We start from the raw sequence: 67,067 nt of genomic DNA on the forward strand, positions 1-67,067 counted from the left end.
GTTAGATAAACGATTTAGAAATCGTAGCAACGCTATATTCATTAAAAGAAAGTCCTTGTTCAATTCAAACAACATGATGAATTTTAAAACTTTTTAACAACAAATTTTATGTGATATACTCATCCTGTTAATCTGATTTTTGGAATAATGATTCTTAGAACGACGAGGTACAAAATTATAATTATTAATATGTCCTTAAACAGAATCATGAATATACGCAATTTTTCAACAAGCTTATATAATTTTGTTTATACCTTTAGGTTACATATTCTAATTTTAATTTTTGCACACTACGAGAGTTTATTTGTTAGTCATTTCATCTAATTTTAGAGCTTCGATTTTAATGATATTGTTATCCTTGTTTTAGTTGCACCTCTACTTTATAACTTGTGTCTGTCCTCAGTGCGTCCGTCAGAACACAAATTTACAATGTATGTATCAGTAATACCTTGGCCTAATCATAGGTGATATTGCCTTTAACAAAAGTTAAGGCTTAAATGTGTAATATTTTGACTTTTTTGCGAGTTGTAGCCAGTGAGTATGATTTTTGAAATAGCGATTCATAGGAAGATATGGCATAATGTAGTGAGCAAAGCATTCTTATACTTAATTCTGCAAACGTTTAAACGTCGGTATTAAATTAAATATTCTGCTTATTTAATATGATTTGAAACATACATCAAAGTTTTGAAATTATATTTTTTGTGCATTCACTCTATGTTTGGTAATATTCGTTTGTCTGTCTTATAGATAATAGGATACATCAAAATTTTATTGAAACTTAATAATTTTGAAAGAACGTGTCCTAACTTTTTTGATATTTTATTAAAACAGCTAGTTTGTGCTTTCAGTGATTAGTAGATGTAATTCAAGTTTAAAAAAAAAACTAAGGTGGTTTTAAGGTACTAAAACGCTACAAAAAAAAGACGCCAATTGCCATTATGAACAAAATAGTTAGATCTTTAATTTGACACCTTACTTTCTTAATTCTGTCGGGTAATTATTGAAAAAATGATTTTTTTGATCCTCGGTTTAATCAAAACTTTATTACTCAGTTTAAAAAATTGTTGCAGTTTAAACTAAATAAAGTTTTGAAAGTTTTAAGATTTAAGAAAAAGTTTTTTTATTAATCACTAAACCTTTGTAAAGCATCGATGCAAGAATTTAATATTATAGGAATTGATACAGGATATACGTTGATGTATTAATTGGGGAAACTTGTAGTAAATTTAGCTGGCTAATATGGACCTTATTTATTAGTCAGTTCTTTCATCCAATATGAGCGGCGCAAAGAACTTATAATAATTCATTACCGCTGCCAAGTAACTATGCTAAAAAAAGGCGGCCGTTGATCCATGAAAGGGAGGGGGACAAATATACTATGATATACATAATACCAGACTATAGGGATAGCCAGGTTAAAAATAAATTCATTAACAGCGAAGCTTTTCTATAATCATGGTCGGGTCGTACGTCAGTAACGGTTAGCTTTTTCGTTAATTGTCCTATTGATTTCAAACTTTGCATGATGATTCCTCTAGCACTTAGGTACGATTTTAAAAGCGTAGCAACTCTATAATTATTACCTGAATGTTCGTACGTCCATTTTAAACATGTTGATTTTTACCTTTTTAAACAACAAATTTTTATGTGATGTAATCAACCGATTGATTTGATTTTTGGAGCAATAATTACAAAAATACAATATTATAAGCAAAGCATCTCTATAATCACGTCCTAAAAATGTCAGTATGTCCTTAAACAGTATTCTGTATTTAAGAAGTCTCACAACATATTTGCGTACACTTTTTTCAAAACTTATATATTTTTATTTTGCATGTTCAGTTCTGACACTCTACAAGAATTAATGTTCGTCTGTCATACCGTTTCAGAGCTTCGCTTTTATGAATGGGGGTTGCGTTACCTATCCTAAGAGATATGATCAAAGAAAAAAATAATTCCCCCCCCTCTCCCAACCCCGCTTAAAACAAAAAAGACTGGCAGGCAGGGGAAACTTCAGACCACTTGTACGTCACCTTTGTAAATTATGGCCGCCAGACATTGGCTGCGGTTACCAAGCCCTGACAAAAATTATGTGAAATCTGTAACTATTAAAATTGGCAGATGGTCAAAAAGTTTTGGTTAAAAATTTACATTTTATTGAATTATTGATGAAATATATTAGGAAAGTTTAACTAGAGAGAGAGATACCCCTTTCAAAGGTGAACAACTTTTATATTTGACTTTTTGTTTAAATATTGTAACGGTATTTAAATCTTTTTCTCGTATTCATTCGAATCCGGTGAATAGGAACCTGTTCTCATCCATACGAAAAAAACTATGTCAAGCATCGTATTATATCCAGCTTTCTACGAATATAAAAATGTACAATCGTAAGATTAAAACCAGTTTTTTAGCCCTCGCGGCTAAAAAAACATCTATATCCGCGGAAAGCTGTTTACAATACGATGCGAGAAATAACTATTATTTATTGTCTACCTTACTTCATTTTGAACAATTAAATTACTGTAACTTGCAAATAATCTTTAGTTTTTTTTATGGTTTATGTTGACTATGCAATGCATGTATAATATGCATACCTAGCGCATAAAAAGGGCATTATATAAAAATTCTTTTTATATTTTATCTCATTGTTTAATAAAAAAAGAGAAAAAGTACATAAGTGTATTTACATAAGATAATGTTAAGAAAACTAATTTCCTGTATTATCTTTTATTTATCTTCTTTACAAGTTTATTTGCTGTCTATCTAATTATTTTTTCTTCTTTATTTGTAAGTTATTTTTTTCATTAGTTCCATTGGAATTATATCTACATGGGTTCACAGATAAGCTGGTAACCCCTACAGGGCACTTAATCCTTGCGGTTTCCTAACCACTGCATAGGACTAACCTAAACTAGCTATTTTTAAAGAATAAACTTAAACTTACTCTACCTTTTCTATGTCTTTTTTTTTAATAAAAAGATGCAATTCTTCATTGATACCTAGAGTGACTGCGCACCTTTATTGTTGATTTTTTTTCAAATTTATTTTTAGAATCATAAAAGATTCTTAAAGAAATAAATTAAACATAGGAGGAAAGTGGTTTTACAAATATCAAGAGCACATCACTGGGTTTTTTTTTATAGGCTTATTAAAAGACAACAAATTCGCTAATCTTTATTGTTTACCAAAAATAGTTATTCTAATAAAATGTTAGATAATACCAAAGTAATTATATCTTAATTAATTATCAATGTCTGAGAGGATAATAAATTATACATGTCCTAGATCCTTAAGAAATTATAAACAAACTTTTGGGATTTTCCCTTCAAATATATTCTTGCTTTACAAATGAAATTGTTAGTATGACTTCAAAACCGATCAATGTCCTCTGGATTAGAACCGATTCTAAGCAATACTAAGAAATCTTGTATAGTATTATGGTCAATGTTTTCCGAATATTTGAATTAAATGTTGGTCAGGGAATCCTTACATCATATTTCAGAAGCCTATCTTGTATATAAAGCATGCATGTGTATAGTCTCTATAAATTATCTAAAAAATAGATGTTTTTCGGTCAGGGAATCTTTCAGTTTATTTCAGAAGCCTATCTTGTATATAAAGCATGCATGTGTATAGTCTCTATAAATTATCTAGTTTTGCATAAACAATGTGGTGTTATCAGGGATGGAAGGATAAATTTTCTTGAGAAAAAATATTTTATCACATTTTCTTATCAATTAACATTATTGTTATTTTTTTGGTACTAGATTAGAAATAACTAATACAGCGCCCCGTGCTTCTAGGGGCTGTGTATTCTAAGTGGAAGCAATTAATAGGGAAAAAAAATTAAAACCATTTGATATCTAAATAATAAATAAGCGTAAAACCATCCCAGGACCTATGTAAAGCTTCCATTAATTAATTCCATTAAGTCAATCGTTTCACTAGATCTTAATCTTCAGACAAAAAAAATTGTACTACTTTATATAATACATTTGTGTTTTATGATTATAAGAATTATTATTGTACTCGTCTTTATTGAAAAATCAAAATGAAAATCTTTTATGTTTTCAATCTCTTTGTTAAGTTGAAAACTACATAATTAAAAACATTTATTAACTTTTTACCGTTGAACTAAAACCCTTTTTAAAAATGTTTTCTTGTCATTTTAATATGTAAAACTTTTTTTTATGGAGACTCTAAATTCATTTAATTCCTGAAGCCTAACACCCGGGACTATAGCAGGGGATTAATCAATTAGTAATACTCTGTCAAAACAAAATAGAACAGAGGATACACTTTGATAGTGGCGCAACTTATCCTTTATGACTTAACTTATTGCTTCGCCACTAGCCTATAAGAGATGGTGGATGGGGGGGGGGGGGGGGGGGATTTCTTAATCTAACACAACCAATTCAGGCCTACATTTTCCGAGATTTTTTTTAGATAAAAGAAACTGTACATCATAACTTTTTAATTGAGATAATAGGATATGATTACTTATTATGGTCAATAGTCTTTATGCCCCAAATAAATTTTGTAACCAACATAAAACAAAACAAAAAATATAAAATTAGCGCTGCTGTTCTTTAAAAGTGTATGCCAGTGTAGCTACTCTTTAATTTGATTGTTAATTGGCAATTCTTCATGTATTAGAATATTCGGTCAAAAAAATAAAGACACAATAGATTTTCTGTCACAATTATAAAGAGAGGGGTAGGTTTCTGGTAAAATCCGTAAAGGTTATGTGTTATAAGATAAAAACAGTAGTAGAACGATAAAAATTTATGTTAACTTTGAAAATTTTTTTTTTGTCTATAGTTCTTTTCAATAAGAAATACACATATTTAGTGAATATTATCATTCTGCTACTATTTTTAAGCCTTAAAAAACACACCTTTACGGATTATACCAGAAATGTCCACTTTATCAAAAACTTGTAAAGGTTAAATGCTTTCCTGTAAACAAAATCTAAACTGCTTACTGTTACTTAGATCTTGTTTTACATTATCATTATATATTTTTGTATAGAGTTTAATTACCAATGTATATTTGATTACGTAAATAAAATGTATTTTCTTGCAGGTAAATCAATCATGAAAGTTTTTATCCCAGTATCTTTAATTACTTTTATTTATTTATTTTATAAATAATCTATTATGCATTTCAGGTGATTAACTATTAATAGATAATGCTTATAATAGATGAAGTAATAAGCATATGAGCTAATAAATCTAGTTGTTTTTATCAGTGCAGCTACACTGTAATTATGTTTGAACTTATTGCCTTCAGTACGTACAAAATTTTTTATGCCTGCTTGAAAATACGATATTATCACATATATTTGCAGAGAGCAATCTTTATCAATATTACCACCCCATTCATTTTCTGTCCCTCTTTTTGCCTAGGCAGATAGACCGTCTTTGATGCTTTCACTGAATCAAATGTCTTGAGCAGCGAAACTCTACCCCCTGTTTTTTTTATTTTTAACATTGAAGGGTCTTATTCCTAACAGCGGGTTTTTACGGGGTACGTTTCATTCAGGAGTCTTTTACTTTTATATGAATTATTAGAGAATTATTTGTTTATTACAATATTAATAAGACAGAAATCAATTGCATAATATGCATATTAAATTTACCTTACCTAATACTCTTTATATTATGCCAAAATTCCTAAATTTTTTAATGTTTACTTTCCTTTATCTGTACACTTCACTTGTTTTTCAATTAACAATAAGAAAACTTTTACATTCGGAAATAGAGAAAAAACATAAAAAAAAATTATCTTTTTCTTACATCTTTGAAGTTGGACGCTTCTTGTTATATACCATTTGTGTTATCAACAAAGGTGAAACCTATTCATACTTATTGATGATAGAAAAAAACAAAAAAAATCATGAAGCTGATAAAAGTATCTTCTAAAAAGGGGACAGATGAAAAACTTTTGGCCGAAGTATCCGTATTGACGTCATATTTTCTTCTAATATGACGTTCATCAGAATAGGTTTTCCAAATGTTGTAACAATTGCCCCCTTCTTTAGGAGACACTTTAACCAGCTTCAAAAAACATTTAAAAAATAGGAATATCTAAAGGGTGATTACCCACCCAAACAACGAACTTTGGGGTGAAATTTTTTTGAAACATTATACTTTATTCCCCACTTGGTGGGCTATTTTACACCTCCCAAAACATAAAGCTTCGGTACGGGGAGAAAATCGCTCAAAAAATCAACATGTGAAGTCATAAAAATGAGGGAGATGAGAGGAGAAGTGAGAAAGAAAACCCCTAAAAAATAGATGGATAATTCCTAATTTTTATGACGTCACATGCTGATTTTTTAAGCGAATTTCTTCTCATACGTCCTTTGTCATAATTAGCTCTGATGAAATAGAATACAAACATTATAAAACTACCAAGAAAAGCTGAAGTACCAGAAGGATCCCACCCGGTTCAGCAGTTATAAGACATACGGATAGATAGACATCTTGCTACTTTGTACCATAGATTAAACAATATTCCTTTATAAACAACCTTGAACCGGATGTTCTTATCTCCCCCTCAATTTTTTCTAGTAAGTTTGTATTTACACAGTTAGTGTAACAAGGAAAACAAAAGTAGACCAAATAATTTTCTCCTGTTATTTCTTCACCAATATCCTGCATTTTTTGCTTATAACCGTAGGATTGATATTAAAGTTATAGAATGAAAATACATGGGTTAATTAGCTGACTGCTCACTGGGTGGGTACCCTGTACCGACTATCAATTAGGTTTTTTAATATCAGCCAATAGCGTCGGAAATATTAACATAGGTAAGTAGCTACAAATAAGTAGAAAGCAATTTGCTAGCAGACGAAAAGATCCCCACCACTAGAGCCAAGTAGTTGTATGGGTTATAATCAATACTTATGCATTTATTGGATGGGTTTAGGCTATTTTACCCTTTGAATACAGAGCCCCTATAAGCTAGGTAAAAATGTATATGGCTCAGACCCTGAATGGGAATTTGTGTAGTAGAATCCCGTGAAATTACTACTTTTAAATTTTTTATACCTATAAAATTAACGTGGGCATCTTAAAGTTATTTCGAACATTCATCGACTATCGAAACTTTTTTATTTCACCACAAAAAAAATTATATTAAAATAGCAGAACTTCATTAATTTTAAATTAAAAATAAAATACATTTTCTCTTACTAATAAAAATCAGTCGCTGCTTTTTAAAAATAGTACAGAAAAAAATTTGTTTTTCTTACCATGTATTCAATGATGAGAACTTTTACCTGGAAAAATACAACAATTTCTTCTTTGAACATCTTCAACTTTTACTGGAACATAATTTTCAGGGGAGAAACCAGAGGTACAGAAATAGTTAGTTGTACCAAAGATAAATAAATTGATTTGTATTTGAAGAAGTGTAAGAAAACAGCCGTAAACCATACCAAACCTTACATAAAAACTTAGATATACCAAATCCATCCCGGACCTATATATAGACTTCCCTTAAAGGAGAATTCAATCTGTTCAGCATGTATAGTTTTACCTTAATAACCAAAAAACCTTTCTACTTATTAAACAGACCACTTATTCCTATTACTGGGGCTAAAAAAACTTTGTTTAACAAACGTGAAAATTATTTTATATTTAAATTGTTATATGTTTTTCTTCATTTTATTTTTTTAGATATCATATTACTGACAAAAAGTTGTAAAATAAGTACCTTTATTAAAATAATATTTAGTAAAATATAAATTTGAAAACGATCTCGCATGGATAAAGGAAGCTAAAACACCCTTCGAGCTAAAACTTTTAATTTAGTTTAACTTAGACGAAGCCCGAATGCTATAATTATTAATAATTTAATTTTATCCTTCAATTTTTTTATTTTTAAGTTCTTCTCTGAGTAAAAATGAGAAAAAAAATTTAAATACAAAATAAATGATTTACATGTGCCTCAAAATTTCTGTTTCTAGGAGTCTATATAGCAAAAAGTTTTTTTAGAATGTGAAGTTAATAATCTATAAATATCTTAAGTTACCTCCCAATTAGAATACAAACCTCAAAATGTCATGTTATCAAATGCTTTTCTGAAGTCAAACTAACACTAATAGAATAACTAATATTATAGCTGAGAGATTTTTGTTTGGGAATATTCTTTCAGTCATTTTGTTATTTTAATTAGCTTACATAATCTTTATATAAAAGTAAAATGATGTCTGGCTGTTTGTCGCTAACCTCTGAACCGATTCTTTTACAGTGTAGCCTCTCATAGATTCTTAAGAGAATCCACCCATAGAAAAAAGACTTTCAAAATTATCTTTTTAAAATTAAAATCAAAAGTGGGATAGGGTCGATGTCGATATAGGGGCGTGGCCGCTAGTATTAAATAATATACAACTGCAGCTAGATGAGAAAATAATCAATACTAAAAGATAACAATTTATTTAATAAATTACAATACAATAACACATTTTTTTTACATTATAAGAAACATTACATTAGTATTAAAAATCTATTTTAACACAGATAAATAAAAAAAAAAAACTCCAATTTTCAACAATAATAACTTTATATGACGTATATTTTAGCATTTAGTATTGCATTAAACTTTTTTATTAATGCATTTTTTTCAAGTCTGCTTATTTTTTCATCTTTTTTTCAATAATTAATTTTTTTGATTGTGTTTAATTTTCAACTTCTAATTCTTCGAGCATTTTCTTTCTAGCGCACTCTGGACAGATAATATTCTCTCCATCCTACATATTATAATAAAATCATGTACTATTATATTATCAGTAGCGACGCTACCCTACAATTAAAATCGCTGTCCGTCTGTACTTAACAGTACTGGGAGAAACGTTAAGATCTAAGCTGCTATTCAAGATCTAACCATCTTTGCAAATTTGGTATGTCCGTGTACGAGATGGGCATCTTTATTTTTTTGTGTATATCAGATTTTAAAGTTTTAGTAGATTTCTGGTATAATTGCGGCTTTGTACAAAAAATTATTAATTTAATGAAAGGGTATATTTGCAATAGATTAATGAAAAAGCGGCAGCTTAGCCAAGCTTAGATTTAAAATGTGCAGAACATATACAAAAATATGTGGACTCAGCCGAAAATTGGACGAACGGAAGTGAGGGTCAGCAAGGCTTCCTTATTAAGTTCGGCTTGTTGTGGCTGCGGATGGCAATCTCTGAAAAGTATTTTATAATATTCACCTGGATAAACCCTTTGCCAACCATGGAGTCCCTGCAGAGATGGCAGAAGAAGCATTCATTGTGCCAGGCCAGGGTCTCGAAGGCCACGAACTTAGTGCTGCCTAGACCACCCTTTCCTAATAGTTAAAGGTTGAACTGATCATATTAAACACTTCACTTTATATTGATAAACAAATTTTTTTTTAAATGCATCCTGTTCATGCTAATGTAATGGCAAAAATGTGAGTAAATAAAGTAATGCACCATATGAACACTTTGAATCATGCATCTAAGCTCATTTTGTATCATTTTTACTTTAATGAGCTACATAAAAGGTAATAATTTAGTAAATGGTTCTTACAACTTTCTATTTGTCTTTATTTCGAGCTTTCAGTAAGAGATAGAGAAGTTCTAAGTTAGAAAAGAGCCTTCATTTTTTAAGTAAAAACATTTGTCTTTTTAAAAACATATCTTTTTTGCAATCAAATCACTTTAAGATGGAAAAAATCCCAAACAATCCCAAAAATCGACCTCGAGTGCTCCTAGGGGCGTAGCCACTAGTTATTTATAAAGAAACAGGCAAACATGCATTTTAAACAAATTATTCTACAATTTACACCTACAATTATTTACTACAAATAAAAAACAAAATAAAAAAAACACGTTTTAAATAAACATAAATTATATTTAATAACAATTAATTATGCATAACAAATCTTAGGTAGAAAATAAATAATATTTAACAATAAGATCTGAAGATTTTAGAATCATTTTATGCTATAGTTGAATAAGTTTAAGCTTTACTAATAGATATAATACTTAAATTGAAATAATTAAATTAAAAATAGTACAGCCTTAAAGCCTTAACTATAAAAAGCAAAAAATTCAAAAATGATATGTAAAAAATAATATACCTTTTAATATGCCTCATAAATTCTTTTCATTATAGAATTTTTTAAATAGGTAAAATTGACCATTCTTTTTTTTACTAAACAACCTTAAATTTCAAATATGATGTTAAATAAATATTCTATTGCTCTATGGAGTCAGCCATGAGCTTCTTTTTAGCGCACTCAGGACAAATAATATCCTCCCCATCTGTTATGAAGCCTTTGCCAACCATTGAACACTGGGTAACATTATCAATCAGTTTTTCATTTCAAGAAATTAATAAATTTTTAACAAATTGGACCTATCCTGTAATTATGAAACATTATTTTAATCATTAATCATGCTAAATAAAAATTTTTTATGAAACTAAAATTCAAATGTGTTAGGTGAAAATAAATGAATAATAAGTAACAGAAATAAATAATAAATGAGAAACATCGGACAAAAGCACATGCATCTGATTTTCAAATTGGGGGGAAGGGGAAGGTAAAGAAAATTAAAACCAGAATACTTTTTTCTTTCTTTTGACTATTTTAAAAATATTTTTAGTAGGAAAAAAACATGGTACACTTTCATGAAAAGTTTCAGTAAGACTCAACCTTATCATTGTTACCTGTAAACTTTTCAAAAAAGAAGTTTTTTTTTAATGGCATTATTTTCGCCATTATAGAAAGTTTCCCTTTGCTCTCTGCGGAAATCTTTTTTTCTTCATTATACATTATACTGTAAAAAAGTACACCAAGATAGAAGACAAATTATCTCTCCTAAATCCCAACTAATCATCTTTAAAGCAGAGATAGATAAATAAATATGTATATAAATACTATTTATTAAATAGAGGCTTAAACTGATTGATTTCCTTGCAAGAAGAGCAGACGAAGCAATCGTTATGCCAGTGTCTACCCTCAAAAGAAATAAATCTTGTTCCACCAATGCCTGAATAATTAATAGGAGCATAAGTTTTAATCAAAAAAAAACTTAACCATGCAGATTAGATTTTTTACATTTATTAAAAGCTATCTTTATCTATAAATGTAAATATAAATTTCAACAAGATAGAGATAGCTTTTTGATACATTTTTTTAACATGCTAATTAAATGATAACTTTTACACAATATAACAGATAAAATACAGCTAATTCATGCCAATGCAATGAGAAATACCCTTTCAGAAAAGGAGTATAAGGAATTACTTTTTGTTCTCTTTAAAATAAAATATTGACCTCTGATAGATAAATGATTTCAGGTTTTAAAATCTATCTGGATTTTAAGCTAAACTTTAATATAAAAAAAATATCTCAGCTTCTTTTGTTTATAGCAATCAATTGTAAGATTCAAATAAGCTAGTTATTTTTTAAATCTCCTCCAAAAGAAATCTCCCTAATTATAAAACAAAACTCCATGTAAAAAAAATTGTCTGACCTGTAATAGGCTTAGTACAGGCAGTACATCTCTTAGAGAAAAGTTCACCAAAGCAATCAGCGCAGTAGGGCTTGTCATCTCTGAAAATTTAGCATTTTGGAACACAGGTTTTCTTTCTTTCTATCTTTCTTTGTTTCTTTTTTTTCTCTGTTCAATTTTATATCGTAATATTCTAAATCTACCTATGTAAATGTCTTTCTATCTATATATCTTTCCTGTCAAATTTTAACTTTTTGCATCTTTGTCTGTCTTTCTTTTGACTGTCTGTCTCTCTATCTTTCTAACTGTCTGTCTAACTAACTACCCAAATCTATGACTTTACCGGCGTTCTATCCATAGACCTTCCTATTTGTCTGTCAATTTATTTACTATTTTGATCTATCTTCCTATCTATCTATCTTCCTTCTGCCATTCTCTCTTCCTATCTATCAATCTTTCCTTCTGTCATTCTCTTCCTATCTATTTATATATATATCTGACTATTTATTTATCTGTCAATTTATCTACCTAGCTTTTGTATTTATGTAACTGTCTCAGTTGCTATCTCATCTATCTTTCTTTGTTCCCTATCTATGTATCTGTACCTGGATATGAATCTCTGTCCCGCCAGAGATTTCTGGCAGTGTGTACAGCTGAAGCACTCTCTGTGCCAGAGATCATTCCTGTAGGTCACACCTCCCTGGGTGATCTATCTATCTATCTAACTATACCTGGATGTAAATCTCTGTCCCGCCAGAGATTTCTGGCAGTGTGTACAGGTGAAGCACTCTCTGTGCCAGGGATCGTTCCTGTAGGTCACACCTCCCTGGGTGATCTATCTATCTATCTAACTATACCTGGATGTAAATCTCTGTCCCGCCAGATATTTCTGGCAGTGTGTACAGGTGAAGCACTCTCTGTGCCAGGGATCATTCCTGTAGGTCACACCTCCCTGGGTGATCTATCTATCTATCTAACTATACCTGGATGTAAATCTCTGTCCCGCCAGAGATTTCTGGCAGTGTGTACAGGTGAAGCACTCTCTGTGCCAGGGATCATTCCTGTAGGTCACACCTCCCTGGGTGATCTATCTATCTATCTATCTAACTATACCTGGATGTAAATCTCTGTCCCGCCAGAGATTTCTGGCAGTGTGTACAGGTGAAGCACTCTCTGTGCCAGGGATCGTTCCTGTAGGTCACACCTCCTTGAGTGATCACCTACAAAAAAAATTTAACGTCATTAGTCAAGATATTTTATGTTTAGTAGTGAAGCTACGATAATATTTGAAATTGTTGGAAACGCTGTGTGGGAAGCGTGAATATCTAAGCTGCTATTCAAGACAGGTGGCTGAAAATGTGATGACGATTCCATGAGTTCCCAGAACTATTAAAAATCTATTGTGCCCAAACTTTTCCCCCAATAATTTTGATCTAGAGAGTGATAATTTTGCTTAGAGGTTTACATCAATTTTTCGTCAATTGTCCTTTCCTTTAAGATGTCGGTTCATGGAAAGAAAACAAAGTCATTCCTAATTAGGACAGAAGTCACTGGAAATTGGTCTAAGGAAGGCTACTTATGTCTTTCATCTAACAAAATCTAACTTAAGGGAGGTGACTTATGTCCTTTGTCTGACAAATTCTTACACTATGAAGGCTGCTTATGTCCTACATGTTGCAAAACTTAGCTTTTCTGTCCTTCACATAGCAAAACCTCACAAAATATATTTTCTATATTTGTCAAAAACCTTTTCTTCAAATTTTTAAACTAAAGTAATTGAAAATGATCACCTTAGTGCACTTGATACACTTGGTGGCGAACTTGTCCTCGTAACACTTTGTGCAGTAGATGTCGTGCTCCTTGGGGATAAAGGACTTCGTGCCTAAACAAGTTTTATAATGCCGTGACAATTTAATGTTTTTATCAAATCTGCTATATTCAGAGAGGTGGAGAGAGGCAATAAACAATAATACAATCACTAAATCTTGAACAGTCTCTCATAAAGGTAAGATTTGACATAAAGGTACACTTGATATAGATTAATTATTCTTACTTTTTACAAAATAGTATTATTATTTAAAATGTATAATTTTGTCAAATGTACCTTTATGTCCAATGGGTTTATGAAAAGTGTAAGTATAATATAAATCTCATCTATTTTCATCTCAGATATTTTTTGTCATAAAAATCTACGAAATTATTTTAAAAATGTACTAACTTACCAATAGGATTCTTGCAAGTGCAGCAGACAAAACACTTCTCATGCCATTGTCTGGTCTTATACTCCATCTTCTTCATACCTAAATATTGATGTATTTATTGATATTTCCACTAACTTTTTAAACAAGGATCCAAAAATCCATAAGTAGTGAAGCACAAAAAATCATGGACGAGAATATGTACAAATATTTGTAACACGACTGCTAAAAATTGATTTATTGTTGTCATATACACAAAAATAAAAAGAGATAGACGACAAATAATTAAGGTATCAGACAGTATCCATGTATTATCAGTTACATGATAAAACAGACAAAAGATATTCAAAGAGACTCTTCCCGATATATATTCAGACTTAAAGATAGATATTCAAAGGGTCATAAATTCAAGAATATATGATTAACTAAAATGACAGACAGAGTTAGGGAAGTACAGTTATAACTATTGAACTATACTGGCGGCTGAACCCCTAGAATATATGGGATTTATAATCAAAGGGATAAAGGTGGCAGAAAAAATCATCTCATGGCTTAAGTCTAAATATAAAATGGCCTAAAACCAACCCAGGACGACCAATGTGAAGTTTCTCTAAAAAAGAAGAACTCAATAAGACAAAAAAGACCTTAAAACTTTATATAAAAGGATTGTAAATTGTAAAAGGACAATTTTGTCTATGAGCAGCACATTAATAACAATTACTGAAAAAAAAAAGTTATTTCTCGCATCGTATTATAAACAGCTCTCCGCGGATATAAAATGTACAATTATAAGATTAAAACTATTTTTTTAGCCCCAAGATGCAGAAGACACTGGTTTTAATCTTATGATTGTACATTTTTTCAGTGTGGCTGAGAACCGGTTCTAATCCACCGGATATCAATCGGTTTAGGGGGAATATATATTACCAGCTCTGAAAACATCGCCACAGCCATCACATCTTGTGGCAAACTGTGCATCATAGCAGGGTCCACAGTAAATTCTAAAAAACAATTATTTAATGGCAGGGTAGTTGTGTTTAGTGCCCTAGGGAAAAGGGGATAAATTTCACAGCTTTTGGCCTACATATTCTATCATAGTAGAGGGAAAGACAAAGGGAAGTGAAAAGAAATTCCTTATAAAAGAGATGGGGTATTTCCTGACATCAATAGAAAAGGTAGGCCAAAAGCAGTGACATCTATCCCCATTTTGCTAGGGCACTAGAGACAGCTACAATAGCAGGTTTTACTAATGAATATAGAATTCATGAATATTGTGATAGGGGGATTTTTTCGTCAATTTAGGTTGCTTATATAGTCCTCAGATATTGGTCAATACGTTCCTCCATGGTGAAGGGAGGAGTTAGGGTAAAGTCATAGGAGGGGGTTGGAGGGTATCGTTATATTATTAGCCAACTAGGAGAAACATAATGTTAGAGTATGCAAGCATCTTTCACAATATCCATGTGTTACATATCCATTTTTATACTGTACTTTTTCATTTAAAGTTTGAAAGAAGTATACCTAAGAATAAAACATGTTTAAGTTCTTAATTCAAAAAATGTAAATTATTTTGTTTGAATTTGGGCAGTCATAAAATATTAGTTGTTTATCATTTGATGATTTCATTCAAATTTTACAGATTTACAACAGTTTAAAGGTTATAAACGAGATTATGTAATACTCATAATAAAAATAATCAACCCGTGAAACATTTTTCAAATACATATATAAAAAACAAATGTTAGGCTTTGAAATCCTTTAGGATTTTGTTTATATTCAATGTTTTCAAACAATATTATTTATTTTTGCAATGATACACCTAATAATATAAATATTAAGAAAAATATGTATTAAATGAGTTATTTAATCTATCGCTCGATCATTTATTACCTTGGGATTTAAATATTCATTCCATTGCAAAAAACGCGATATTCAGTTTGTTTAAATATTCAATTAATTAGGTTTTTTCAAGAATGTCAAGCGTGGGAAAATTTTTAGAATGTGGGAACCATTTAATTTTCATTTAAATGGTACATATGTTTTTCATTTAATTTCATTTTTAGGACCCGTGAGAAAATTTTTTTAACGTGAGAACCATTTAATTTTCATTGAATTTCATTTTTTGGAAGTGTGGGAAAAACGTGAGAAAAAATATGTTTTAGTATAAAGAAATGTTCTATCAGTTTCAAACCTTTTTCATTCGATAGATCATACTGACTTTGGAAAAACTGTCAGACCGATTTTTGAAATTCAATCTGTGAAAAAAGATATTCAAGTTTTAATTTTTTGTTTTGAAAATATTATTTTCATGTATTGACGCCATCTTGGATTATGATAATTTTTTTTTGTTAGAAAATTTTTTTTCTAAAATGTTTTTAAAAAATTAACTTTTTACAATAAAAAAATCTTTGAACTTAAATTGGCCAATAATTCAAAGATTTTTTCTCTTTGATTTGGAAGATTTTTTATGATTTTTATTTTTAATGTCAAATAAAAACACAACAGTGAAAAAAATGAAAATTAAATGAAAAAACGTTTTATGATTTTATTCAAAAAATTATTTGCTAACATCACCTTTTTGTTGCAATAGAATGTTATTTAAGCAAACAAAATTTAGCATAAATGGATATTTAAATCCCTCGGTATTAAATGATGAGCTAACGCTCGATCATTTAATACTCGATCATTTAATACTCATTTATGCTATATTTTGTTTTATTAAATAACATTATATTGCAACAAAAAGGTGATGTTAGCAAATAATTTGTTTGATAAAATACTGAAACGTTTTTTCATTTAATTTCAGTTATTTTATTGTTGTGTTTTTGTTTAACTTAAATATTAAAAAAAAAAAAAAATCTTCCAATTACAATAAAAAAAAAATATTTAAGTTATTGGTCAATTTAAGATTAAAGATTTTTTTTCCTTGTAAAGATTAAATTTTTAAAAAAAATTTAGAAAAAAATCTTCTAACAACAAAAAATTGTCATAATCCAAGATGGCGTCAATACATGTAAAATAATATTTTTAAAGATTGAATATCTTTTTTCACAGATTGAATTTCAAAAATTGGTCTGACAGTTTTTCCAAAGTCGGTAAGATCTATCGGATGGAAAAGGTTTGAAAACGATAGAACATTTCTTTATACAGAAACATATTTTTTCTCCTGTTTTTTCCCACGGTTTCAAAAAATGAAATTCAATGAAAATTAAATGGTTCTCATGGTCTAAAAATTTTCCCACGGGTCAAAAAATTTAAAATTAAATGAAAATTATATGTGCCATTTAATTCAAAAAATTGGTTCTCACGTTCAAAAATTTTTCCCACGTTATCATTTAAATCAAAATTCTTGAAAAAAGCTAAATAAATTGATATTTACTTAAACCAAATTTCGCGTTTTTTGCAATTTTTCAACCAAGGATATTTATTCAACCTTAAAATTGTTAAATATTGTGTAACTGTACAGGTTTGCTAGGCTGCTAAACTACATATACTGCATTTGTTACATACATATACACATATTGTGTACCTGTCTGCCTTGCTGCCAAACTGTTTATCTACCAGAGAACATCTACATTTGTTACAGAGGAAACAGGACTCATGCCAATGCTTCTCTTTGTAGGACAGATCCTTAAAAGTGGAAATTAACAATAAATTAATTTCTATAATAAATCCAAATTCCATTAAAGTTCAGGTATACTCTTAATTTTATTATAGAAGCTTTTGAGGAAAAGCCAGAAATATTTAATTCTAGATTTAAAATGAAATATAAAAAGATTAATATAACAATTATCATAAAAATATTCTTAACAGAAGCATAGATAATGAAATTATAGCTTTAAAATAAAATAAAAATTAATTATAACTTACCTTTGAGTCAATACCAATGATTTTACCACATTCGTCGCAGTTGTTAGCGAAAACATTCTCGTAGCACTTGATACAATATGGATGGTCCTCTCTTAGGACGTACCTAAATATATACAATTGTTACTAAACATATTTTAGTATTGTTTGATATAATATGGATGGTCCTTTCTTAGGACATCATAGACGTCCAAGTTTTTTTTTGGGGGGGGGGGTAAAAGGGTTGGCGAAGCGCGTCGAAATTTTTTTTTACCCCCCCCAAAATTTTTACCCCAGGGGTAAAATTTGCTTGGGGGGGGGGGTATTTTACCCCCCTGAAATCTGATGGCAGGGGTATATTTAGTTTACCCCCCCTGAAATCTGATGGCAGGGGTATATTTAGTTTACCCCCCCCAAAATTTACCCCCGGGGTAAAATTTTTTGGGGGGGTAATTTAAATTTTATGAATTATTTAGTATTAAAAAGGCGCGCGAAGCTTGCAAAAATTTTTTTTATCCAAGATTTTTTATTTTGGTGGGGGTATTTACCCCCCCAAAATTGTTACGGGGGGTAAATACCCCCTCCTAAATTATTGGAGGTGCCCACGGCACCCCCAGGGTAGGGGTAAATTTTAATTTGGGGGGGGGGGGGGGGTAAAACGAAAAAATGTTTTGGGGAGGGTAATCGCCCCATTACCCCCCGTCCCCTTGGACGTCTATGTAGGACATACCATGTATACAGTTGTTACTAAACATATTCTAGTAATATTTTATATAATATGGATGGTCCTCTCTTAGGACATAGTAAGTAAATAAATGCAAACAATAGTTTTTTGGGGATAAATTTGAGATTTTACGCCAAGCTATAAGAACCATTGTGAAAGAACCAAAGTAGGGGATCATTGTTCATTATTTGGTAGGTCTACAGTTCTTTAACTATTCTCCCCTTTATTCTTTAACTTTATTGTCAAATTAATTATAAAACAACATAAACTTTTCCTCCTATCATTGAACTCGATTCTTTGTCGAGGCGTCACATAATTAAGGCTTGACCCAGATTAAGCAAGAAAAAATGAGCACATGCATTTTTGAAAGTGTTTTTTTCTCTGTTTTTGTCTAGATTATGTATTCTTAGAATCAGGAACGAAAGGTTTGACAAAGAATTTTAATTTTATATTGTGTTATTAGACGGGGCCATAACTGACATTTGTTGATATTTATCATAATTTGCATGTTATTTAGTTTGACATAAAGCTGTACCATAATGTAACTTAATTTGAAGAAAGATATACCAACATTCTAATAATATAATTATTACTATGTTCTATACCTTTTCTTACCATTACCACATAATAAAAACGAAATTGAAAATTCACCAATCCAATCCCTTTATCCCTGCTTTTGCCAGACACATGAAAATAGAACATTTACTTTGCAACTCACAATGGTACGTCATTGGTCAAAACAGCTTTTAATTTTTCATATTTTTTTTTTCTTAATTGTGGAATGTTAATTTTATCTAGCGGCATTTATTTCTCTTGGAAGGGTTGGACGGGCATATCAAATTCACTTAAACCCGCCTCTTATATGAAGATTTTCTAAAAAGAAAAGCTCTTAAATCTAATTCTAACCTTTAAAAAAAGGATGGCTACACCAAACCTTAAGCATAACATAGTATAGTGATTAATAAAATGCTTCCAAAAGAAGTCGAAATAGAAAATGATTTTTTTTGGAAAAAGCATAAGGTTGTGTTGTCATACCTCCATCTTTTTAAACTGTAAAAGCTACAGGAGGAGTTATAAGCCTTAAAAGATTTATATTTGTTTGTTTTTCAAAATAACATTTTCCATTCATAATGTTTTCTTTCCATGCAGTGTGAATAACAGAGAGTTAACTGTTTGGAAAAGGTAATATTTCAAAGTTTAAATATACTGAGAAGATAAAACATGTACTAGCCGAAAAAAAATCTTGTTCAAACGTTTATATATTAGAATTAAATTAGCCCATAGACGAGCACAAAGGGGGAGGATGGAATCCTTCCTCTTATATGATAAGGGGGGTTGGTTGATAAATATTCCCCATGCTTACGGGGCTCCTATAACCTTTACTGAACCTAACCAAACAGTAATCATCAAAGATCCTTTTTTTGAATTAGTCTAAACTCCAAATTCTATTTAATTAAGAGTAACCATTAAAAAGCAGGAAGGAAAGGGACAATGATCTGTTTGATAAACTAGTCCCCAATGTTTTTCAATAACATATTCTTGATACTTGGCTTAACAACTTTGGGGACTTTAAATGAATTTCTATTTTTTGATTTATTAAGTTGAGTGTCCAAACGTTTCAACCAATAATTGTAATCTACAAAAGAGGGAATTTTGTGTATAAATTTATCGGCTATTGTCTTATCCTTTTAGATCCCTTGCTAAAATGTATATAAAATATAACTAAATTTCACACTTTAAATCTGATTACATTACTTTCAAAAAAAGATTTTACTGGACATCACATACACACTTCCATCAGCATTAATTAGATTTATAGACAATACCTGTGTCCGGCCAAGCTATCATCACAATGGTGGCAGAACATTGTTTCTATCTCAAAATCTTTCTTCACAGGTGTCTCAGGAAGGGAGGTAAAGGATGTCCTAAAAAATTACATAACTTAATTTCAAATAAAAAACCCATAGTTGCGGATTTATTTCGATTCAGGCGTTATTTTGTTCTATCTGCCTATGAAAAAGTAAACAAACAAGTTATGCTTTTGGTTATTTTGGCAAGATTTTTAAAAAGTGAGTGTTCAAAAATTGATTTATAGCATGATTAGCTAGCTTTGCATTTTATCTATTTGATCATTAAATACAAAGAATTACAATGGACAATTAAATATTGTTTTTAAAAATTAATATCTTTAAAATAATTGGCATTATTTGTAACTTTTGAAACTCTTTCCAATAATTTTTTTTATAATTGTAAATTTTGTTAGTTTGACATTAGCAAAGCATTCGATGAATTTTCCGTTTTTTTAACAATTTTTTTAAACTTAAATTTTTTTTTGTCTAAAGTTAAGGAATATACATATTTAGTGAATATTATCGTTCTACTACTGTTCTTAAGCCTTAAAACTCACACCTCTATGGAATTTACCCGCAACCTACTAGTTTCTTTATTTATATTTATTGAACATTATTTGTTTCTAGAATTGTAATAAAGTTAATTATTAATATTTATGTGAATTTTCTTGTTTTACTCAGAAAATTAATATATGATATGTTTTAATTGTCAACCTTCTTCCATTAGAAATTTCTCCCTCAGAGGAAATAACAGTAGAAGTAGTTTCCATAGTAGTTGTTATCTCAGCTCCTCCATCCTTCTTCACACTCTTGGTAACCTTCTTTACTTTCTTAGTAGTAGCTGCTGCCGATGACATTATGTAATTTGTTGTAGTGTAGGATTAATTAAAACTGACAGGCTCAAATTCAATTGATGCCTTTGAAGTTACTGTAATGAATGCTGTTAGTCCACAAGAGCAGGTGATACTGCTGGAAAGGTGCCTGAATGGCTGGAAGGATGAAAATGGGGGAGAATAACTTAATCCTGTCCTCAGGAAATGGCCTAACCGCAGGTAACCTCTCAATATTTAGTCACAGCCATCATCCTGACTTTCCACAAAAATATCAATTTCAGAGTCCCTATACATATATAGTAGGTAGAATGACCCTTTCCTTAGCCTAATTCTCTTTCCTCCCCCCCTCCCCCAACCTCCAGCCTCTGCCTATATATGAAAATGTCGAAGTATCAGAGTGTGTCCTGTTTAGGGAGTCCCTAAGGCTGTATCCCCTAACCCAAATCCCTTGTATATGTTGCCTTTCCACATATATACAAATTGTTTACACTACATACATATGTGTTCATGCGCTAATGCATTTTGCCAATGTTAAAACTCCTGGTGAGTTTACATTTAAAATTAAATTATTTTTAAAAATTTGGATTTGATTTATTTTCTTAGAAGTTAATTGCATTTGATTTTATTAGTTTTGTGCTGCTAAATTTTTTAAAGAAAAAATGTGTGAAGTTTTATTAAAATTGCAAGGAATTTGCGAAACATCTTTAAAGAAAACTTGCAGAATTGAAAAGGTCAGGATTTGCACACGGTACTCCTATTATGTGATTATTTGCATCATCATAGTGCATACCTGTTAATGTTAATCATCAAGGGCCGTGATTCAGAAATTAAATTAAACTTAAAATTGCCGCATATTTTGATATGGTTTTGGAATGCAATCAAAAGGAAGTCGGTATTACAGGGAAAAAATCCATCACATGGAATTGTTTACCAGAATCATCTTGATAAATGTATATATCAAACAGCCAATCCATTTTTAGATCCCATTTCAAACTTTTAAAATAACTCTAGAAATGAAGAAAAATAACCTATTTCAATGATTGCATAAAAACAATAATAAAATCTACACTTTTTTTGTGCAACTTAGTTGTTCTGCAATAAATTTTGCTTTTGTTGTAATTTTTTTTGTCACAACATCATTTAATCAATTAAAAAGTGAAAAATCTAAGTCAAAATATGTGAAAATCAATTTGCACACGACACATGAATTATCTAACACCCGCCAAGAGTTGACGTCAACCTTCACAAAACTTTGCACACGGAGCCCTTTAGAAAAAGAAAACAGAGAAAAGAGACGGAGGATTTTAATGGAGGACAAGATTATGAGGTCTTTACCAAAAACTCAGAAAATAATAGGTTTGCTATCAATACCTGCCAAATTTTAAAGTAATGGTGTAAGGATACATTTTAATGTAGCTTTAAAAATAAATATTTTCAGGGTTTGGCAGCCGCTAAAGCAAACGCAACTTCATTCAGTTTTTACTTTTAGATATCTGAGCCAGCTACGTTTTCATACTAAAGCTTTTTATGGTGCCTATAAAAGTGACATATAAAATGGTGTCATACTGTCCTACTATTGGTCAATTAAAATGTATACCGACCTGCCATTGGTACTTTTGTCTGTGTATTAGCCTATCATTAGTCATTTGTATTTAATGACGCCACTTTTTTTATGGGCACTATAAATAGCTTCTTTTACAATGATTAAAGTTCCGAGGACAAACGCAGTCCCAAACGTCGGAGTGGACAAACGCAGGAGTGGAAACTTAACCTAACCTATTTTAAACCATTTTCTAGGTTTTTAAATTCCTAACCCCTGCGGGGGGCTTATTTGTATATTCATATCTTAACCTAACCTAACGTGTATAGAAAGACGTGATTAAATTAATATTTTAGCACTCCTGCGTTTGTCCACTCCGACGTTTGGGACTCCTGCGTTTGTCGTGGAACCTGATTAGACACGAAATATTTACAAGAAGCAGCCAGGCTATCATTTTTATTTTGGCGCCGCCAGGAAGCAATTTCTTTAAAGTTGCCAGCTGCTTTAAAAATAAGCAGCTTCTAAGGTATTTTTAGTAAATAATTTACAGCCTTTTTAAAGATAATCCTTGAAAAGGATAGAATAAGAAGATCATAATAAAGATTTAATAACTTTTTTTACATTTTTGTAAGGTCTTTTTTTTTACAAATTTTGTCCTAATAAAATAATATTTTTCCTTTTTGTTGTTCTTAATTTTTTATGACTATTAGTCTAGAAGTTTTTATTTTATGTCGTCATTGTTTGTTATTTTTATTCATTAGAGCATTTAAAAGCAAATTGTCTGATTTACGTAGAATTGAAAAATAAACAAAAGTTAATGTGAATTCAAAAAAAAGGAATTTCCAAGAAAATTGACCATTTAAAGCTTAAATCTCATGGATCTTAAGGGATAAAATTATTGGCTGAAAAGTTTTGAACACTACTTGTTTGGAACTAACAAATAACCTTTTAATAAAAGTACCAAAAGAATTTGATCCATCGAGTAATAGAAGGTAGTTATTATCAAACTTTGTGCACCTGTGTAATTTTTTCCTCCTTGTGAAATACTATACATATATTATGTAAAATTTTATTCCAGCATGGATTTAAAATCGATTGAAATCCACTGTAGAAGAACTGGTTCTAAGCCATACCAAAAAATCATGTATCGTATGATATAATAGACAATTTATTGTAAATAATAGAAAAATAATGATAACATTAATCCCAGTTTTATTAGCCCGAGCCTTCGGCCATTCAGGTCAGCTTATGGAAATTTAAGCCCTTGTATTAAAAACAGAAAAATGTAATTAAACAAAAAACTTTGTAAGGTGCCATGGTCAATCTCTATTTAATGTATCCGGCATGCTAATTGTTGTTTAAGTTTTTATAGTAAAAAGTATTTACATGTTTATATGCATCTAGGAAAAATATAAAACTTTTCCTCCCAAGAATTCAGGAATAAAGGAAAGGTTAATTTTGTGCAACTGAAAATTCATAATAATACAAATTGAGTGATGTATGTGTGTCAAAAAAAAGATACACAGAATAGAGAACACTTCACCAACCATTTGGGCAAAGTTCTCCGAGATAAAATATTGGGAAAACTCTTTTAGAAGGCGATAAAACTAGAAAAATAAAGTGTTAAGAGTTTTTGGTTGAAGCATAAGATCTCTAAAAATAGAGGAACCAATTATATTGTTCTTTTCAGTGTATCTTATATACGATTTGGATTGGTTTTTGAAACATATCGCAACAAATCTACTATAAATTCTGTAGGTTGGTACTTTATTTGGTAAAACAAAACTTCTATACCATGCTATTAATGATTGTAATGTAAAAAATTTTACTTTTTTTTTTGCAAAGCTTTGTTCCATGAAAGCAAAGATATTTCGGGTAGCTTTTCTCCTACTTCTAGCTCCTGGGGGGGGGGGGGGCTCCAACTTAAGGGCCAATTGCCTAACCCTGCGGGGTATTCACCTAACCCAATATAACCTAAAATAACCTATCAAAAGCCATTTTAAAAATACGACGAATCGCCCCTGAAGATTCGTTGCCACGAAAGGGACTATACCCGATATTTCTTCTCAATATGCATATTCCACATCCATGTATTCCTGTAAAGAATTGCACTACCTTGACCTTGGGATTAGATAAACCAGAAACTTTTTTATACAAATAAAAACAAATCTTATTTTATTTATTTATAAAGTTTGGGGAAACTCTATGACATAATCTCAGTAAAAAAGAAATTTATTTACTTTTGTATAGAAGTTGAGTATTTTATATTTAAGGTATACTGTCTAATTGGAATAAAAATTTATACATAGATGAAAGATATAGTACTCTATATACAATTACACAACACCTATTCTACAAAGTCATTCTCAATATATTTAAACTGTAAGGCAATGTAAAAGAAAATTTCTTAATAAAATTATTTTTTTCATAAAACTGGCTTCGCCCTACTAACGAAAGCTTTTCTATAATTAGTGTCTATCCAACATACCAACTGTCGTTAGTCTACGCTTTGTCCTATCGATTTCAAACGTAGTAGGTAAGTTAGGTATAATTAATAAATCGTAGTTATAACTATTGACTGAAAGTCCGTAGGTCAATTTTAATTTATTAATTTTTAAATTCTTTAACAATAATTTATATATAACATAATAGTGTTATCCTTATACATTTAAACGAAGTTTTTGTTTAGACTTAGATATTGTATAAAATCGAATGCATTGTTATTTTATATATGCAACCTTGTTTATCTGGAATTTTATGGATGGCATTATCCTTGTTTTTTTAAAATCTTGCCTAAATACCTTATCTATTAAAACATTAAAAAAGTAAGTTTTCATCCTTTTTAGACGCCCTAGGCAAATGAAACTAAAAGTAAAAATTGTTTTGGAAATTTTGACAGCTTTTATCTATTTCTCGAGTTTAAATAGGTCAATGTCATATAAATAGAAAATAGTTTTGCCAGAAGGGAATGGAATGAATAAGTTTAATAAGTTAACAACTTTTATAGTATGGATTCAAAACCGGTTAGGATCTGCTGGATTAAAACCAGTTCTCAGCCATATTTTTAAATCATTTATAGTATCATATTACAGACAGCTTTCCGCTGATATTGAAAAATTATGAAAATTAATACCAGTTTTGTTAGACCCGAGATGCCGAAGGCTAAAAAACTGGTTTTAGTCAAAAAAAAATTTTGTATGCGAAAAGCGTTCTATAATACGATGCGATAAAAAACTATTCTATTCCACCAAAGCGTACCAGCTGCCACTGGCATAATTTGATACTCTTTATATACCGCCCATTGTCCTATCAATTAATTCCTGAGTTCTAACACATTTTCATTGATAAATCCTTTAGGTAAATAGTAAACAATTTCACTTCTAGGTTAAACTTATTTTGATCAATACTCTTAGAAGATGCTAAGCATCTTAAATATTTTTAATGTTTGTCTGTCTCTCAGCGGGTTAGGTTTAGACGTTGTAATGAGATTTATTCGGCTGCTTTTTGAGAAATTAGTTAAATTTTTCAGTGAATATTTCCCTAACAAATGAGCATCTACCACAAATTTTAATTTGTCCGTATGTCAATTTATTACAGAGAGAGTGCAATGAAAATAAGATTTACTCTTTTGGTATTAACTCTTTATAAACAAAGATTGTTATGTATTATGTATGCCTAATAAATAGCTAAATTTTAAGTTATCTTAGAATAAGCAAAAGTTATTAAAAGTTAAGACAAGCACAACACCTTGTTCATCTCTTATTTAGACATAATTTATCTGATTGTTATGAATATCAATATATACGCATATTGCATAGATAGCAGCTAGGTTAATATACATGATCAGACTTCTAGAAGTGTGTAGTACGGACACAGTTTAGGTTGATGGTAGCTGCGCTACTAAAAGGGCCCTGTGCTTATATTACTATGACGTAACTTAAATATTGATAAGCTAAATAAGTTAAAAAGAAAAACAGGTGGATCCTATCACAAATGTTTAAGCGGTCAAAACATGAATACATCGATAAGCCCTTAGCACTTAGACATTAGAAATGATACATATGTAGTTTCAACGATTCATTTCCTTATATTGTTTCAATAATTTTATATTTATGATTTAAAAAGATATTTATTATAACTTACCTTAAACTTAATGAAAATTAGTGCAGAATTTTGTAAAAAAAGAATAAGCAAATCATAAATTACATCCTATCAAAAAAAACAACGATAAAAAATTACAAAATAAGATGTTTTTGAATATAATAATTCTACCTGTGATATTGGGTATAATCACTGCTTCTAGAATGACCGCAATCTAACTATAGCTGACTAAAAACACACACTCACATACATACATGGATAGATTCTGAATATTTCAAATGAAAGGGAGGAAGGGGGGGGGGAGACAGGTGGGCTTACAAGATAAGGAGGTTTGCTAAAGTTAGGGGATAATTTTAGGAGGATTTTTGAGTATGTTCAGATGCTATATGTCTTTTCTAAATTGAATACACACATACACACACTCACACACACACACACACACACACACATACACAAAATTTATTTTGAATTAAAGAATTTTTTCAACCCTTGCATGATATTTTTTCCACCCTCCCTTAGATTAGAATTACTTAGATTCTAATTCAAATTACGATTTAAGATAGGCTATAGATATTTCAATATATACTCTAAAAAAGATCTATTAATTTTAAAAATCTGTACACTTATGTTAAAGAAAATAGAATATGTTATTCTAACATTGAAAATGTGTTAAAACAATTTATTTTCTATTCTGCTTCTTATTTAAATATAAATTTACAAAATTAAAAAGAATGATCACTAAAACCAAAAAAAAATTGTCGTATTTTTAATAAAAATTAAATGTAATAGACAATTGACATATGCATTAATTTCTTTAATCTCTAAAACTGTAGATATTTATTATTAAACAATGAATTTAAATAAAACAAGGATGACAACAACCATAAAAGCGAAGCTCTGAAATGTAAGGACAAACGGACATTAAGACTTGTATAATGTCAGAACTGAATAATCAGAATGCGAATGTATAAGAGTCAAAGCAAAATTGTAAGTAAATTTGTTGAAAAACTGCTTGATACAGGATAATGATTATGGACATACTTACATTTTTAGGACTTGATTATAGAGTTGCTTCGCTTTTAATATTGTACTTTGTTGTCCTAGGAATCAGTATACCAAAAATCAGACCAATCGTATAATTAGGTCACATACAAATTTGTTGTTAAAAATGTAAAAAAATCAACATGTTTAAAATGGACGTACGGACATTCTGGTAATGATTATAGAGTTGCTACGCTTTCTAACTCGTACCTAACTATTACAGGAATCACCATGCAAAATTTGAAATCGATAGGACAATTATAACATGCCTAAATTAACGAAAAAAGCTATTTAAAAAAGTAAAAAAATCAGCATGTTTAAAATGGACGTACGGACATTTTGGTAATGATTAAAGAGTTGCTACGCTTTCTAAATCGTACCTAACTATTACAGGAATCACCATGCAAAATTTGAAATCGATAGGACAATTATAACATGCCTAAATTAACGAAAAAAGCTATTTAATAAAGTAAAAAAATCAACATATTCAAAATGGACGTACGGACATTTTGGTAATGATTATAGAGTTGCTACGCTTTCTAAATCGTACCCAACTACTAAAGGAATCACCATGCAAAATTTGAAATCGATAGGACAATTCTAACATGTATAAATTAACGAAAAAAGCTATCCGTTACGGACGGACGGACGGACCGACCCTAATTATAGAAAAGCTTCGCTTTTAAAAATCTGTTGTCATAGCTTAATCAAATACTTTGTTACCTATTTAAATGATTATGGATAATAAAGTTAAACAAGGACAATAATTTTTATGAATGGTAATTCGATTTAGAAACACTTGCTGATGCCCTTATATTCTATAATGATAATGGAGGTAAGGGATTGAATCCCATATCCTACAGAAAATAAAACACATAAAGGGGAGTTATTTTTATGAGTTATTAGACCAATCTAAAGATTCCCTGAGAGATAAACCTAATCGGTCTATTTGTTATTTAGATCTTGTGGTATTAATGAACAGATTTTCTTAACTTTTTTTTACATATGAAGGCCAGTCTTAAATAGTTTATATAATTGATTTAGAGAGGTCTTGAATTTGAAGAGTAGCTGCACTCCGATAAAGTAGCAGACAGAGAAACAGCTCCGAGAGAGAGAAAGAGAGAGGGAGAGAAAGAGAGAAAGGAGGGTGAGGGTGAGAGAGAAAAAGAGGAAAGAAAGGGAGAGAGAGAGAGGGAAAAATCACTTTCGTTTTGCACACGGCACTAAGTTGTGTATGTGTAAGAAGGACATATGAAATACATCGTGTGCAGAGTCCAATATAATATATACTATGTACCCCATATATACATTGGAGTAAAGCTATTCTATCATTCACTGTTCAAATAGCTTTGTATTTTTTCAACCCTTTTTTTATCATGACTTTGAGTGCAACAAGTCTTTATTTTTTTCTGCCTTTAGTTGTAATCTAGGTAATCTTTTTTTATTGTTCTAAAGCATTAGATTTCAATAACTACAGAAATAAGGAAGCTTTTTAAACAATAGTTTAAGGCTACTTTATTTTTGATTTAAGCCTATGGATACTTCAGTCCCTAAATACTAGAGGCATATCCGCTAGTATACAATGAAATTCTGCATAAAACAGAAACTAATATATACATAATTATCATTTGGATAACAGCTACTACATAACTAACTATGTCTCGGCTCTTTAATTTTCTCTTATTATTTTGTTATTGCTCTCTATTAGTTCTCTAAAAAGTGATTAAATTAAATCTAATTATATTTACTTTCTCAATTCTGTTTAGTTCATGGATATTACCTTACTTGTTTTTACAGCTTCTAAACTCATTTTTAACATATTTTCATTATCATTGTGTATAGGGGCAGTCCAAACAAAATAACAAATAAACAAACAAACAAAAACTAACACTTGCAGTTTAGAAAAAACCCTTTTACTGAAAGATAAGTCAATAAAAATAATCAATTTCTTTTGAGATAACAAATGTTATTTTTGTCTAAGACATTTGTACATTGCTAGAAGCGAAGCTTCTCTATATAACTCCCTTTTTCTGTCTGTACGTTCTAAGGAGGAACTGTAATTATTTCGGCTACTATTAGACTGCTGATTTTTTAAAGAACTTTTTGCATTGAGCATCTACTCTGTAACACACTTGGTCTGTCTGTTTTGTGTATTCATCAAGTTACTATAATAGAGTCATTGCTGAATGTTAACCAGAAAATTCCTTTCAGACATGCTGATTTTATGCTTTTTTGGCAACAAATTTTTGTATAATATTCATCTGATTTTTTTTGAATAATGGTTCCTATTACCACAAGGTACAACGTCTCTATAATCAAGTCCTAAAAATGTAAGGATGTCCTTAAACAGTATCCTGTATTTAGAAGTTTTTCAACACATTACTTACAAATTTGTTTAGACTTAATTTAATATTCTGCTTATTAAGTTCTGACACTCTACAAGAGTTAATGTTCGTTTGTCCTACCGTTTTAGGAGTTCGCTTTAATGGATGTTGTCATCCATGTTTAATTTTATTTATGAGCCTCATCAATTATAAAAAAAAGGAACGGTTTGTTATCATCGAAAAGTGAACACTTGTATAGTAGTTTCACTGCTATATACTTATTTTGATAAAAAAATCACATAGATATCTTTAAGTAGTATATTTGAAGTTTAATTAATTAATATAGATATAAATTTAACAATGATTAGCTTTTTAAAATGGCATTTAGATTATTGCAAATAGTTTCTTTGGATCATGTAAAAAAGTCACAGTATCCCATAAAAATACCCACATAAAAAGATTTTGAAAGCGTCCTATACGACCAAACGACTGGCAGCTTGATTATGGGAACTAGCTCATAAAGGCATATTAGAAACTGAATAAGAAAAAAATTAATTTATGTACAATTACCGCGCGGCTAGAGTAAATCCCCATTATATGTATAAATGTACATTTCTCCCAGAATTCTTAAGCATTGTTAAGCCGGTTTCAATGAAGCTGTACGGCCGGTCGTTTGTTTGTGTGCCACTGTAATTTATGATAAATTCTGCAATTTTTTTTACATGATCCAATTCTGTTATAAATGACAACAATTGTACACGACAAATTATACAGAATAGAATTTACTTTTTATTAATAATATAACAAGGACACTATCTTCACATGTAGCGTAGCAAAAACAAAACACTTACAAAATATTGAAAGTATTAAGGGAAAAAAACAAGAAAGATAATAGAAGGTTGGTCAGACATATCCTAGAAAAAGAGTAGCTGTGCTATTTAGAATATACTTTTTTTTAACAATGCTATTTAAAATCAAAGAAATTAAACACATTATGAAATTTTTAATTAAAACTTTACATTTTATAAATTAGCTTTAAGAATACTATTTTTAGCTTTAAAAGCTTCAAAAACCATACTCTTTAGTATAATTATGAAAATACAAAAAAAAACATATTTCAAAACAAGAAAAAATGAATTTTTATGTATTACAAGTCATATTTTGGATTTTAAATCCTCAATGTTTAACTAATAAGGGAAAAAGAATTTTAATAAGTAAAACAAGATTTTCTCAGCTTTATTGAAAAATAGTGTGTGAATGTTTTCTCTTGTTATGTGCTATTTTTACCCTTGTTTAAACCATTATTTTCTTTTCAATTTCAACGATGATTCACTGAGTATTCATATTTCACATGATTGTTTAGAAATTTTTTATATAGTTTTTTTTTCATTCTTAAGTATTTCCATTGAAACCGCTATGGATTGAATTCATCTCAACTGTACTTGCACCTGTATTGTCCCCCTGAAAAATAATAGTTATTTCTCGCATCGTATTATAAACGGCTTTCCGCGGATATAGAATGTACAATTAAAAGATTAAAAGCCGGTGCCTTCGGAACCTCGGAGCTAAAAAAATGGTTTTAATCTTTTGATTGTATATTTTTATTTTCGTAGAAAGCTGGATATAATACGATGCTAGACATAGTTTTTTCGTATGGATTGGAACCGGTTCCTATCCACCGGATTCGAATGAATTCGAGAGAAAAAAATTAAAATATACATTCTATCAAAAACGGTTGACATTTTTTTCGATTTATAATATCAAAGAGTTATTTACAGCTTTTTATAAAAGTGGTTTTGGCTGACATGATATCCACAATCACATGCTAGTTTTAGGATAAACATTTCACTCTACATTGTTTTGACATAAAAATAACACTTTTTGACATGGTTCTCAATATTAGTGAAGCCTTTTAATAGCTCCCAGGACAGTGTTGGCTATTTAACTTTAAGATTTAGTCTTAGAATAATTTTGGGATATTTTACACTCTCTTCCACCTAGAGCCTCTTGATGATAGGGGAGCAGTTGCTTGCTTTTCAAAAAGAATGTTTTTTTTTTATATATCTCATCTCATATTTGATGCGGACGGACAACTTTTATTTATAGTTATTTGTAAATTTCAATGGAGAATTTAAAAATATAATTACCTTATATCCTGAGTTGTTAAACATATATTCATTACTTGACTCATTCCCCCCGCCACCTGTTGTACCATTCTTGTTTTTCGTCTCTTTTGGGGGTTTATTCATCGTCACTGTATATGTAATATTCTGATGCATATAAAAATACAACAAAATAAGGAATGCCACAATGGCAAATGTAAAAACAACTGCTAGGGCCACCATGACCCTGTAGTAATAGCTGCTGTCCTCCTCCTCCATGGTCTTGCCCTCCTCTGCTGTGCTCGGTTGAGCGGTTAACTCGCTCAGGTCATTAGTATCGGTCAGGTAGAGGTGGGGAGTTCTAAACTCGGCCACGTTGGACTTCAGCTTCTTTCCGTTCCTGAGGTAGGCTTCTATCCACAACTAAAATGATTAATTAAATTAATAAACGCACAACAACTCATATTTGGTTAGATCTCTCATTTAATTATAAGATGGTTAATTTGTCATCAAATAATTAAAATCGGTCAATTACCTAAGAAACTATAGTTTTTATGTGATTAGACAAACTCGGTTTGGTTATAGAGAAGTGTAACAAAATATTGGCATACTCTGCTTTACCTGACAACATATTGGTATGAAATGCTTTACTTGACGAAATTTTTGCATGCTCTTCTTTACGTGTACCATAGCATGTACTGCTTAACGTGATCCCTTATTTTTGTTACCTTATATGTAGTATTAGGATTAAGTGAGGTGATATTGATCTGGGGAGAAGAGAATGAATCTGATATTTTAAACAGAGAGATTTCATCTTGGATTGAGTTGGGTATCTCAGCGTAGTATATTATTCTAAAATAAAAAAGGTAAGTTTTTTTCCAACTCTTTATTGGATATGAACCTAATAAATAGCATTAAACTAGGCAAGGACTAATATTTATCTAAAATTTTAAACTTCTATAATGGCCTTTTCGAGATCATATTGCAAATAAACACATGGCCAAATATTGAACATGGCGGTATTGAAGTTTAATTTTTTACAGCTCAACCAGAATCGTGCTAAATAAAGGTGTTTCATCCCGTTAAAATTTCCCCCATTGAAAAACCATGTTCAAGCCACTGATCTTAATACTTTTTCTATGATTTATTAAATTCGGAATGGGTGAACTAATAAATACTTGGCGGGGACCTATGTTAAGATTACCATAAAAAAAACATTTAGGGAGAAAATTTATATTTCAAATAATTTCATAACAAGAATTTCACTTCCTTTAAAATTTACCTGAAAATGCTGACATATTTCTGTTCCGGGGCTGGTGGCCCCACCCATCTGATAACAGCACTATAATCATCAACTCCTACCAATTCAACCTAAAACAATTTAAAATGTGTATACAGGGACATCCAAGCTTTTTATTTTGACGGGGGTAAAATGATGGGTTTTAACGGATTAAGGCATTTTTTAAAAATCTGAGGGAGGTTAAATGAAGGGTTTCAAAGTTTACCCCCACCCTTTGACGTCTATGGTGTATATAACAATGAGCCTAATTCTATAAAATTTTCAAGGCTAGCATAGGAGTTAAGGTATAGTTAGCCATAAATATTAAAAAAATATGCAAAACTCCTAGGCAAACTTGAAAAATTCAAAGGATCTTGCCTAATATGAGTAAAGTGATTATTTCAATAAAAGTAAATTAAATTTTTGTGAAAAAAATCTATAAATATTATAGGGATATAAAATAAAATATAATAAGGAGCATCTATTGTCAAAGAATCCCATTTTCACATTTCTCCTCCAATGTAGGGCAAAAATCTAAAATATTTCAAGCAAATTATGTAAATCTTTACCTTTAGATCAAATTCAAATTCATCAACATAAGGTTGTGTTCTGAACATAAGTTTTCTATCAGAATACATCTCCCTTACAGCTCCTTGTACCTACATAAATACATACAACGTTACTGTAGAGAAGTTTTGAAGTGGGATGTTTGATTTGCAATATCTGATTGAAACCCTATAGATTATACTGTATTAAACTTTAAAATTGAACCTCCATTTTTCAATTATTTGTTTTTTAAAGTAACGATTCCTTGGACAATTATGAACGATTGTATGAGATAACATATATTTATTACACCTCTTAAAGATGATTTAATAATATCAAAATATACAATAATACATACACTACAGAGTACTTCAATAGAATAATAATTATATACCTATTTGAAAACTATTTTATAGTTTGAATATATCGAGGCTTCTATATACTTGTTAATACCTGTACAACATCTAAATTGACTTCATACTGAGTGTCTGGCTTCAGATTATTAAGTTGGTGGTAGGTGGTGTCACGGTGCAAGATTGGGGAGGTCTGGGGAACCTAAACAAATAAAATCATCATCAAACGCTTTTCTTATATCTAAGGAACATAAATAATTTAATAGTTGCATGTGTTCATTGACTAAACTCTTTGAGAAAATTATATCCATTAGTCCAAACACATCATTATTAAACACTTGTCCCATGTCTAAAGTACATAAATTAATTACTTGTTGATTGTAAAAATAATCCGACTCATAATATCTTCAATAGTTAGCTTCACCATCAAACACTTTTCTTATGTCAAAATAACATTAATTGGTTTTAATATTGATTTTATCCTTAATTGATAGATAGATATGTATTTCAACATAAGCATCATTACTAATCTGGTTCTTAGTGTCCTATCCCTGCAGGGCCTTCCTGCTCCTTGTTTAACCTAACCAAACCTAATATACCTGTGAAACAAGATTGCCATTTCTGAGAACCCAATATTGGAGCTGTACTCCATCCACAAATACTTTTTCTTCTACAGCAAAGTGTCTCCATTCAATCATGGCAGCTGAATGGGTAACCTAGAAATTAAATAGATATAAAGAAAGTCCCTTAATCGTACCAAAATTGCAGAAAAAATCCACATTATTGGTTATAAATTGTACAAATATTGATATTTCATTTCATACATATAAAGTGAAGTTTCTCAGGATAAAGCCCATTAAAAGCAAAGCATTTGGAAGTTAATGATAGCGTAGATAAATAGCTTTAAACTGTTAAAAAAGATTAGTGAAATGAATATAAATAACATAAATAATGGATTTAGAATATACGTGGATATCAGGGAGTAGGGGAGGGGACAATGGGCAATTAATTCAATTTAAGAGCGTTCGCTGAAAAGCAATGAAAACCAGATTTATCAAGAAAATATTACCAAAATTGTAAAGGAATCATGGTAACCTAATTTAGAACAAAATTAGTTCTAAGAAAAAAATCATTTACTTGAAAATTAAATTATCAATACATCACAATGTAGTAAACATTCTGTAATTAATCACTAGAAAAATCTTGTTTAGAACTACTTCAACCATTCTCATATATTTTTAACTGACACATAAATTCAAGCGGTTCTTAGAAAGTTTAATACAAAAATATCACAGTAGAGTTTCCATACATGAAATAACATTTTCTTGGGAAAAAATATTTGTTAAAACATTAATAACAAATTTTTCTGTCTGCATATTCAAAACTAGCTCAGCTAGTTAGCAGGGCATTGATGCGCAAGTACCCAAAGTCAGTCAAAATCTGCTGTATTCGTGCACATTCCCTTTAAGCCAGTACCCAAAGTCTGAAACTCCTAAAAATTGAATATTCGATCCATTGTCCCCTCCCTTACTCCCTGCGTGGATATTATGACAGGGAATATTTGTCAATTTAGGTTGTTAACATTGATATCCTTTATTTGTCAGTTTGTTTATCCAGTAGCTAGCAGAAGAGGGGATGGGATAAAGGTGGTGGTTGGGGGGGGGGGGGGGAGTAACTGTTAATCAAGCCAGCTACGATTTTCACTTTATTAGAATACATGCTAATCTGGTGTAATATGAAAGTTATAATAAATCCATTCATAAATCACACGACCCTGATGATAAAAATATTGAAATAAAACGCATGTTATCCCAGGTCTTGTGCACATCTAGTACCTGGCTAATCTTAGCTATCTAGCTATCTAGTATTACCTGGCTGGCATTAAGCTCCATGTTCAGATAGACAGTCTCTATCTCAGGTTCAATAACCTCTGCGGGTGTTCTCACAGGCTTTATATCATCAAGAATTAGCCTGAAGAATAAAAAAAATTATTTTTAAAAAGAATTATAGAAAATTTAAGATTAAAGAAAACATTATATTATGCAAAGAAAACGTATTATGAAGTAAATTTTGTTTTGTTTTTGAGCCAAGATATAGCTAAACACTGAACCGATAAAGTTCTTCATTTAAAGGAAGCTTAACATTGGTCTTGGGATGGTTTTAGGCTATTATCATTATTTCATTTAGGGTGGTTTTAGTCTAATTTCTGTCCCATCAATTCACCAAAAAATGCCAAGCTCCTAAATGTTTTGGGAGCATATACTAGTGCAATAAAAGCACAGATTTAGTCGAGAAACACCAAATAATTGTAAAATCAATTTTAAATTGAACCATTTTCAATAATATTTAACCTGACTTGAAAACACAAAATAAATGAGATTTAAATCCCTACCTGTCCTCACACTCCTGTACAAAAGCCGCAGGTCTGATGAAGTACTGTGTATCTGCTGGTACAGGTCCAAATACTTTGTCCACAGGACCGGCTACAAACTTGCCACCGGACACGTCAAACTTGAATCTGGGCCAAGCCGAATGATCCTGAAAATAGACAATTGCAAGTTTTATTTTGAAGTAATGACAATTGGCAATGGCTGATAAATGTATGTACATCCTCTTCTGAAGATACAATTAGTGTTATAACGTTTGGACACTTATCTTAATGAAACAACAAATCAATATTCAATAAAAGTCCCCAAAGTTGTTAAGCCAGCGAGCAAGAAAACGTGTTATATAACTTTGGAGACTAGTGTAATAAACAGCCTAATATTCCATCCCCTCCCTGCCCGTTTGAGACATTTCATAGACTATAGAAAGGGTTAAATAACTGTATGTTTCCATCCCAAAGACCTTTAACCGACTCTCGATTGGGTCTTTGAAAATCAACCAATAGTGTCGGAAAAATTAACAGGGGGCAGGTAGTTATCTGTATATACATCTATACTATGATGTATAGACTAACAGGTTTTAAAAAGGAATACGTTAAAGAAATTGATAAAAAAAAACTTACTGGGAATTTATGGGGAAATCCAGTAAGAAAAAAAAGAGTACCAAAAATGTCATGAATTTACAAGGCATACTAACAACCATTTGTTAAATCTCTATGTATAAAAATACCTGGCTCCCAGAAAATCCTGCACTGTATTGAATTTGCAGATATCCTGCATAACCTTCCATCTCTGGTGGTAAGTGAAACCTGAAGTATCAAAGCATTATATTTTAAGAATCTTTGGACAAAATAATATTTAATTTTGGGGGGAAAAAATTCTATTTACCTATCCCTTCTTATTTTCAATCACGGCATTAGCGTTATTGGAGACGTGTCTTAGAAGTTAGAGTCTAATTTTTAAGACTATTATTATTGGTTTCTAGGCTTGATTTTTCCCTGCATATTTAATCAATATGATTGGGAAATTCAAAAATATTTATTATGTATGTCTGTCCACCTGTCAAGTTAATTAACAAAGCTATGAACATTTTATGAAATAATAAACAAAAAGAAAATTTTTCCGTGTTTTAAAAATTATATCTTATTTTAGTTGTAATTATATATACCCAAATACTTTTTAAAACCTTTAAAAAATACCTAAAATAGTTTTTTACCGACTTTTAAAATAAAATTAATAAAATCATCTAAAGCTACAGTAATTTTAGCGGAAAAATTTATAACTAATATCACATGGTTAAATTTAACCCTTTAAGGAAGGTTTAAATACTCATGTTAAATATAAGCAGTGTCAATAGCGTCATGGTAACTTGTCAGATTTTTGTCGGTTCCTTTTATGGATCAAACCACGTCATAGGTTAAAATTTTACTTTGCTGCTATGCCAGGTGCGTAACATTTATATTATTAACTAGAAAGGGGTACCAAAAATTGAACTCATTTTGCATGCAAGTTTTCCACCCTCTCCCTTAAGTCTATATATTCTCCCTACCTGTTGAAATTTTGGACTAAGACCAAATTGTATCAAAAATGATCCATGTTACGTCATAAAACAGAGGGAGATGAGAGGAAAAGTGGGAAAGAAAACCAATAAAAAAGATATGGATATGGATATCCATCCCTCATTTTTATGACGTCACATGGATCATTTTTGACACAATTTGGTCTTCGTCAAAATTTTGTAACCCCCCCCCCCCGAAAAATTTTTTTGGACGTCATTGGAGGGAATTCCTTGACCTGAAATTAAAATAAAATGGTTTTCTTATTTACCTGATAGATATATGGGTGGCATTGACAGGATTGAGGATGGAGGGTTCCAATTTTTGTGGTAAAATTGTACAGTCCATGGAATCTCTGCAGTCCCACATCTCACAACATGGCCTCTCCTTCTCTGGCACCTGACAATTACAAATTATTTATCTATTTTACTTAGTGGCGTGCACAGGATTTTGTTTGGCGTTGAATAAAGGCAGTAAGAGGGGTGTCAGTTTAATGCATGGGGGCTGGATACTGATACGCTCCTCTAAGAACCAATTGTTATACATAATCAACATACTCAAAAGTCAAAAAGGCATACTTTGATGCAAAAACACGCAACTTTTTTTCCACATCACCTAAATTAAAGGCGAGTATGTTTTTTTTTTAATCTGACATTCTCTTAGCTGTAACATGGGGGGTGGAGACCATAAGGTAAAATTACCTCCACACTATAATTCATTTCCCCCTAATCTGCGAAAAAATACAAAATCTCACTTTTCAGTCTAAGGCAACTGATAATTTGTAATCCTAATTGAAAAGTAACTTTCATAATTTACAGAGGCGTGCAGAGGGGAGGTGTGTCTACCACCCTGTCCATCCAACCCCACTCCTTTACACCTTTCTGATACACCCCCTTATACAGTCTGATTCTTATTAGCCCTAGCTGCGGCCAAATCCCTATGAAATTGATAATGTTACCTTGATTGCTCTTGAGGCCTCGCACGGAAGCCATTTTGGTGGTGTAGACGATAATGGGTTACAAGCATCCTAAATATAAATTATAGCCTTATAATCATCATAATTTTGTAAACCAATTTGGTTCTTCTTAAAAGTTAAGCATATTACAGATCCAGGAAAGGTTTGGGGGATTGTACATTCACCCTCCCAAGAAAAGTCCCCCCAAAAGATTTTTTTCTTCGACTTTTTCTTTTTGAAATTAAAACTGTAAGAAGGTCGACTTCCAACCGCTCAGTGACCCTAGAGGCCTCTAATGTCAAAGTTGCTAGTAATAAATAATCTATAATTTAAAATTCTATGCTAATTAACAAGTATACTGAAAAGAAAGTGTAGGAGGGTCGTAATACCCTAATTTAAAATGATAAATATATCCCTGAAAATGGTGTTATAAGGGACAACAAAAGCATTTTCTACCAAATTTATCGGAAGATAAGGACATATAATTGAAAAACTGACATGAATATCACTTTATATAAGTTGCAAGATATTAATAATGAAGGATATAAAGGGATGGGTCAATTGACGATTAATTGATCTACCTTCAATTATAAAGTTAAAATTCTTGATGGAAAAGTTTGGACATCCATATTTAAGATTCAATGTAGAATTCCAAAGTTTTTTTTTAACTAGCGAATAAAAGAAGGATTATATAATCTTTGGGGGTTCTCAGTATAATTTTATTCCTTTGTCCCATCCAACCCTGGCATGAAATGCACTTACTGTTATGGAGGGAGAGGACATTGGATTTTAAATTACACTGGTACCCAACGTTTTATAACTACGTTTCTTGATAGTTGACTCAATAACTTATGGTCTTTGAATGAATTTTGATGGATTGTTTTCAAATTAGTTCCTTCTAAACTTATTAACTAATAATTTTAATCTATAAAAGAGGTAATTTTGTCTGTTGTAATTGAGGGTGCACATACATTTTTCTTCCAATGTCTTATCCCTTAAGATCCCTGCTTGCTATGGACATAAAAAATGACCAGATTATAATTTATTGAGTAAAAGAACCAATTTACTGCACAAATGATGCATAAAAAACAGCTTTTTAACCAGGCACATTCACAGGTTTTTTAGGGGAGTAAATTATGAATGTTTTGGGGGTAAAGGAGGAGGGTTTTGTGGGGTGGGGTTAGAAATATTTAGCTCTTTGAGATATGTTCCAAAAATATGTGGTCCTTATAAAAATAATACAACTTTTTTCATTATACTTAGAAAATGATAAAAATATTTTATTGTTTTTACCACAAATATATTTTTATAGTTATGCTTGAGCGATCATAAAAAGTAAAATTTATTTTTAATGTGCATATACATTTATTTATACATAGTACGAGAGAAATATAATAATTAGTTATGTTGAGGGATGGATATTACAATGGCTTAAAAATGATCTACATCAATGTCTTTCCCTTAAAATCTGCTTAAAATTAACCTTCGAATAATTCGATAAATTTTAAACAAGAAAATGATAGGATGATTACTTTCATTACTATATCCCTGTATCAATGGTAAAATTATACCATGATTTTGTACAGTATTATTTCAAAATTATTATTATGACCCTCATACTGTACACAATAAATCTCATACGTCTGACCCCCTTCATTGCATACCATTTGTTTATAGGTCCTTAATTCATAATTGGAAAAGATGTTTATTCTACTCTTATGTAAAACTAAGCAATTAGAACATAATTTTAAGACACACAGAAAACTGTCCCGAATTTGTATTAATTTTGAGGAACAAGACTCCAGTGACGTCATATTTTTCTTTCCCGAAAAAGGGAAGGGGGGAAGAAAATCTCTTCAAAAGAGATGGGGAAAACCCCCTTTTCTTCCATCTCTTTTTCTCCCCCCCTTCCCTTTTTTTCTTTCCCCCTTCCCTTTTTCGTGAAAGAAAAATATGACGTAACTGGAGTCTTGTTCCTCAAAATTAATGCAAATTCGGGACAGTTTTCTGTGTGTCTAATTTTAAAGTCTCCGTTATCATGAGGGGGAAGGAATATTGGAATGAAACTTGCACTGGAATTAAAATCTTATATTTTAACTTAAAAGCTTTGGGTACTTTTATTAAATTTAAATGTAGAAGTGTGCAAACTTTTCAACCAATAATATCAATAGTTACCTGGCACTGAACAGTTGAGTCTTCACAGTAGCATCTCTGTTCACAGCCGGTCAAACTCATCGGGATGTTCTCAAAGTTAGGGAAGCTCTCATTCTGTCCAAGCAATCACAGTTTAATCATTTTGCAGATTTATTTAATTTTCTTCGAATATTTTTCAATGATATTATTTTATTGATCAAAAATTCACTTTTAAATCAATAGTTTTCTACAATTACCAATTGCGAATATTTCTCTATTTTGGGTCGGTCTTTTCTGTTCGTCCATAACGGATAGCACTTATCGTTAATGCTTGTTTGTCTGACCACAAAATTCGAATTTTATCATCCTTGTTTTCTTTAAAAACTTGGCTTAAAAAGGAACTTGAGTAACTATTATCAATTTTGGCATATGAAAAATTTCTATTCGCGGTTTTTTATCGTCATTAAATTGAATTACAAAATTTGCAACGCTGGCATTGTGTTGTTTATTCAATGCAACTATTTAGAAAAGCATTGAAAGGCGAAGTAACAAGCAATCACAATTGACATTATATTATTTAAAAATTCGGTAATTTACAGAATATTATTATTATTTTTGCTTATGTATTTGAAGGCGATTCCTATTGAGAATGTGGTTTTACCTCCCCCATAATAGTTATAAACCACCACTGTAAAGGAGTAAAAATCTCTTGATACAGTCAGACAAATATACAGACACACATACACATATCCTGTTACTTATATAAAGATAAAATAAACTATATATTTATTTCACTTCTTAGAAGAATATATTTCCTAATTTTTGTTTGTTTTTTAGGCAATCTTGTTTGAACACCAAAGCGTTTGGACATTAAATACTAGAAGGTATGGCTATTAGGATAACAGCCAAAGCTAACACCAATGTTTTTCTTTCAAAACGGATAACTTAATAGTACAGAAAAGGAGCTAGTTTAAAAAAAAAAGCTTTAAGAAAATTTGTAAAATTAAGATTTCAAAAAGTTCATTCAAGGCCTATTTTAAAGAACTGTAACGAATCAAATTGATGAAAAATATTTATAGGCTATTAAGTGTCTATTTTTAGGTAACTTTGAATGAACACTAGAACTTAGGCTAACATCTTAGCCTTCACGTTGCATTAGCAGAAATAGGAAAAATCCTTTAAATATATAAAAAAAAGAGTTATAATATCCTTAAGAAAGTTACCAATGATTTTTTTTTCATTTTATAAGTGACATAAATAATTTTTTTCGATGGCTATACCACTAGGTTAAAGAGCTTTTTTCCTTTTCCTTCAATTGTGGCCTAAATGACAATGCCGTTTTCAGGATATAGATGGTCAAACAAACAAAAATATATATAAATTTGAGGCTACTTTAGTACCCTGGAAAAAGCAAAAAAGACAAAAATTTACACCATCATTTGCTTAATAATTTTCCTGTTAAAAAATATAAGGGAAAAACAAGCTATAATGGTGGGTAATAGGATTGCTTGGGTTTGCATGTAAATTGAAAAGAAGGTGTCCTAATCTAACCTGTCCTAAAGTAATAAATAAACGAACCCCCCCCCCCCCCCCCTATTTATTTTTTAAAGGTTTGAAGGAGGGGTTTGCTGCACTCGACTTAAAGGAAACCACCAAAATTCAAGTAAGTTGGTAACAATATCCATAATAATCCAAAAAAAAAAGTACGCCAAAAGATTTTTATAAAAAGAACTTAAAGATAAATGTTGCTCTAATTATTGTGCAATAATAATTATAACTTAGTAACACCTAGCATAATTTTAGTCAAGAAAAAAGGTAATTTATTAAAAATAAAGCTTCTCTAAAAGCCAACCCAAATTAGTATACTTGAAAATCATATTTAAGATTTTTTTTGTAGCCCTCGAATTTTGTTAACCATCAATTGGAAAACTATAAGGAAGATTTTAAAATCTAATGGGGGAAATATAAATCACTTAAAACATCCGTCTTTCCAGAAGAATATTTAATTTCTAAAAATTTTTAGGGGCTGCTAAATAAATTAAAATTTTGAAATTTGATATTCTCAGTCCCTTTGTACGTCCATGTGTTTTCAAGATTTTTGTTTTTATGTGTTTTCATCCTTGTTAATATTCTTTTTGTGATAAAAGAAAAATTGAGTATCTATTATTATGTAATAGTTTCAAACCTAATACAGGCATTCTACCGTCTTTTTTAAAAGAAGGTGTCTTAACTTTTATTTTAATAGCTAGCCGGTGCTTTTAGTAAGTAGTAGATGTAAAATTTTCCAGAGAATTCAGATATGCAATTGGTTTTTTTTGTAGACCTCTTATTTTTAAAGTAATTTAAGTTTTAAAAAAAAATAATTAAGTCGGTTTTAAGGTACTAAAACGCAACAAAATAAAAGAAAAAAAATACCAGCATGAACAAAAGTAGTAAGATCTTTAATTTGACACCTTACTTTTTAAATTCTGTTGAGTAATTTTTTTAAAAATCGATTTTTTAAATCTCGGTTTAATCAAAACTTTAAACATAAATATATTCTACCACAGGCATAAAAATATGGGTTCATATATACTTTTAGAATCAGAAAAATATTACAAATCGATTCTAAGCAAAATTGAAATAAAAAGTTTACAAAATAGTAAATAAACTACAATAAAAGAAATTATATGAAACTATAATATTATATTATACAGGCAACCATCTTAAACCTTGTTTTGGGGGTAAAAATGGGAAGGGGGTAAAGAGCGGGTAAAAATAGTGTTGCCTTTACAAAATAATATGCTAGGCCATTTTTATTTTTAATTTTTTTTACTTTTTTTCAATTTTGCTTACAATGGATTTGTAATATTTTTCTGATTCTAAAAGTATACACGAACCCATATTTTTTATGCCTGTGGTAGAGTATATTTTTGTTTAAAGTTTTGATTAAACCAAGATTTAAAAAATCTATTTTTTTCAATAATTTCTCAACAGAATTTAAAAAGTAAGGTGTCAAATTAAAGATCTTACTATTTTTGTTTGTACTGGCATTTTTATTTTTATTTTGGTGCTTTTTAGTACCTTAAAAACGACTTAATTTTGTTTTTAAAAAAAACTTAAATTACTTAAAAAATAAGAGGTCTACAAAAAAAACGATTGCATATCTGAATTCTATGGAAATTTTTACATCTACTACTTACTAAAAGCACCGGCTAGCTATAAAAATAAAAGTTAATACACCTTCTTTTCAAATTTTTTACCATAAATTTATATTCTTTACCCTTAGTTATTACCTATTATTTTCAATTACTTAATTACTGCGCTACTTATAAACATAATATTGTTTGTTTAACTATTAATAAATCAAGCAAACGTAATATAGTATGTAATTTTTAAATGGTTAATCGTGCTTTGAACAATATCCTGTGCAAACAACAGGAACCAAAGAGATATTGTATCTAAAGAATATTTTGATTATTATATTATTTCACTAGCGGCTACGCCCCTAGAGGCCTTTAGGGGCACTTGAGGAGGGGAGAGTCGAATTTGATAACCCAATTTATTATTTAGATTTTAAAAATTTTAAATTTTTAAAATTTTTTTTTGGGGGGGGGGGTTTCTCTTGGGAGGGTGGTGGTACCCTCCCCCAAAATAGTTATAAACCTTCCCGGGACCTATGAGAAGGTACCCTGTTAAGGAGAACCCGATTGGTCCAGCGGTTAGCGAAAACATACAGATAAACAGACAAACATCCTGTTACTTTATTATAAGGATTAATGAAATAATTATCATTTCGTCTATTAGAAATTGGTGGAAAAATAAAGTTTATTTTCGATTCCTAATCCTTGTTATCACTCAAATCATTTCAATGTAGAAGTACGAAATTGATAAATAAGACTAGATAACTATCTACCATTTGGTTTAGAATGGATCTATAATTTTTAAATTGTTTTTTACATTTCCAAACTGTAATTGAGGTTTTAGATTTTTATATGATTTAAAAGTAAATCTATACTATCTTTGATCATGTATATTTTTAAAGCAATCTATGTATATTTTAAGTAAAAAATGATGCAATAAACATTAAAGATTTTCCCATTTAACTAAATGTAAAGTTAATATATGAAAGATCTTTAACCTAACCTATAGAGTAGCTACGCAATATTAAATCTTAATTTTTAAATCAGGACATATTTGGTTAGGCTGTCATTTGTACTCTATCTTAATTATCAATTAGATTTAATATGAATGGTTTAATCATATTTACTTAAATAGACGCAACTTCCGCTATGCCATATGATTATGCATTCTTTCATTGTAATCAAAATACTTTTGAAAACCAACAAATTAATTAAAGTACGAAAAATAGACCCTTCAGGCTTTGTTTCTTTCAATTTAGATTCTTTTTTTTTATCATGAAGCTTTAACCTTAGCCTCTAGGGTATTCGCGGTAAGAAGAATTGTGTTTTATGAGCTTTCATGAATAAAAAAGAAATTTTTTTGTGGATTAAGTAATGTTCTCTTGAGACCTATCACTTAAACCTAGGAGAGAGGATACATTGGACTTTAAATTACATCGGTACCCAAAGTTTATATTAACGGTTGGCTTAAATACGTTAGAAGCTTTATTAAATCTTAATTGGTTGGTTTAAATCAACATTGTCTAAACCCTGGTAATTTTTCTCCACAGAAAGACTTGCTTTGTTTATGATATTGTGGATTTCCTAATTTCCTTTAAGATCTCTGAGATTGACCTAATCCTTATCAAATAGCCAATTATAATAACCCAAGGAAAAATATAGTTTAAAAAAAGAGTCTTAGCTATTTTTTGGACAGTTAGTCACTAACACATAAAACTGCAAAATATTTTTTTTTAACGAACACATTAAAATTAAAATGAAATAGAATAATTGCCTCTTCTTCGAAACTTGCTTAAAAGCAGATGTGCATTTAGTTCCGCAAAACGGACCACATGCAAAAATATTTAGTTTTTGTTAAACAAAATAGCAAATAAGACTAATAAATTTAAAGTTGAAAGTAAAGCAAATGAAAAATGCAAGTTTAATATGATGTATTGATTAGCAGTTATACTGATTTAATGTGATATATTCTGCGGAAATGATAACACATTTTAAATGCAATTTCTTATCCATTTTATATCAAGTAATCATTATCAAATTTAATTGACATTTAATTACTGCATTCACCTATGTAAAGAATCATTTTTATCGCGGCTCCTCTAAAACTAGGATAACAAACAACACCCTGTCAACCAATTTGGTTGTAATGTCAACATAAGTAAGCAGTAGTTGAAATGTCACAAGAATGACTATGTATCTTTATCAACCCCCCCTCCCCTTGTCTTATTTGACAAAAGTTATTTAAAGTTATTTTTCCAGAGCCCTAAAATCAGTTAAAATGACTTCAAGCTACTTCAAAAATTAACTTCACATTTGAATAATTCAATATTAAAATTCAGTTTGAAGAGCTGTAATATTCATGAGGTTTTATTTGTTTAAGAAGAGGGACAGGTTTTCAGCTATTTTATTGGGCTGTATGATTTCATTTTCTTAGTTAAACCATATTTCTTTTATTACTCCTCTTCATACCCAATGCCTCATATTTTTTATGCAATTTCCCTAAAAGTTGCATGTCAAGCTTTGGAATCCCGACTCTTATTTTTAACTAAATTAAGATAAGGAAAGGGGGTGCAAGGTAGAATTTCGTTTGTTTGTTAATTGCTTAATGATAGGTTAGGTTGGGTTATTTGGGGTCCTTGGTAGATTCACAGAGGCTAGACGTAGACATAGGGGAAAAAATACCACACTACATTCCTCTTATTTTCAATTTATCTAAAAAAAATGAGTGAGGGGTTGAGTGCTCTTTGGGCCCTTTGAGGGAGATCACCATATCTTATCAAATATAATTGCTGATCCCTTTTCCCTGATATTTGTTATGACCAATCCTATGATTTGATTTAATATACATAGATGCAAATGCCAAAAACTGCTCATTTACTTTCTATTTAATTTTTCAATAACTAACAAGGATGACAAAATTCATTTGCAGTAGAACAAAAAAAAATTACAATTTTATTGTCTATTAGTGTGTGTCAAATACGAAAGATCTTGCTAATCTTGCTAGACCGATTTAGTTCTCCTTTTATTGTTACAGAAATGATTTTATCTCTTTCATGGGAGTTCTATCCCTCTCACTAGAAATATGACTCCTTATAGTATTTTTTTTACCTTTCCTCTTAATATAGAGATCTTCAGTATTGTATTGCTGCTAACACAACTAAAAAAAATAAATCCAAAAATGTTTAAACTATATGATTTCCTTGTATTCACATTGTCCTCTACTGATACAGGTAGGAACAGGAGGACAACATGTTGGAGGACTGGCAACAAAGTTCTCATGCTTATCCCACTCAATACAGTCAGGCACAAGCACGTCCAGGCCAAACTCAGAGGGACAGTCGATCTCGAAACAGGCCAGGCTTGAATCAGCCTAAAATACATGACATTGGTTAATGGCTTATAAATTTTTCTTCCCCTATTTAGAAAATAATATGTTTTAGCTATTCTTTATCTAGAGCAGATTTTTAGGAAGATTTACATAGATTCCAGGATGGTTTTAAGCCATCATATTTTAAGCTTTTTTCTGACCCCTTTCTCCCTTTGAATACATAGTATAGCTCCAAAAATAAATTAAATAAAATATGTTTAATATACATTTATGAGACTAATACAGACTACTTAGTAGCTTTACTAACAAGAATAAACAGAAGCATATGAACCTGACAAATGCAATATTCTTTGCATCCATTAAAGAATTCATCCCCAGCCTCATATTCTAGTCCATTCAGTTTACATCCTCCGAAACCTAAAAAAAACATTTCACTAGCTGGATGTAATAAAAAACCCGTAATCGGCTAAAGTGAAAGATGCTTGTCATTATCCATTATTGATTTATGATATTTTGAAGAAGGTAAACCATACAAGCAAAAATTACTTTTAAAAAAGAACTAACCCCCTAGTTCAGAAAAAAAATAGTGTTTTACCTAAACTCAATTCTAAACCCCCCCCTTTTTTTATGTTTTTTATTATGCAAAAATACCTGGATCACTATCTTCCTGTCCTTCAAAGCCTCCAGTAGAATCATCCTGGAAGCCCGGACTAGAACCTGTCTCTTGGAAGCCGGGACTGGAACCTGTCTCCTCCACCTCCTGGCTCGAGTCGGGGAAGATTACACTTTCATCATCCTCATAAAAATCAGTTGTTCGAAATAGGCTTTCTGTATTTTCTTGCTCTGTGCTTAATTCTTTTTCAGGAACCTGAAATAAATAAGAATAAAAATCATTACTTTCGGAGTACTCAGATTTCTTCTTTATGGATAGCCACTATTCCTAGGACATATACTAAGGTGCTCTAAGCCTGTGAGGCTAACCTGTACCCAACCTAGCCTACAGTGACAATTAATATCAGAAAAAAATGTACCCACCCCGCACACACCTAAATATTTTCAGAATAGGGGTGGGGGGATTCTGTGCTCCACTAGGAACTTTAAAGGAAACCACCAACCTATGTTTGTCCATTGAATCTTTATGTATAATTGCAGACAACCAAGCAAATATTCTAAACTCTTGTGAATGTGATAAGTCATTTGCACCTGTTTAAGAGCCAGTGCATTTTACATCTTATAATTGTTTATTGCAGGTTTGGACTGATACTCGAACCCTTTCCCCGAAAAATTGCGGATTTAAAATATGACAAAAAATTAAAAATTCTTTTATATATCTTTTTACTTAATTATTTAATTGTTTAGGGTTAAAAACAATTATAACAGCAGAACTAATTTGTAATGCACTTTAAGGAAGATACTTAAAGCATAACAAAAAAGTTTAGAATAAACCATGCATTTAAAAAATAATGTCTCTGTTGTTAAAAAATTGCACTTTAAATTTTTAGAAAACAGAGCTTCAAAGAAAATGCGGCAACCCTGTAAGTAGCGTAGCTAATTCAAAACTAGAGCAGCTCGCCTTAGTTACAAATAATGACTTATATCCTTAACAAGGTACTTTTTAAAATATAAAATTTAAAAAAAGAATGTTTTTTTTCTGGTATTTATTGCATATGTATTTCACTAGAAGTGTAAACAGGATTTTACCCCTTTAACATAGTTTGAAATACTCTAATTATATTTATCTATTGTGTTACCAACACATTCATTAACTCTCAATTGTTTTGAACTAAGCTACTCTTTAATTTAAAAGGTCAAATTAATATCTTTGAATACGTTTTGAAATTTGGACATGACCATGTATTAAAACCCAATAACCTTTGATCTAAATGAAATACGGTTAAGATATTTTTATAAATATTTGCTAGTTAAGATCTTTGGCATAGTATATTGTCTTTACTCTTTAGATAAATTTTGTAGCAGTAAATGAAAAAGAATATCGGTTTCTTAGGGGTGTGCTTAATCTATACAAATGGTTTTAAAACTTCTGTTTATATTCTTTTAAGATCACCCAAATAAAAAATCCTTCACAATCATTGTTTTGTTTCTAAGGAATGTTGTCATACTTGTTTGCTAATTATAATTATTTCTGAACTTTAATTTTTAATAGTTTAATTATAATTATTTAAACTTCTAAATGGAACAGAAAATTGAAGTGGTTGCAAGTGTTGGCAGATTACACAGACATTGTTGCTTTTTTTTAAAGTAGCGCAGCTACTCTATAATTAGGATATGTCCATACGTCCATTTTAATGACATATTTGAAAAAAAAACATTAATAGTATGAAATTAAAACATGCATTGTCTGATCTAAAATCATTGCTGGTGATTTATTGACAATTTTTTAGTTACTAAATAATACTTTAAAAGTCGTTTATATCAAAACTGTTGGTCAGATTGTTGTTGCTCCGCTACTTAGGAAATTTAGTCCTTGTTTCACCAATATTTTATTTGCGAAGTTATCAAGGTTTCTTTTTCTTATTGTTTACGATAATGTTCACTTTTGAAAGGGACATTCCTTACTGTAATCTTTAGAAATCCTTAGTACCTAAGGAAGGTATGGAGGAGAATTGTAAGACTCTAATCTATGCTGGTACCCAAAAGCGTTCCTTATTCGTTGGCTACAAGCTTTGGATACTTTTATAAAGTCTTGATTGGTTATTTTACTGTTCATTGTCTTATCCCTTAGGATCCCTGTAAATTGTTGAGCGGGACAAAAACCTTTCAAAGGATTCCAAAACTATCAGGTAAAATCTTGAGAGTGTATTATCCTCTATATATGTAATAAAGTCATAAATATCTTGTATTATGAGTATTTTAAAGAAAGATGCACATCGAACTTTTGTACAGACTTGTAATTGATAATTCTGCTGTATGTTTATTAATTTTCGTTTGACATATTTGTAGCTTTTATTTTCCATATAGTGATCATAGGCCCAAATCCTATAACATTTCCTGTGTAACTCTAACTCCTAGTAGGTATAGAATTTAAGTTGAAATGTAATTTCAGTATAAAAAACTGCATGAGTGTCCTTTGTGAAGAAATATAATAATACTAATGCGTCTCAAGGATAAGTTTGTGCACAATAGTATAATAAAAACTGCATTTATCTCACCAACCTAGCCAATGAGATTTCTTTTTCTTAAAATTTGCCAAAAATTAAAATACTATTAAATTTAAATTGATATTTAATTTATATCGTGCAGGTTCAGTATCCTATATAGGGGATAGGATGCCTGTAAGTGTATGTGTCTGTCTTTCAACAACAAAAGATCGGGTTAATCGGCGAATCGAATCGGTTCTATTTTGTAAAGTAAGCAAGAGATAGATAGATGGATTAGGAGAAAGAATGAGAGAGAAAGAAAGTAATGGAGGAGAAAAAAGAAAGGAAGGAAAAAAAAGAGAAAGAAAGAAAGAGAAATAAATAAGAAAGAGAAGGACTTGGAAAGAGAAAGGAAGAGAAAAAAAGAGAAAGAAAGAAAGAGAAATAAATAAAGAGAAGGCAAAGGAAAGAAAGAGAAAAAAGAAAAGAACTTGGAAAAAGAGAGGACAAAACTACAGATAGACATGAATGGTCTTATAGTCTATTCATAAAATATGCCTTTACCTGTGTCGTACTAATTGATGTTGCATTATTTGCTAAACAATCTGGATCCTCGCTGGAGGAACAGTCCTGCCCATAACAGGATGAGGTCAATACCAGCAGGACAAGGCCGGTAGCAGCCAGTTTTATCACAGTTTTAGCACACCGCATTTTGCTATGTATATATATATGTTTAGGTTTATGATAATTTTTCACAATATTTTAATTTTAAACTTATGGGCATAGCTTGTTGATTCCATATTGGTTTGCTAGATTTTTTTTCTCTTTTTCTATTTTTGGTAGATTTACATTTTTCACATTTTTCTTTATATGGTTCTTGCAGCTCGGTATTTGTTTGTTTATATTTTTACAGCATTGTTTTACATCTGAAATATAAGATTTGAATATATTTTTTTGCTTGTTAATTTAATTAGAAGACATAATCTAACCAACAATAATCAAGGCTCGGCAGCCGCATAATTTGAAGGATTTATTTTAAAAAGTGGCTCGGGTGTGGCGTGTTCTGGCTATAGAGCTAAAATTCGACAATTTTTTTGTCTGTTTGTTTAAAAAATTGCATATTGGCTGCGACTAAAGCTTTTACTGCAAATTTTATATAAGGTTGAATCTTTCAACTTGAATATAAACATAAAACTGAATGTTACTACGGCTGTCGAGCCCTGATAAAAAGTTTTTTTTGCTTGGTATGAAATTATAATAATAAAGGGATGAACTTTAAATTTAAATTGAGTATAATTTATTATTCTCTGTCACGAGTTACAACTTAAATATAAATTTTATAATTTAAAACATTGCAAATAATCTTTATTGTACGAGGCAAAGCTATTCCAAGCATACTTAATTTTTTGTTTAGGACCAAGAAAAATATCTACCCATAAAAATCTCACAAACTGCTGGACATATATTCCTTTCAAATGCTAGCTTTTACTTGGATCTGAAGCAAAACAGTAGTAAGAATATTTTATGTTATCTTTGTTCATACATAACTTTTTTCCTTAAATTTATCCAAATGAATTTGGCCTGAACAAATACGTATAATTCTAATTTCAGGCATGATATTTTAGGAAGCATTTTGGGCGTAGCCGTTTTATATTATTTTAATTTACTATTTTTACCAAAAAAACTATTTATTTAGTTTTTATTGTTTTCAAACAACCCAGACCAATGAAAAAGTATCAAATAAATAAAATTTAAATAGATAAAATTAAATTATCCAATATTTTAAAGGGGATTGTTGGTAATAAAATTGTAATATGCAAAGAATTATATATTAAAGGTTTTTTTTTATCATAGTAGCGACTACGCCCCTAGAGGCCTTTAGTGGCACATTAATTTTTTTACAAGTCTCTACGATACCTCTTCATGTTGCGTTCAAGTCTCAAAAATATCTAAATTTTTTTCATTTTTTTTCCCCTTGGGAGGGTGGTAGTACCTTCCCCCAAAATAGATATAAACCTTCCCAAGACCTATGAGAAGCTACCCTGTTAAGGAGAACCCGTTCGGTTTAGCGGTTAGAGAGATCCTTTGGTACAGACAAATAGACACACAGACAGACAGAGAGACATACTGTTACTTTATTATAAGCACTAGCGGCTTCGCCCCTAGCCTCTAGGGGCTTTGCCCCAAGAGGTGATAAAAAAAAATTAAGGTGAAATTCGTAAAAGGACCAAGGAAATCTCCTGCAAAAAAAAAAAAATAAATAAAACCAAGGAAATCTTCTGCAATAAAATAAAAAAAAAAAATTGGGGGGGGGGAATTTTTTGTTTTTTTGGGGGTTGGGGGTGTCCCCCCCCCCCAAGAAAATATCTTAAAACCACCACAGAGTAGAGCCCATTCGGTTCAGCGGTTACCGAGATCTTAAGCTTCAGACGGACAGACAGACGGACAGACATCGTTCTACATTGTATTATAGATAGAAATTTTAGAGTATAATTGTACATATTTTCAAAATATCTTTCTTTAAAATATTGTTGTCTTTTTCAAATAAATAAAATGGTCTTGATGGATTAAGCCTAGCCTACTCTCAAGCACTTAACCTTATTTTCTAAACTTTAACCTAAAATGTACCTCCTTAAAAGGGGTAAGTATCCGCTTTCTTTTTATAATTTTTTGCAGTGATAAAGGAAAGAGCTTTTATATAATAATTTACTAAAACAGAAATTTTTTTTTATAAAGAGTACAATAAGTCTAAATAATGAATATATTTATTACTAAGCTAAGAATAGACTAAAAAGTTTTTTTTTCAAATAAAAAAAACAAGTATCGAAGCAGTTAAAAAATATTTTATTGCAGAAGCTTAAAAGTTTGGGAGCCTATTAAATATAAAAGTCGTATAAATGATAAATTTAAATATGAACATTTAAAAAAGTCACCTAACTACCTTATCTGGCAGCCAAGAAAATATCTTTCTCCCCTCAAAGTAGCTTCGCTACTAGAGTGTCAAAATTTTTACAACTTATTTGTTTATTAAATTATTCATGTTTCATATAACTACAAACACTAAAAGAGTTTAACCCTGAGAAAACGCGCACAAACTCTTAAAACACGCACACACACAAACAAAAACGCACATAAAATACAGATAATACAACCAAAAAATGTGCTTTGTTCGATGAGCGTTGTATTTGTTTTGAAACCATCAAGATCATGCAAAAATAAATCTGCAAACTAAACAAAAATCCGTTAAAAATATTATAAAAAATTATCAATTAAGGAATCTTATTTATGTAATCTTCTAGTAGTTATGGTCATATTTAATTTACATAATAAAATCGTTATTATTAAGATCAATCAATTCTTTTATATGAAACATTATTTCATAAAACAAATGTTATTTTTCAAATTATCTTTTACATCCTTTCAAGAAAGCTTCATTTCTTGGAATGAATTTAGGTTGTATTTCTTTTCAAGCCCTCCCATTCGAATACAAAGCTCTCTAGATGCTAAGGACACATTCGCTAGTTTTAGATTATTTGTTAATTCTAAGCATATTAACCTATTTATTTATCCATGAGCAAGGGTACTGCAACAAGATCATAAACAAGGACGTGTGTGTGTGTTACAGTAAATTGTGGCAGCGCGGTTTCTCAGTTGCGGTTCAGGATTGCATTAACCTTTATTGCCCACTAAAACAATATTAAAGTTCAGAATTTCTTTAGGAAACAAATCAAATTTGTGTAGTATTATATTCTTTGAATATCTTTAGCTACAATATAAACCCCGAACAAACATATTATGCAAATCTGAATTTTCAAAATAGCAGCTTTATTATTCATTTAGGATGATTTTGCAATAAATATGAAATGTAGATGCCTCTTTTGGTTACAATATTCCACTGTTATTTTTTAATTAATCAGTACCAATAAAGCACAAGATCTCAAAAACAGCATTTGGGGGAAATACTGGTGAACAAACATATTATGCAAATCCAAAACAAAGCAACAAAAAAAAGGTTTTTTGGTACTTTTCTCCTCTTTTAAAGATTGATTATGATAAAATAATATTTTTTAAAGGGATTTATGCATTAATTATTATGAAATATAGTATAAGGTAGAAATTAATGATTTTTCTAAATAAGAAATGTTTGAAAAAAATAAATTCGATCCCTATCACTTTAGAGGACAGCTGCTGACCCCCAGTCTTATGGATGAACCTAAATACATGTTAAAGATAAAAATTACGCTGAAAATTATACAAAAATGTTTTTTGGTGTGTTGAAAAAATCTATTTTAAAATCTTGATTTTGAGAATGATGACCTTTAAGATGCCCCTATTGGTGGTGATGGTGAGCCAAATGTTATCAAAGTGCATGTCCATGATGACAACTTATATATTAAACTATGATCCAATTTTTGTAGTTATAGCATCCATCAGCCCAGCATTATTAAAAAAGAAAAGAGATGCAATTTTATTTACTTCAATTCATAAGGCGAATACTGTAGTTTTTAGAAGATAGTTATATTTCTTGTTGGAAGGCTCCATTGGAGGCTGCTATGACTACAAAAAATGGTACATAGGTTAATAGACAAGTTGTTGTAATGGGCATGTACTTAGATAACATTTGGCTCACCATCACCACCAACAGGAGCATCTGAAAGGTCATCATCCTCAAAATCAAGATTTTAAAATGAATTTTTTTAACACATAAAAAAACATTTTTGTATAATTTACAGCGTAATTTTTATCTTTAACATGTATTTAGGTTCATCCATAAGACTGGGGGTCAGCAGCTGTCCTCTAAAGTGATAGGGATCGAATTTATTTTTTTCAAACATTTCTTATTTAGAAAAATCATTAATTTCTACCTTATACAATATTTCATAATAATAAATGCTTAAATCCCTTAAAAAATTATTATTTTATCATAATCAATCTTTAAAAGAGGAGAAAAGTGCCAAAAAACCTTTATTTTTTTGCTTTGTTTTGGATTTGCATAATATGTTTGTTCACCAGTATTTCCCCCAAATGCTGTTTTTGAGATCTTGTGCTTTATTGGTGCTGATTAATTAAAAAATAACTGTGGAATTTTGTAACCAAAAGAGGCATCTACATTTCATATTTATTGTAAAATCATCCTAAATGAATAATAAAGCTGCTATTTTGAAAATTCAGATTTGCATAATATGTTTGTTCAGGGTTTACTATAAATCATCATTCTACATATAAACAAAATAGATTATTAGAATAGCTTTAATTGATAACATCTATAGAGAACAGAAGTAATGTAAAGCAAATACTGTTTTGATGATCAAATATTTATTAAACAGTAAGAATTGGGGACCATTTCAGGTGATTTACATTTGAAGTAGGAGTTAGTTCGCAGTAAATAGGCTAAAACCACTCTTGGACAACAGCATTACTGTATCCTCGTTTATCTTAAAAAAATTGTTAAAGACATTACTATATAAGCCTAACTAGCGGCTACGCTCCTAGAAGCCTCTAGGGGCACTTAAGGTAGGAGGGGGAAAAGTCGACATCATCCCATTTTATATTTGAGTTACAAAAGAGTAAAAAAAAATTGTGGGGGGAGGGGGGTGAAGACACCCTCCCAAAAATAGTTTTAAACCTTTCCAGGACCTATAAGAAGCTTCACTGTAAAGGAGAACAATATCGGTTCAGCGGTTAGCGAGATCCTTCGGGACAGACAAAAAACGCTTACTACTTTATATAATAGGATAGCGGCTGTGCGCCTAGTTTCTAAGGACTTGGTTGAAAGGGGTAGATAGGGGTATAAAATTAGCCTAAAACATTCCCCAAGACTTATATCTAAAAGTAAATTGCTTAAAACTATAAGGAATAAGATATGTGACAAGACGTACAGACAAGTCCCAAAATGTAAAAGGCTGCGCTACTAAAAAAAGACAATAGCCTGCACTGTTCGCTTACCAACAAAAAAAACTTATATTTTGCATGCAGGCACAGAGCTGCAAAAATCTTAAGGATAATCCACGAGTAAAAGGTATCCTAGTTTATAAAGTAGTAAGGTTTTTTTGGTCTAAAGCTTAAGATTTTGATACCTAAAGAACTAATTTAGTTTTCCCTGTTAGGTAGGCTTTATATAGGTTCCAAGATAGTTTTAACATTTTTACTGCTATTACTAGTCTTAGATTCTAGGGGCGCAGCCGCTAGTAGTACGTATAGTACAGTATAGCATTACCCATATTGGTCCTGAGGCTAAAACTGAGGCTAGCGAGATCATACGCTACAAGTATATACACACACAGACAGACAAACATTCTGTTATTTTTAATAACCACTTCAATACGAAGCACTAGAGATTATTAGCATTATTGGATGCTTTAAAATTTAAAATATTTTTGAGTTAAAAAACATTAAAACAACATGGAAAAACAATAATAAATTCAAAGATTTTTCCTTTTTTCTGACATTGAAACATTAAAATCTCAAAGCTTAAGCTTTATTGTGTTTACCTATATCCCTGATCGAAACCAAAAGATAAAAATAAGTTTTTATTTTATTATCCGTGAATAAAAAAAATTATGCACACGTAATCTCATACTTGATCTCTCAACAATATTTAAACAAGGATCACAACATCTATAACAGCGAAGCTTAACATTTAAGACAACATAAAAAACGAACATAAAATAGTAATAATGCCTATGTAATATATCTTATTTAGAAGTTTATAATAGCTATATCGCATCGTGTTAAAGACAGCCTTCCGCAGAATTTAAATGAAAAATTATTAGATTAAAACCAGTTGTGTTAGCCTCAAGGGGCCGAAGGCCCAGTCTAACAAAACTGGTATTAATTTCATGATTTTTATTTTAATATTCGTGGAACATTGTAATGCGATGCTAAACATGATTTTTCAGCACAGCTGAGTACCGGTTCTAATCCAGCGGATATTAATCTGGTTTCAAATCCATACTGTCATAGTTATGAGAGATATTGTAAACTTCACTAGTAACAAAACTTTCTTATGGCCCCAAAACTAATGAATATGGTTCCTAAACTAGAAGTGTCCAAAACTTTTCAACCAATAATTTTTATCTAAAAACGAGTTGATTTTTAAACATCATTGGGGATGTATATCAATTGGTAGTCTATTTGATAATGATAATATTAGTATCTACTTATTTCTTTTTAGTAGCGAAGCTACTCTATAATTCACTTTGTCCGTCCGTCCGTCAGTCCGTCAGTCCGTCCGTCCGTCAGTCCGTAACGCTATGGGGGAAATGGGATTTACTCAGCTCCTATAAAAGATAGAAAGCTGGAATTTTTTGACAACATTCCCATCATTAAGGAGCACAATTAACTATAAAACATCAATGGCGGTCGGACGGCTTTTTAGCAGGTTTTAGGCTATTTTTTATTTTCCACATTTTTCCTCATATCTTTGGTGTTTATGGTCCGATTTTCAAAATTTTTTCAGTTAGATATATCAAAATTAAATTTTCCGTCGTTTGAAGAAAACAACAATGACGGTCAAACTGCCTTTTTGCAGGTTTTTGGCTATTTTTATATTTTTTACATTTTCCCCCATATCTTTGGTGTTTATGGTCCGATTTTCAAACTTTTTTCAGTTAAAGATATCAAAATTAAATTTCCCTTCGTTTGAAGAAAACAACAATGACGGTCAGACTGTCTTTTTGCAGGTTTTTGGCTATTTTTATATTTTTTACATTTTCCCCCATATCTTTGGTGTTTATTAATCGATTTTCAAAATTTTTTCAGTTAAAGATATCAAAATTAAATTTCCCGTCGTTTTTAGAAAACAACAATGACCGTCAGTCCCATCCACGAAATTTTGTGCTTCGCTACTTATGGATGTTGTCATCCTTGTTGATTTCTTATTCATTTATTCCACCCATTGCTATTTAAGTACAATTTTCAATACCATAGCTTCTATATAACTATGGTCTATTCCGAAATTTAAAATCACACTATTATGTCTGTTTTTTTTTATAATAAAATAATAAGACATTATATTTTAGTTGTTGTCAGCTTGTTATTGCTGCGCTACTGATGTTCATGTCCTTGTAAAATCTTTCAACATGAAACATGAAAAATTACCAAATATAGCTAAAACATGGGCGTGGCTCAAATTTATTAGCCTATGCATTTTTTTAGCAGTGCAACTTCTCTGTTTAGAGTATATCTACTTTCATTCATAACAGCTATTTATTAATCACAAACAAGATAGCTGAGCTGGATCTTTAAATCATTTTAGTGGTGAGCCAGATCGAGGTGAGCCGAATTTCAGCCAATCACAGCGCGGCATTTCATAAAATGCTGTGCTCTCATTGGTGGAAAGTTGGCTCATCCCGATCTAGCTAACCACTAAAATGATTTAAAGATCCAGCTCTGTTTAATAATTACTACTTTAACGCATTCCCTCTAAATCCTAGTTGAAGACAGACACCCCCTCCCTTCCATCCTCAAATTAAGGAAGGAAGTGTTCTTTTTTTACTTAATGTTTTTTTTTCTTCTCAATGTTGGGTTATATTAGGTACAGAGTTGCCCCGCAGGGGTATTTCTTTTATTTGCTCATAAAAATAAGTATAACTGCTACCGTAATTTTTTACACAGTTGTCCTTGTTTTAGATTTATTTTCAGTACACAAGTTGAAAAACAAAAGAGATGTTTTACTTGATATCACTAACACAATAATTTTGGTAACAATAATAATATTTAGGCCAGTGCAATTTTATTTTTAAATATGATTGATGTTTTTTTTTGATATTGCTTGAGTGTAATTAAAATTTGAAATAAATCATAAAATAGCCATTAAAGTATCCGAAAAGTTGTATAACGCTATTAGAATGTATTTAGAGCCTAATCTAGAGTCTTATACGTCTAATTTACCCGTAGCACTACTGATTGACAAACCAAGATTTAATAAAATCAATCAGTCGAGTCGTTTATCTTTAATAACAGAAAGTCCAGAATCATTTAAACAATTCTGAAGTAAGATATTTAGATTAAAAGAATAGGTTTGCTATCAAATAATAAACCTACATATAAAAAAGATTATGTTTATGTTTGTAATTTCTTTAGCTCACAATAGATTAAATTCAAAAGTTATTATTTTGACGTGTCCTTCATAACAACAACTATAAAGGAACCCCGCTAAGACTAGGTGCCCAACAGAGAGGCAGAGAAAGACAAAATATTGGATTATTAGCGGGATAATTCCTACTACCACAAAATAATAAAGGTATACTTGATGCTTTAAATTGATTTAAGATAAAACCAGGATGACAACGGTAGAAAAAGCGAAAATTAACACTTCTAAGCAGAATAAGCAGAATATAGTGTTTAAGGACATATTTACATTTTTAGGACTTACAAAGATATTCGTTATAACATTGTTCTTTGTTTTTCTATGGATCAGTATTTAAAAAATTAGATGAATAGATGAGTGTATCACATAAAAAAGGTAAAGTCGACATGTTTTATATTTAAGCTTAACATACAAAGATATAAGATAAAGACTGTACCTTTAATTATAAATGATCAAAACCAAAGTTAGTTAAATTGCGTAATTTTTCAAGTGTGGTTTTACAATTCTTAATTTTGTCTTCTTAACATTTCCCACAAAGTTTATAGCATCAATAATAATATTCTTAAATGACGTTTGGACATTTTGTTATTCAAAACAAGAAAGAAAAGGTTTAGGAACAGCGAAAGATATAAATTGTAAGGGAAAGTTGAACTAAGTTAAATGCTATATACCAAAGAAGTAGTATGTTTGTCTAGGGGCAAGGGGCGCAGCCTCTAGTTATAATAAATAATATGCAGTCTTTGACAGTGCCCAAAACTGACTTTAGTGTTATTAAACACGAATAAAACAACTTAAATTAAAGTAGCGTAGCTAGTTTATAATTAGGTCGAGAGTCACTTTTTTGATCTAATATAGTCGCTTAAATTAGTTAAATTGGTGATATGATTGTCCCTTACTATTATACTTAAGATTGTCTTTATAATTGATTAATATTATACCTTCAGATTAAGATTAAAGTATTCAAAAAATGATTTATCTTATCAAAAAAGTATTAATCTTAATTCGAAATCAATTAAAAGAAAATTGTTTATTGTTTTCTTCAAGAATTAAAAATCTGTCAAAAATTTATGGTTTAAAATCAGATTAATTTCAGGAAATCATTTATAATGTAAATCAAGCAACTGTTCTATATAATGCTCAAAAAAAGAAGACTATAAAAAAGTAAATGTAGTTTTACTAATTTCATTTCTTCGGATGGATGGACAGAAAGACAAACGGTTATGCCATTTAGCATCATCTTACCTATAGTATCTAAGCAAGCATAGTGCATCAACCTTTCCAAACGGACAGCAATACAGACAGTTGGACAAAGTTAATTAAAGATAAGTTTAGCCAATAAAAATGATAAAGAAATAAAATGTTCAATGAATTAAATACCTAGATTTGTCCTTGATATATGATGTCTTTAAGGTAATAAATTCTTTTAGGACGTAATAAAACTAGTAAATATTTTTATAAAACAAGGTCAATTATGTCCACTAAAGGCGCAGCAGACAACATTTTAGTTAAAGGTAAGCTTAAAAATTATCATTTTATAGTAGGAGTAAAATTTTGGTTTTATTTGTTTAGATAAATGGATAATTGTAGAGACTGAATTTTTTATTTTAAAATTTTTTGAAGATAAATCACAAATTCGGCATATTCTATTTATTACTTTAATGCATATTCAATAGATTTTGTCAAAAATTTAGAATTCATCAATATCAAGAAAATTGTATTACTTACTCGGACAAAAGGACGTTGTGACTCGAGGACATACGATTAAAAAAGCTTCAAACTTCCAAACTTTTTTTTTAGACGTATAAACGATTTATACATTGAAAACTTTAATTTGAAGCTTTTTTAGCTAGTAGTAAATATTGAGATAGAATGAGGAAACACCGCGGAAACTGCGTACACATTTGGAAATAAAAATTCAGCACATCCAAACATGTTTTGTTGGTAATTATAAAAATGTAGGTGCGCCTGTTTGGCGATATAAAATCCAACAAATAAATTTAAATCATATACAGACAAAATTACTCCAGTAAATAGCTTTTTGAACCACCTCGCCTCTAAGAGCTTCACTCAAAAATTATTATCTTTTTGGAAAATAGTTTTTTTTTTGGAGGAATATTTTTTTCGGGTACTATTTTTATTGGTTGGATTAACATAACCCTTAAAATATAGTCAGCTTAAACCTTTGCTGAATCTATATAATTCTTCACTGAAAATTGTAAACCAACCGTCCAACTTTTTATGATTTCTAACACTAAAGTAGAAATTATAAATGTCAGAATTTTTTTTAAAAATATTAACCTGTACCATTTATTTTGAAAATAAACTTTTGATACATGAGATGAGCAATTAAGTAAAGCCTAAGTGTTTCCATCGCACCCTCCTCCCCCCTATTCTCTCGCATAAAACGTTGTTAAAATTCTGAATTCCCAGACAATTTTACAGGAATGTCCTTCCTTTGCATAACAATATTAATTTTGCATTAATTTAGGTTCTTTAATGTACTATCATTATTAAATGCAATAAATATATATTTTCATATTCAAAAGCTTTTCAAAATTAGATATAATTATAGAAATTCATTTATGAAAAATGTACTTGGACCAAAAAACATTTCATTAACGAATAAAATGTGGCTAATCAGTGCTAGGAGGGTTTTCGTTGAACAACCCAACCTAAGAAACCTATTACAATAATATTTATTGAAGTTTTTTACTGAAAGTTCTCGCTTTTGGACTGATTTTTACCCTTTTAAGGGAAGCTTGATATAGGCCATAATTTTATCTAGTTTGGGGGAGGGTATGTATGAGGTAAACGAACCTAAACCTTTTTTTTCTATTATTCATTTTATAAAAAGCACATTCCCCTCACCCCTCATTTAAAATCAACTTTATGTTCTTTCATTTTATAACCTAAATGGAAGCCCTATGCTATGGGCGAAGCCTCCAGTAAATACTAAAATAATTAGAAAATGTTAACATGTCAATAATATATATTTTCATTTCCTTATTCTAAAGTTCAATGTCAATATCAATGATTCAATAATTGTTAGGATATAATTATTGATATAAAACTCTCACAGTACTATTTAACTACTATATATAATGGTTGATTTGTGTGTTAATCTAACACAATGGCCATAGTCATTATCATAAGGCGAATTAATTAAATACATAAGAAATACTGAAATACATTCATCATTTAAAAAAAATGTTTTATGCATTAAAAAATCTCAGCAATCAAATATATTTTATAATCTTCTTATTTTATAACAGATATAGCATGTTATTCCCCTTCTACATAGATTAAATTTATGGGTTGAAAAGTTTGAACACAAATAGCCTGGACATTACCATTCAAAATTTAATTAAAGTAACCAAAGTTTTTGAGCCAATATATATGATAATGTGGTTATAAGACTTTGGGTACCAGTGTAATTTACAGTCCCTTCCTAGAAACTTACATAGAAAATCATGGTTTTTAAAATAGCTACACAGCCCATTATTCTTATATTGGCTTAACTGCGGTTGCATATGACACGCGGCTATATTGCAGCTTGATTGATAAAGGCTGGTTCAAGAAGACTATGTATGCTAAATTACAGTATGATCCGCAATAAGGATAATTTGTCCATCCTGTACAAAATTTCATATCTATTAATTTTTAAACTTTGATTGAACTAAATAATATATCTATTTAAAGTAAAATAAATAAAAATGTTGAGAAAATCACAACTTGAACACAAATGAAAACCTGACAAAATTTGAGATTCACAAGAAGCAAATGTCAGATTTGTAAAAAAAACCTTCAATTGATAGTCTGTTACTAAATATCCTTAATATTAAACCACTAGAAGTTTAATTATTGGTCAGTCATTATAGTACGATTAATTTTCCATACAATAATAATAAAATAATTCAGGCCCTTAGATGCATAAGTAGCGCAGCTCTGTTTTATTTTTAAAAGCACGGTAAAGTAATGTTAATTATAGAGGAATTATTTTTTTGCAGGCCTCATAAAAAAATAACTAAATATGCCAATTAATCGTTAAGATTTTTAAGCAAGCTATTCATTCAAAATCTTAATATTTCGTCGTCAAAAACGGAAAATATCTTCCAATTTCTCAAATTAGGGAAACACTGAAAACCAGGTCTAAAATTATAAAGTATCCACTACAAATACACCTATATATACTCCTACTGTAAGTGTTGCATAGTATATAAAAATCAAGGATAAATCACATACAACATTTTTACTTGTTCATTCTGGTTTAATTCACTTTTTGTTAACAATAACAACTTTTATAACATTTTCACTGTATTATATATTACTTTACTTTTTATTATTAACTAATTTCACTATAATAATCACGATTTTATATATTAAAATCTATATAAATCCTTGTATATAATGTACAGCATTTGTAGCTCTATTAATAGTTGAATGGTACGCAAGCGCATACATTTGAAGGAGAAATGGTTGAACTTGGAATTTTCAGCTGGTTGCTCTGTGCGTGCGTGTGTGTGTGTGTGTTTCTGTGCGCGAGTGACGTCAAAATATGCGCGTCGTAGACAAATAATTGTAAGCTTGCAAATTCTTCGTTCTAGTTTTTAAATTACTTAATTCTTCTTATGTAGCGAAGCTCCTATATAACCGAGGTATATCTGTATATTCATACGTCTGCATGACCTTAAACCAGATAATATATTATGTGATGACAGGGTCTAGTCTTAGCATTTGCCTTTTCTAAAATCTACATGATAACTGTATCACAATTTACTGTTCTTAGAAAGCGTAAATCATTATTTGCTTTTTCTGCTGCCTTAATAATGGACAAAATTATGATTTAATATTTAAAAATCTATGTTTATAAATTTCAAAGTTATGAATATACCTTCCCTTTTCCCTACGTCCAACGCAAGACAACCATCCCTTCCCCCCACTTGTTTACGAATTCCTCCTTTAATTAGATGGGTATGACCCCTTCTCCCGCCTTTTTGCCCCTGCAGCCCTCCCCCTTTATACCATAACATCACTTGTTACCTTTGCTACATATATTTGCTGGACGCGGTTTCTAAAAACAGATAATTACAGCTAAGTTACAGTATAGAATAGCATTATAAAGTGCTGTGAAGGAAGAAAATTATCCACCATAGAATTTATTACGAGAGGTGATGTACTGAAAATAATTAGCAGGTTATTCAGGACATTTATATCAGAAGAACAAATATGATATTTAGAAAGGAAAATAAAAGTAACTTTTGAATGAGTTAAAACTAAAACTGAACCTAATGATATTTCTTTTTAATTCTTGAGCCACATTATAAAAATCCACAGAATTAAATGATATTTTTCGGTGTAAATAATACATAATCACGGAATTAATCGGTCTGATTTGAATGGTCTTTTCAGGGAAGCCACTATAAGACAATTGATAAAATTAGGAAGATATCCAATGACTTCGGTGCTCCAATCCTGCGGGGCATTCTAGTTCCCAATATAACCTAACCTAACCTGAACTAATAAAGAAACAAACAAAAACCACCCTGTTCCCCCTATTTTCAAATTTTAAAATTATAAGGGGGAGGGTTTCTGCTCGACTTGAGACTTTAAGGTAAACCGACAAATAGATATTTTCTTTTTTTCTTTTCTAAGATTGTCCTAAATTATCATTTTTTATATTCTTCTCAAACCCTTTACCCCTTTTCTATTTGATTATACCCATATTACACCCCTCTCCTCCGATCCCCCCCCACCTCATTGTTGTAATACATCTATTAAAGGATAAAGGTACAGATAAAGAACAAGAACACGAATGAATTTATTATTACTTAGATCTTACACAAGATCAGTGGCGTGCGAACCGAAGGGGGCATTTGGGGCAATCGCCCCCCCCTAGCGACCAAAACGCCCCCCCCCTGCCCCCCCCTAGCAACCGCCCCCCCTGCCCCCCCTAAATGTTAAAAAATGCCCCATTTTGCCCCCCCCTGGTCAACAAAAATGCCCCTTTTTGCCCCCTACCCTACAAAAAGCAAAACTATCCCAGTTTCCAAAAAAAAAGATCAAGAAATACTCCAAAAAAAAATTTTGGCGCTTCGCGCCAACCAGAGAGTTACTATTCATTTAACCTTACCAAATTTTTTAATTAGTGTAGAAATTAGGTTATAATCTTTTTTCACTGAACATAACAAACCAGGTTATAGGAAGTATTTTATTTTGTATAATATAAACTTTTTACCAAAGAAATTTTGTACATCCCCAATGATGATACACAAAATTACCTTATATAGATTACAATTAGTGGATGAAATGTATGGAAACTCGACTTAATTAACCAACCAATCAAAATTCCATTAAAGTCCCCAAAGTTGTTGAGCCAATGAAATATTGGGGACTAGTGTAATAAATAGCCCAAAAACCCCTCCCTCCTTGCATATTTGAAGAAAAAAATTTGCGCTTTGCTCCCTTCCAAATGGTTTCTGCTATGAAATATTGGGGACTAGTGTAATAAATAGCCCAAAAACCCCTCCCTCCCTGCATATTTGAAGAAAAAAATTTGCGCTTCACGCCCTTCCAAATGGTTTCTGCTTTGAAATATTGGGGACTAGTGTAATAAATAGCCCAAAAACCCATCCCCCCCTGCATATTTGAAGAAAAAAATTTGCGCTTCGCGCCCTTCCAAATGGTTTCTGCTATGAAATATTGGGGACTAGTGTAATAAATAGCCCAAAAACCCCTCCCTCCCTGCATATTTGAAGAAAAAAATTTTTGCTTCGCGCCCTTCCAAATGGTTTCTGCTATGAAATATTGGAGACTAGTGTAATAAATAGCCCAAAAACCCCTCCCTCCCTGCATATTTGAAGAAAAAAATTTGCTCTTCACGCCCTTCCAAATGGTTTCTGCTATGAAATATTGGGGACTAGTGTAATAAATAGCCCAAAAACCCCTCCCTCCCTGCATAGATAAAGAAAAAAATTTGTGCTTTGCGCCCTTCCAAATGGTTTCTGCTATGAAATATTGGGGACTAGTGTAATAAATAACCCAAAAACCCCTCCCTCCCTCCCTGCATATTTGAAGAAAAAAATTTGCGCTTCGCGCCCTTCCAAATAGTTTCTGCTTTTTATCACAATGAAAGGACAAGTAATTTTTTTCTTTTTTTTACACAG

General features: G+C 30.6%; 3 protein-coding genes across 5 annotated transcripts; all 3 read right to left on the bottom strand.

Moving 5' to 3' along the window:
• Positions 1 to 8,434: 8,434 nt before the first annotated feature.
• LOC145324441 (four and a half LIM domains protein 2-like) lies at positions 8,435 to 12,559 on the bottom strand. Its single transcript, XM_080167027.1, has 5 exons — positions 12,484 to 12,559; positions 12,232 to 12,337; positions 11,522 to 11,601; positions 9,230 to 9,345; positions 8,435 to 8,764 (listed from the first exon to the last, which is right to left on the bottom strand). Exons 1-5 carry the CDS (start codon positions 12,557 to 12,559, stop codon positions 8,693 to 8,695), a joined length of 450 nt encoding a protein of 149 aa, XP_080023153.1. The 3' UTR covers positions 8,435 to 8,692.
• A 28-nt stretch (positions 12,560 to 12,587) lies between these two features.
• On the bottom strand, positions 12,588 to 29,547 carry LOC145325037 (four and a half LIM domains protein 2-like). 3 transcript variants are annotated; one of them, XM_080167833.1, is made up of 8 exons: positions 29,414 to 29,547; positions 20,095 to 20,193; positions 17,569 to 17,671; positions 17,228 to 17,328; positions 14,626 to 14,699; positions 13,723 to 13,800; positions 13,291 to 13,382; positions 12,588 to 12,720 (listed from the first exon to the last, which is right to left on the bottom strand). In XM_080167833.1, exons 2-8 carry the CDS (start codon positions 20,133 to 20,135, stop codon positions 12,604 to 12,606), a joined length of 606 nt encoding a protein of 201 aa, XP_080023959.1. In that variant the 5' UTR covers positions 20,136 to 20,193; positions 29,414 to 29,547; the 3' UTR covers positions 12,588 to 12,603. The 3 variants fall into 3 exon arrangements, with proteins under 3 accessions (XP_080023959.1, XP_080023958.1, XP_080023957.1); XM_080167832.1 differs by lacking the exon at positions 29,414 to 29,547 and adding an exon at positions 26,764 to 26,876; XM_080167831.1 differs by lacking the exon at positions 29,414 to 29,547 and adding an exon at positions 20,833 to 21,384.
• A 714-nt stretch (positions 29,548 to 30,261) lies between these two features.
• On the bottom strand, positions 30,262 to 51,766 carry sas (stranded at second transmembrane protein). The gene is made up of 17 exons (XM_080167814.1): positions 51,378 to 51,766; positions 48,367 to 48,583; positions 48,047 to 48,132; positions 47,587 to 47,757; positions 41,308 to 41,400; positions 39,136 to 39,204; positions 38,449 to 38,576; positions 37,352 to 37,430; positions 36,630 to 36,775; positions 36,109 to 36,208; positions 34,837 to 34,953; positions 34,338 to 34,439; positions 33,908 to 33,997; positions 33,342 to 33,430; positions 32,788 to 32,911; positions 32,105 to 32,482; positions 30,262 to 31,418 (listed from the first exon to the last, which is right to left on the bottom strand). The coding sequence occupies exons 1-17, from the start codon at positions 51,522 to 51,524 to the stop codon at positions 31,350 to 31,352; spliced, it is 2,205 nt and encodes a 734-aa protein (XP_080023940.1). The 5' UTR covers positions 51,525 to 51,766; the 3' UTR covers positions 30,262 to 31,349.
• Between the last annotated feature and the right edge of the window lie 15,301 nt (positions 51,767 to 67,067).

This window comes from Acartia tonsa, chromosome 7, assembly GCF_053477335.1.
Source record: "Acartia tonsa isolate MP-2025a chromosome 7, ASM5347733v1, whole genome shotgun sequence".
Lineage (NCBI taxonomy): Eukaryota > Metazoa > Arthropoda > Copepoda > Calanoida > Acartiidae > Acartia > Acartia tonsa.

What these genes read in the sequence shown, in the direction of transcription:
- LOC145325037 (XM_080167831.1), bottom strand. Translation starts at nt 20,975, where the DNA reads ATGTCATCGGCAGCAGCTACTACTAAGAAAGTAAAGAAGGTTACCAAG. An exon ending in TCATTGGTATTGACTCAAAG is followed by an intron (nt 17,329 to 17,568) that starts GTAAGTTATAAT and finishes TCCACTTTTAAG; the next exon opens with GATCTGTCCTACAAAGAGAA. An exon ending in CACTTGCAAGAATCCTATTG is followed by an intron (nt 13,383 to 13,722) that starts GTAAGTTAGTAC and finishes AAACTTGTTTAG; the next exon opens with GCACGAAGTCCTTTATCCCC.
- sas (XM_080167814.1), bottom strand. Translation starts at nt 51,524, where the DNA reads ATGCGGTGTGCTAAAACTGTGATAAAACTGGCTGCTACCGGCCTTGTC. An exon ending in GAGGACAATGTGAATACAAG is followed by an intron (nt 41,401 to 47,586) that starts GAAATCATATAG and finishes TTGCTTGGACAG; the next exon opens with AATGAGAGCTTCCCTAACTT. An exon ending in ACTCAACTGTTCAGTGCCAG is followed by an intron (nt 39,205 to 41,307) that starts GTAACTATTGAT and finishes ATTTATATTTAG; the next exon opens with GATGCTTGTAACCCATTATC.
- LOC145324441 (XM_080167027.1), bottom strand. Translation starts at nt 12,559, where the DNA reads ATGATCCCTGGCACAGAGAGTGCTTCACCTGTACACACTGCCAGAAAT. An exon ending in GGACAGAGATTTACATCCAG is followed by an intron (nt 12,338 to 12,483) that starts GTATAGTTAGAT and finishes AGATAGATAGAT; the next exon opens with AGATCACCCAGGGAGGTGTG. An exon ending in TTGGCAAAGGGTTTATCCAG is followed by an intron (nt 8,765 to 9,229) that starts GTGAATATTATA and finishes TATAATATGTAG; the next exon opens with GATGGAGAGAATATTATCTG.